Here is a 71,131-nt window from a genome sequence, read left to right on the forward strand (position 1 = left end):
TTGAACGCCGTTAACACAATTAATGTGTGTGTGTGGGGTGCAGTGATTTCTCGCTTGTGTTCCATTGACCATTGTAGCCCCATGGCCCCTTTAAAGGCTGAGAGAGGCGTGTGTGAAGACCGCACCATGAATGACGGGGGGGGGGGGCTCCATCTGCTGGTGCCTTTTGTGTTGTTGTCGTTTCCGAGGCGAGTGTCTCACCGGCCTTTCCAGCTCATCGCCTAGACAGGAAACACAACACAAAGAGCAAATCCCACTTTGTGGTGAGGCTCTTAACAACATCTTAACAGTCTGAAAGTACAAGTGCTCCCGCTGTCTCTTTTCTAGACTAAATAGTTACTAGGGATCCTGAATTCCCACCCACCCCCTTTGTCCGTTATGCAACTGTGGACTGCGTCTCCTCTTATCTAATGGCCCTTAAGCAGCCACTCTCCTCCTAAGAAGGCAACGTTTCTCAGCCTTGATCCCCGGAAGATGGGTGGACTTCGACTCCCAGAATTCCCCAGCCAGCAAATGCCGGTTGGGTGGCTTTTCTGGGCCAGTCACTCTCTCTCAGCCCTTGGAAGGAGACAATGGCGAACCATCTCTGGGAAACCTTGCCCAGAAAAATCACCAAGAGACATTTAGGCCATGTCCATGGAACAGAGCAGAATGAATGAAAGAAAAGAAAGGGAAGGAGGGAAAAAGAAAGGAAGAGAAAATTAAGGAAAGGGAAGGGAGGGAGGGAAAAAGGAAGAAAAGAAGGGAAGAGAAAGGAAGGAATGAAAAGGAATGAAGGAAAGAAAAGGAAAAAAGGAAAGGAAGTAAGTAAGGAAAAGAGAGGGAGGGAGGAAGAAAGGAAATATACAAATGGAAAGAAGGAAGGAAAAGGAAGGAAGGAAATAGATGGAGCCCCTTCAGCAGGCCTATTCTGCCCCTCCCCAGTTGAACTCCTGACCCCTCGGTCGATCTTGGCATCCTGCCAACAACCTCTGCCGATTGCAAGATGGGGATGGGTGGGGGGGGTCATCCCTCTGCAAGGGGGGGCTCTGAGTCACAGCCTCCACCCCACCCCACCCCATCCCCCATTCTTGAAGAGATGCCCTTCTGGCTTCCTCTTTCCGGAGCTGTCCGATCTTTTCCTCTTTCAAAGAAAGTTGTGTGGCTTTGCGGTCCAAATCCTTCGGCCAGATTCCCCATCTATCCATTGGCAGAGCTGGGGGAGAAGCGGGGGCGGGGTCACACCCGGCCTGTCAATTTTGCAGCCTTAATTTGGGGAGCACCTTTTACAGCTGGGATTCTGCTCCTGGGGAGGGGGAGGGGGGGAAGGCCGCGGTGGGTGTGGCCATGGCAAGCTGGACAGGGCCAAAGCTTGGTCCTTCCCTTGAGGGGAGGAGCTAACCTGCATTTCTCAGCCAATTCAAGCTGGGTGGACTTCAATTCCCAGAATTCCCCAGCCAGCATTCACTACCAACTAGCACTCAGCAGTACCCATGAATTCTGGGAGTTGAAGTCCACCAGTGCTAAAGTGACAGAGGAATTCTGGGAGTTGTAGTCCATAAGTCTTAAAGTAACTGAGGAATTCTGGGAGTTGAAGTCCACCAGTGCTAAAGTGATTGATGAATTCTGGGAGCTGAAGTCCATCAATCTTAAAGTTAATGAGGAATTCTGGGAGTTGAAGTCCACCAGTCTTAAAGTGACTGAGGAATTCTGGGACTTGAAGTCCACCAGTCTTAAAGTGGCCACATTTGGAGACCCCTGTGCTATAGACAATGTTGTGTGTCTTATGACCTTGGGGGGGCGGGGAGGAAAGGGGATTTTAAATTAAATTTTGCATTCTTTTGAACACTTCAGACTCGTTTTCCCCAAATCCAAAAAATATTTGTTGATCTGAGTCTTTCAAACTTCTCATCCCAAATGAAGACTGAGTGGCGCCTGAGGAGCCTGAGAGGCATAGGAGGCTAATGCCTCCTAAGGCAGCATTTAACATCCAGCTGCCTGCAATTACTGCGAGTTCGAATCTCACCAGGCTCAAGGTTGACTCAGCCTTCCATCCTTTCTAAGGTGGGTAAATTGAGGACCCAGATTGTGGGGGCAATAAGCTGACTTTGTATAAATATACAGAAGTATGAAGGCTATTGCTTAACGCACTGTAAGCCACCCTGAGTCTCCGGAGAAGGACGACATATAAATAAATAAATAAAAAAAGACTGTTACAAGCAGATGGCCGAACATATATATTCATTTGATTAGGCAGCATGCAAAAACAGGTTGTAAAACCCCTCCAGATTAATATCAATATATTACATTTATTTAAAAAATAGAATAGAATAGAATAACAGAGTTTTGAAGGGACCTTGGAGGTCTTCTAGTCCAACCCCCGGCTTATTTAGACTGGGTTTAAGGTCATTCAAGCTGGCAGATCGCTTGGTGTCTTTGTCTGCATATTTCCAAAAACGACTTTAAAAAAATAAAATAAAAATAAAAAGCCCAACCAGGGGGCTGGGAGGGGGAGAAATCCCAGCTGTTCAATCCCAACCGCCCCCCACCCAAAGATAAATCACGCTGCGAGACACGCTGGTGGGTTTTCATTAATTTTTAATTATTCATTGCCGAAGGCGATAATATTTCTATGCAAAATACTCTCTTATATCTCCCACCCCCCCAGCCCAGCCCAGCCCAGCCCCCACCCCTGCCGATCCTCGGTGCCCCCCGCCCCCAAGAAATCACCCCAGCTAGTTCTTTTAATTTTTTTTTTAAATTTTTTTTTTTTTTTGGCATTTTTGCAAAGGGGAACGAAGGACCCTTTTCTGCCTGACCGACTTCTTCTGCCCCCAACCCCCATCGTTGAGGGTGGGGTGGGGGGGGTGGGGTGGCGGCGTAGAGGAGGGGGGCACAGGGATCCCGTCCCTGGGTTGAAAGCCCTTGACAAGTGTCAGTCAGCAGGATGGCTGCCATCTCTGGAGTGAGTGCTGGGCATAAGGGGAGGGGGACATGAGGGAAAGGTTGAGTCCCCCGCTCGCTCCCCCCCCCCAAAAAATCAGGCCCAGCCTCTGGGGCTGGAAGCAAGCCAAGTTTGCAGGATAGGGGGCCACCTTTGGAAACCGGGGTAATAAATAAATCTTTCTCTCTCTATACATATATATCTATATATTCCGTCCTCCCCCCCTTCTCCCAGCCAGCTGCCTTCTCAGCCTGGAATCGGCCAGTGGGGGGGGGCACCCAGAGCTATCCAGACCACCCCAAGCTGCCTCTTTGTTGTGCTCAGAAAAAAAAATTCTCTTTTCCCCCCCTGCCTCTCTCTCTCTTTCTCTCTCTCCCCCCCCCTTTAACCTGATGAACAGCCACCTGGAAGCGCGTAAAAGAAACCCAACATTTGAAATAAAAAATGAGGAGGTGGTCTTCCACCGGGAGGGGGGAGGGGCAAGAGGTTGGTCAGCAGGGGGGGGGGGTTGAATGCTCCAAAAAAACCCACCACCCTCCCCAGAAGCCTCTCTTCATCGGAAGGCAATGTTGAAAAATTTGATGGATCTCCTGCCTCCAATATTTATTTTTTTTCCTGATTCCTGCGACGCTGAGGACTAGTAACTTGATTCGTTTTCAGCATCAAAACAGCTGGGGCAGAATAGATACCGCAGAACGTACCAACGATTAAGCCGGGGATTTCTCCCTCTGAAAACTCTCCCCGTTGTTTTTTTTTTAAAAATCTGTAATTCACGATTTCTGCCCAAACTCGCCGCAAACTCCGGACTTGTGAATTTTGGGTCTCGAATTTTGGGTCTTTCAGGGGACTTCCAAAGGGTGGGGTGAGGGGGGCGCATAATTTCTCTAACCCACCTTCTTCTCCCTCCCAGTTTCTCTTTGTTTTTTTTGCTTTTATGTACAAAAAAAAATTAAGAATAATCCATTCCTCTTGGAAATGACAATTTTCCGAAGTAGATTTTTTCCCCCCCTGTTAAAAACGGTTTCTCCTTTATATATTTGTGTTTGTTTTTTTCGTAACATCACGCACAGCCGCACCAAAAGACTTGATATGACCGCAAAAAAGAATCACAGGACATAGAAAAAAAAATAATAATAATTGTTGTTGTTGTTGTTTATCTTACTTTTTCTCTCTTTCTCCTCACCTCTTCCCTTTCCCTTCTGTGGAAAGAAAAATATAGATTGCCTGAAATATAGTAAAATTCCACCACACCTTTTTTTTGGTCCTCTCTTGAAGCTGCAGATGACTCCTCATGCACTCAAGAGGAAATCAAAAATAAGAAGAGTCAAAAAAAAAAAAAAAAAAAGGAAAAATGCAACCGGAAAAAAAAAAAGCATTTTTATATATATGTGACCATTATTTCGCATATATATGAATAAAATTCCTAAGTCATTTGGCTATTCTGTACAAGCACAATTCTCCAGTTCTTGATTTGATTCGGCGTTTCTCAACCTCGGCAACTTTAAAACGAGTGGACTTCAACTCCCAGAATTCCCTGGCAGTAATGCGTTCCTTTTGATATGTATGCCCATTGTGGCCTGCTTACTCTCTTATAATCCCTTCCTCTGCAATCTCTCTGCTCTAGGAGATAGGAGAATCAAAACAGGCTGGCTGGCTGGGGGATTCTGGGAGTTGAAGTCCACCCATCTTAAAGTTGCTGAGGTTGAGAAAAAACGTTATTTTAACTAACAATCATTCTTTTCACTCAAAATCGCGAAGGGAAAGAAGGAAAGCTAATTTTTCTTCCTTTCCAGGGATGGGGGGAGGGGTGGGGTGGGGTTAAAAAAAGATATTTTAAAAAGCAAAATGTTGAAGGGTGATTTGAACCCTTTGCAGAGGGTTTTTTTCTCTCTCATCTTTTTCTCCCAAATTGTCTCTTTCCTCTAAAGAAGATGAAAACCACGAGAATCCAAAGTCTTGCCAAATTCTCCATCCACTTTGTATCACCCTGGGAACTCTGCCTCGGCCACGTCCAGAAGACATAAACAGATCGAAAAGGTCTTCTGCTTGTAGAAAAAAAAAATAAAATGAAAAAAAATCCTTCCTTCCTTCCTTTCCTCCCTTCCTTCCTTCCTTCTTTCTTTCCTTTCTCTCCTTCCTTCCCGATTCCTGACCCGCTTCCTGCTTGCCGAATAAAAGAGATCAGAATCTAAGGACCAGCCCCCCCTTTTTTTCTCCCCCCCCAAATGACCGCATGCAAATGCTAGCGCTGTTGGGGTCCAGGGGGAGGAGGTCAGAAGCCTCTCAGTTGCACTGTGGAAAGAAAAACGGGGGGGGGGCATCGCCACGCGAGTCGGACAAGAAGAAAAAAAGCACACCATCGTTTCCCCCCCCCTCCCCGTCCGAGTCTTAAAGAAGAGAAGAAGAAACTCAAAGTAAGGGCGTATCTCGAGGCGTTTGCCCACCACCCCACCCCAAAAGAGTGACCAACAGCTAAGTTCAAGGGGGGGGGCAAGAGGCAGGGGCGCTCCTCTGCTCCAGAGGCAGCTCCGGCGATGCGGTTGCAGAGTTGACGGTTGGTTGGTCGGTTAGTGGAATTCAGGATCCCTTCCCGGAGAAATTTAGTTCATCGCTCTAAAGTCTTTCACGAGCCGGAATCCAGATATAAGGACCAGAGAGTTCCTCGACGATTCTCTTGATCTTGTGGTAAACCTCTTCGAAGCTCTCTCCTTCTACGATGGCTGGAGGGGAGAGAAGAGAGGCAGAGCATCATGAGATGAGCAAGAGGGGGACTTTCCGAAGGCGTCACGGCCCCATCGGATCCCGGTTCGGAGAAAAAGGAGGAGGAGTTGGAACCGAGATCATCCGACGAGGATGCCACCATATCTCCCTTGGCATGTTTGGAGAGGCCATGGGCTGAGGACGATGCGGTCCCAGGCCCCTTAGGCATTGAGGAAGGTGGTGGACCGGATGGAGAGCTGCCTGCCCTGACTGATATGAGGGTGGTGATTGGCTGCAGACAGACAGGGGTGCTGATAGGCAGCCTATACCCTCCAATAAGGAGCAGCTGCGTCTCCATTCGATCCGAGGGCACAGTGACTAGAGCGGAGGCAAGCTCACAGGAAGTCTGCAAGGTTGCTCGGGAGAAGGTCATCCTGCTACTTCTCACAAGGAACACCTGGCTTGGGTTGACTTAAGGAGACACCAGGGAAGATTGACTTTGTCGGGAACAATAGTTTGCATTGGCATGCACTCTCTCCCACCCCACAGCTTTGGAAAACCCCACCCTTGACTCATATTTCTGCCTGTGTCTTGCCTTATGCCCTGCCCCATGGATCTGGCACCTTGTCTTTGGACTTCCTCTCTCTGCCTTTGCGAATTGGTTTTGTTGCTTACTGGCTTGTGTTTGTGAGATTGTGAATGGCCGCCTTCAGGGTCAGAATGGAAGGTGGGAGGGGGGGTCTCAACTCGGCTCAGTTCATCTCGGAAGGTGGGTAGGGGGCTTGGCTTGGCTCAGCTCGGAAGATGGGGGGGGTCTCGGTTGGGGAAGGGAAGAAGGCGAAGCCTGGACGGCTTACAATCGGCCGAGATTTGTGCAAACCCCTCCAAAGCTGATCTGCCCATCGCCAGTTCTTCAGTTCCCTTCTTCTCCTTCCCACGGAGTGCATCTGATCATGTACAGAGTGCTGCTTCCCCCAACAGTGTCACTGCACCCAGCAGTGGTTGCCAGGAAGTATTTTGGTGGTGAGGGGACCGCCAATGTCCTTGATTGAGATATTTTGGGGGGATCATTGATATCCTAGGGCGGTGTTTCTCAACTTTGTTCACCGGAAGATGGGAGGACTTCAGCTCCCAGGATTCCGTGCTGGGCTGGGGAATTCTGGGAATTGAAGTCCATCCATCTTCCAGTGGTCAACATTGAGAAAGACTGACCCTCAGGGCAACCCCCTAATTCTAACAGAGGAGCAGAACAGAAATGTGTTCAAAAGTGCAGCCAGAAACACACTTAATCCTCAATTGACAATCTCTCATTTAGCAAACATTCGAAGTTTAAGTATCATTGAACAACGTGACTTATGACCGGTCCTCGCATGTATGACGGTTGCAGCATCCCACACTCACTTGATCAAAATTGGGGCACTTGGTAACCGGAATGTATTTACGACGATTGCAATATCCTGGGGTCGTGGGATCACCATTTTTGAGCCAATGGGGGGAGCCGGATTTGTTTAACAACTGCATGATTCACTTAACAACCGCAGTGATTGTCAACTAAAGGACAAAATGCAGCACAGGCAGTCCTTAATTTACGACTATAATGGAGCCCGCCCATTACGGCCGTATGTTGTGATACTGCTAAAGCAGGCTATCCACACAACCAACCCGATATTTACAACCTTTTTTGCGGTGGTTGTTCAGTGCATCTGCAGTCATTAAGCGAATGCCAGCGTCGTTAAGTGAACCCACCGTTTGCTGAGCTGTGTTTTTGCTGAAAACCAGAAGCAAACGTCATTTTTTTTGGGCAAAAACATTGTAAATCGTGGTTTATGATTACCGGATGCTGCAAACAGCAATACGGATAGTCCTTGACTTACAACACTTCATTTAGTGACCATTACAACAGCACTGAAAAAAGTGAGTTATGACCATTTTTCACACTTACGACCGCTGTAGAATCCCCATGGTCACATGATCAAAATTCAAAGGCTTGGCAACTGACTCGTATTTATGATGGTCCTCCCGGGGTAACACAACTCCCTTTTGCGACCTCCTGATGACCAAAGTCAACGGGGAAGCCAGATTCGCTTAACGACCATGTGGCTAACTTAACAACTGCAGGGATTCACTTACCAACAGTGGGAAGAAAGGTCGTAAAATGGGACAAAACTCACTTCACAGGTGTCTCGCTTAGCAACGGAAATTTTGGGCTCAATTGTGGTCATATGTTGACGACTAACCTGTATTTATTTATTTATTCCACCTCGTTTCAGAGCAACGGTTACTAAGTCGTAACTCGAGGACTAACCTGTATCCCTCTATCTCATTTAAATCTCACCAATCCCACTTACTGTCCAGGACTACATGCGTACTACATAACCCATGCGTCTGTGGAGAAGGAAATGTTGCTCTCAAGTCCATGCCAGCGAGAATGCCCAAGGCGCCCACCCGCACAAACGCACTTCGATCGTCGCTAGATAACGTTTGTGGATTATTAGGTACGTGCATGTGGACTAGAAACTTGAGATGATAGATTTAAAAACAAATAAATAATAATAATAATGGTGAAGCTATGGATTCGAACCTACCTGAAAAGCATTCTGTAAACTCCTGCTCGAGTTTCGTAGCTCTGTCGAAAGCCTTCCGCGCCTGCTCCTCCGTTATCCGCTTGTTAATTTCTCTGGGGGTCACAAACAGACGTTCGGCACATGAACAATCTCACAAAGCCCCATGGGCTGCCTTGCTCCCTCGTTTGTTTCAACCCTTGGCTCTCTGCACATGGGCAGAGAACTCCACTGGGGCTCCCTCTTCCTCCTCCTGCTCTCTGGTCTAATCTTCTGCGGCTGCTCAGCGCCGAAGGGAAACTGCCCAGAGAGATAGACTACTCCTGAATATGGAAACTCCATATAGAGTTTATTTGAGCTGGTTGGGAGTGATGGGAGAGGTAGTCCATCCCATTCTCAGTTGGAGAAAGGGTGGAATTTGAGCAAAGAGGACTGCCAGTTAAAACAAATTTCTGTCCCGGAGCTGATGATTATTCAAGGGCCCGCTGGACTGTTCTCTTAACGGAGAAAGGACTGAAGTTTCTTAAGTAAATGGCGACCTAGCTTGCGTGTCTCTGACTGCCCCTCAACATGGAGGCTCCATCTACCGAAACTCCTTCTAGCCAAGGGTGGAACCAGGGTGAACTGCTGGCTTCCCTGGTCTTGTGGCGGGGAGTTCCACAGCGCGATCCCCTGTCGTTTGGATTTCCTTGCCTCCGCGTCTCTCTCCCATCAGACCCCAAAATTGGGGAAGATGGACAAGGCTCTCCCGCTAGCCCCCTTGCTTGGCTGCAGCTTCCTCTTGCCCCCCCCCCAAATCCTGACCAGTACACATGTACCCCCACCCCCCCAGGACCCCTACTCACAAAACATTCTCGAGGGAGCGGGGTCGGATGAAAATGGCGATGGGGTGAAGCTGAGCGGCTTGCAGCCTCCGGACGGCGTTGGCGGAAACGTCCAAAATGCAGTGCTTGCCCTGGAAGGGGGGTGGGGTGGGGAAGAGAACGATGGGCTCAGGAATACCCACATACCCACAGAGAGTACATATGTGCTTGTTTGTGTTGGTCTATATGGAAATACCTCTTGTTGCATCTACAAAGCATGGGTGTTTGTTGCCTGAATGGCAGGCAACCCCTTCCCACCCTAGGAGGTGGGAAGAGAGCTCCCGATGATGGATTACGATTGGTGGGGGGAACCCTAAAAATCCTCCCTTAATTTTGGAATCTCTCTCTCCCTCCCTTTCTCTGTCCCCCATCTCTTTCTATCTTCTCTCTCTCTCTCCCTCTTTCTCTCTCTCCTCCTCCTCTCTCCCCCTCTCTTTTTCTATATCCTTCTCTCTCTCCCTCCCTCTCTCTGTCCCCCCTCTCTCTCCCCCTCTTTTTCTCTCTCTTTCTATCTCCTTCTCTCTTTCTCTCTCATTCTCTTTCTCTCTCCCTCCCTCTATGTCTCTCTTTCTCCACCTATTTTTCTCTCTTTCTCTTTCTCTCTCTTTCTCCCTCCTTCCCTCTCTTTCTTTCTCATTCTCTCTCCCCCTCCCTCTCTCTGTTCCCTCCTCTCTACTTCTCTTTCTCTTTCTATCTTCTTCTCTCTCCCCATCTCTCTTTCTCTCCCTCTCTCTCTCCCGCCCTCCCTCTTTCTGTCCCTCTCTCTCCACCTTTCTGTTTCTCTTTTTCTATCTCCTTCTCTTTCTCTCCCCATCTCTCTTTCTCCCTGTCTCTTTGTCTCCCTCCCTCCCTCTCTCTGTCCCCTCTCTCCATTTCTGTTTCTGTTTCTATCTCCTTGTCTCTCTCTTCTCTCGTCTTTCTCCCCGACTCTCCCTCTCCCTCTCTCATTCTCTCATTCTCTCCCTCCCTCCTTCTCTCTCCCCCATTCTCTCTTTCTCCCTCCCTCCCTCTCGCACTTCCTGTGGACAATTCTGCTCACTCGCCTCTGCATCCTGCCACGTACCTGCTCAGCCACCTCCCGTACAGATTGGACGCTTGTCCCGTAAAGGTGACTGTTGTACTGTCCGGCCTCGATGAATTTGTGGCTTTGAATGTCCTTCTCCATCTTCTCCCGCGAAGCCACAAAGTGGTAATCTCGGCCGTCCACTTCGTACTCCCGTTTCGGCCGCGTGGTGTCTGCCAGGGAGATTTTACGTCACTCCCTTCCAGCGTAGGTTGGAGGAACCCTTTCGGTACGAGTACGCCCTGCGCAACCCCCCTCCCACCAAATCCATTTCCCCAGATCCAGTGATCCAAACCCCACATCCCTCAAAAGTGGGGGGCGGGACTCCTCTGTGGTGGACTCACGTGGGACACAAGATCCAAATTTGTCTGGAAATTCAGAGAGGAGGTCATCGTTGACTCGGTCCTTGGTGGGTCCCAAAATAATGATCGGACGTGCATAATGAACTAGAACGAAAGGCAGAAAAGTTAAAAAGAGGGGCAGGGGCATCATGATTGGAAAGTGGGGGGGGGATGCAAAAATCCAAGCAGGGACTTGAAACCTCAAACCACTGAAACAGATGGTGTGAAAATGTAGATCGGGTACGAATGTTGTGCAAATGTCGTGGAAATGTACAAATGTTGTACAAATGTCGTGCAAATGTAGATAGGGAACGAATGTTGTACAAATGTCATGCAAATGTATGAATGTTGTACAAATGTCGTACAAATGTACAAATTTCATACAAATGTACAAATGTCGTACAAATTTCGTACAAATGTACAAATGTCATACAAATGTAGATAGGGTACATCTACAATTGTGTGCATGTTAAGTTTCCCACAAGAGGGGAGAACACTGCCTCCCCTCACTCCCCAGAATCCTTGTTGTCTGAATAGTCCTCGACTTACAACAGTTCATTTAGTGACCGTTTAAAGTTACAACGGCACTGAAAAAAGTGGCTTACGACTGTTTTTCTACACTCACGACCGTTGCAGCATCCCCAGAGTCATGTTATGAAAATTCGGGTGCTTGGCAACTGACTCATATTTATGACGGTTGCAGCATCCTGAGGTCGCTTTTGGCGACCTTCCGACAAGCAAAACCAGTGGGGAAGTCAGGTTCGCTTAACAACCGTGTTACTCACTTAACGACTGTGCTGAGAAAGGTTGGAAAATGGGGCACAACTCATCTAACATTTAACAAATATCTGGATCATCCACCTAAATTTTAGGCTCAATTCAATTGGGGTTGTAAATCGAGGACTACCTATATTTAAAAGTGGGCACAGTAAGACTCAGGAAACAAGGAACTATGTCGTGTATTTTGCATACACACAATTGTGTGTATGCAAAAATTCAAGGTGGCAAGTGTCATCTGCAGATAACGCCGAGTGTTCAAAAGAGGTATTGTCTGCATGTCTGCGTTGGAAGGGAACGAGTTAGCAGAATACTAGAACCATAGAGTTCGAAGGGACCTTGGAGGTCATCTAGTCCAACCCCCTGTTCAAGCACGCAGGCACTCCCAACTGGGAGAGATCCAGGACATTTCTCCAGATATTCCCAATTGGCTTCACGGCTTCTCTCGGGCTGTTTTGGAACTTTTCAACTTGTGTAATATCAAAGGAGAAATCGGAACTGGGGTTGAGGGAAGTGGGGGCAGAAAGAAATGAAAGATAAAGGAAATTTCTGGAAGGGGGGGATTTGGGGAGGGTCTGACGGAGAGTTTGGCCAAGGAACCAACCAAGGATTCCCTGCCATGCACCCTGCGCCAATCAGCTGCCTTTCAGAACTGTTGGACTACACCTTCCATCACTCCCAGCCGGTTTCAGGGAAGGCTTTGCTTCCCATCTCTACATCCGATACCCTTTCGGTTTGTCTTCCCTGATTTACTTATGTTTTTTTTCTCTTTTCACTTCATTTTGGGTGTGTGGGTGTGTTTCACACGACTTTTCTGTCCACTGAACTTGCATGGGAAGACGGGACACGCAACGCCAGCAGGGAAGGAAACCGGAAAAGGGTGGGGTTTTTTTCCTTACCTTCCATTTGCACAACAGTTTCATAGCTCAACACGGCGTCTTCTCGACCTGCGGAGGAAATGTAGGGAACTTGGTCAAATTATCTTCCTGGCAGGATTCTCCCTGGGTGCCAGGAGGAAGAGGAGAGGAGGAGGAGGAGGAAGAGGAAGAGAAGAGGAGGAGGAGGAAGAGGAGGAGAAAGAGGAGTGGGAGGAGCAGGAGGGGGAGGAAGAGGAGGAGGAGGAGGAGGAAGAGAGGAGCAGGAGGAGGAGGAGGAAGAGGAGGAGTGGGAGGAGCAGGAGGGGAGGAAGAGGAGGAGGAAGAGGAGGAAGAGAGGAGCAGGAGGAGGGGGAGGAAGAGGAGGAGGAAAAGGAAGAGAAGGCAGAGAAGGCAGAGGGAGCAGGAGAAGGAGGAAGAGTAGGAGGGGAAAGAGACGAGCAGGAGGAGGGGGAGGAAGAGAGGAGGAGGGGAGGGAAGAGGAAGAGGAGGAGGAGGAGTGGGAGGAGCAGGAGGCAGAGGAAGAGGAGGAAGAGAGGAGCAGGAGGAGGGGGAGGAAGAGGAGGAGGAAGAAAAGAGGATCAGGAGGAGGGGAGGAAGAGGAGGAGGAAGTGAGGAAGAGGAGGAGAAGGAAGAGAGGAGCAGGAGGAGGGGGAGGAAGAGGAGGAGAGGAGGAAGAGGAGGAGGAAGAAAAGAAGATCAGGAGGAGGAGGAGGAAGAAGAGGAGGAAGAGAGGAGCAGGAGGAAGGTGAGGAAGAGGAGGAGGAAAAGGAAGAGAAGGCAGAGGAAGAGCAGGAGGAGGAAGAGCAGGAGGAGGAAGAGAAGGGGAGGAGGAGAAACAGGGACAGTGGAGAGAAACTGACTGCAAGCAGGGAAGGTAAACAGATGGAACAGGGGGTCTCCCAGAGTGGACAAAGGAGGAGGAAGGAAGGGAGCAACACCCACCTTGAGAGCCAGATCCAGGGCCCCGATCCTGGAGGAGGAAGGAAGGAAGAGAAAGTAAGGAAGAGAAAGAGAGGAGGAGCAGAGAGAAAGAGAGAGGAACGGACGCATGAAGACGCCTCAGTTTCTGTGACGGAGCTGGGGGTGGGGGACTGCGTTTGTGGACACTGGAGGGGGATTCTGGAGGGGAAGCTTCTTCCCCAGGACAAAAGGTGTCCGTTGGCCCCACCCTGAGACGTCCTCCAGATGTCCACAAAGCCCACCACTCTGTCCAGGGGGACGCAAAGATCTGTAGGATCCTGCTTGGATGGGCTTGCTCCATGGACACTAAACTGCCACACTGCACAGAAATGTCGGAGAAAGTTTTTTCGAAGCTGCAGAAGATTATCTTTTGGGCCAATTCAGAGCAGATCCCTCTACACACACACACACACACACACACACACACACACACACACACGCACAGAGGCGCACACACACATGCACACACAGGTTCCCAGGAGAAGCCTAGCAGGAAGTTTGATGGCAGAGAACAAAAACGAGGGCAGCTGGCTCGGAGCTGGGTTCCCTGACCTCATCACCTTGAAGACTGGTGGACTTCAACTCCCAGAATTCCCCAGTCAGCAAGCCAACAAACCGGTGTTATAGGGAGTCCTTGAGTTATGGCGACAATTGGGACCAGGATTCCCACATCGCTTAGCAACAGCAAATCCTTGGAGTCCCACATGAGTTGTTAGTGGTCATTAGACAAGAACCTCCTTTAGCTTCTTGCTGGCTCCACTACCAGGAAGTTGGAAGGAAGGAAGTTGGAAGTCCCAGGTGTTTGCAAGCAGGCAGCAGGGAGATAAGTGACTGCTGCACAGGATTGTGTGAGTGGCAGGGAAGGTATGACAAGGATATGCATGGCGTGCAAGGGTGTGAAGGAGGCATAGTAGGGCTGAGGGAGGGTGTGTGAGGGTGTAAGGACATGGTGAAGCTGGGGAAGGGTGCATGGGTAGTGGAGAGGTGCAGCAAGGCTCAGGGAGGGTGCGTGAGTGTGCAAGGGAGGCATGATGAGGCCCGGGGAGGGTGTGTTAGGGTGTGCAAAAAGCAGAGGCAGAGCAAGCATAGAGGGTCGGGTGGGGAAAACTAACATTAATGACTTGCAACGTTTCCTACTGTCTTCCCCAGTGACTTTCTGGGGAAGCCTGCAGGAAAACTCGCCAATGGCAATCACGTAATTATAGGGCCCTGCAACCGGTCGTAAATGTGAGCCAGCTGCCAAGAGCCCAGATCACAATCATGTGACTTCATAACGTAACTCCGAACGGTCACTGGACGAACAGTCATAACTCAAGGACTACCTGTAATCAGATTCCAGATTCCAGATTGGTTGTTTGTCCGTAATTCCAAATTCAGTCTACAACTCTTGACAAATGCCCCCCAATTATGTTGGGGTCCTGTACCCCATCCTTTTCAAGGCCAGGGATGGGCTCACCTTTGCTTTTAACCGCGTCCACTCCCGTCGCTCGACCCTGCAGAGAGAAAAGGAGTATCAGCCGGGGACCCCAAGGCCTTCCTTCTCAGCCCCCCCAACAATTGCCAGAGCCCAGATATCTTCTCCAACAACCCAAAGACGCCCCCCCACCATTAAAAACCAGCCCAAATAGCACGAGACCCCCGAATCTCACCGCTAAGAACTGAGCATCTTACAATATTTCGAACTGATCTTACAAAATCTATCGACACGATTTTGCAGATCGATTTATAGAGACCGCGAACCGCCAAAATCTTGCAGGGGATTTGCACCACCCTTGTGCAAGAATTCGGTGGCGTTCACGCAACCAGGCGAGACCACAAAGATGTTCCGAGACTGTGGACGAGGGTCTAGGACTTTTCGGCTCGGTCCCTTCGCCTTGCCTGTTTTGCCTTGAGGTTTTCGCCTCTGGGTTATTAGCCACAAACTTGTCTCCTTGGCTGGCCCTCCACCAGTCTTTTGCCACTCCCTCCCAGGCGCTTTGCCGCAGCCCATACACAGACAGAGGTTTCGTCCTAGGTTTTTCGACACCTGGGACAGTTAAGGCCCAACAAATCAGCTAGAGGGGGAAGGATGGAAGGAAGGAACAGCCTTAGTGAAATGGGAGGGAGGAGGAGGTGGGGGACTTCCACCTCTGGCTTTTTTTTCGAGAGAAGGAAGAACCCTTTTCAGGCCAGATATCCAAATCGCTAACTAATGACAATGAATAATTTACGGCATTGATTCCCACCCCCCAAAAAAATGTTGTGGCCCATCAGTGGCCTGTGCGGATTGTAGCTGATTCAGACAGCGAGGAGGCTGGTGTGGGGCTGCGCAAGCAGCCTGTGCAGCTGGCACTCGAGTCAGACAATGAGGAGGCTGGAGAAGATGTGGTGCCAGAGGCGGGGATTGAACCAGGGCCTTCAGAACCTCCAGAAGCTCCCATAAGTGAAGAGGACAAAGAGGGGGAGCCTCTTCTCGATGCACGGACGCGCAGAGCTGCCAAAAGGCAGGAGTGGCTCCTCAGGAGGTCTCCTCGAGAGTAAGGCTTGGGGCTAATTGGCCACTCCCTTAGCCTATTTAAGGAGGAAGGCCGACTGAAGCAATTTGTAGGGAACAAGTTCATTCTCCTTCACGTCTGGATTCTCTGCAAATTGCTTCTGGGCTTTCTGCCAACCTTAGTAAGATTGTGATTACTGTATCTTTGGTTTCTTGTAGGCTGTTAAGAAAGTTAGTTAACAGCTTTCGTTTGGACAAGACTGAGTTATTTTAGTAAATTTAAGTTGTGTACAGACTTTGCGTGTGCTGTGTTCTTTGGGGTCCCTAGCTGGGGCAGAACAAAAAGGGGGGGAGATGTTTGCAAGCATCCCATTCAAGATTTAGAAAGGAACAAAAGGAAATTGTAAAAGTGCTGGTTTTTTAAAAAAAATTTTGCAAGGTGAAGAGTTAGTTGCAATTGGAGCGCGAGCATGCGGCGCTTCTGAGCATGTGCAAAGCGTCCGTGATGACATCTGGGTGGGTGGGCGGAGCCTCCCGCCACTTCCGCTACCACTGAGCCGAACCCATTTTAACGCGTGGCTGTGTAGCGGCTGTGTCTCTGCGTCTCCTGAACCCCACTTTTGAAAGTCACAGGAGAGACCCCTCCCCCTCCCCAAAGACCCCCCTCTCCCTTACCGCCTCTTGCTGGGAATGAAGCCGAGCTCGTCACTGTCGCCATCCGGATGGACGCGCCGCGCCTGCCACCATTCCTCGTCGGAAGCGTCGATGACGTGAAGGACGTCGCCAAAATGGAAACTCAGAGCTTGGCTCAAGAAGCCACAATCCTTGGTCTTGTCGTAGTCGAAGAGAGCCCTGTTTGATAAGGGGAGGGGGGGGTGTTTATTGGGGGTGGGTGGGCGCACAGATGAGAAGGCCAAAATATCACGGACTGAGTTAAGGTCTGCCTTGAAGTTTCTCCTTCCTTTGGAGTCGTTCCAAGGGTGAGATGGCTGGCATATCAATTTAATAAATACGTTTACAATGTTTGTTTTTTTTTTAAATTACCATTTCTGTTTTTGAAAGCCAGTTTGGTCTAGTGGTGAAGGCACCAGGCTAGACACCAGGAGACGGTGAGTTCTAGTCCCACCTGAGATACGAAAGCTAGCTAGGAGACTTTGGGCCAATCACCAGGAGACGGTGAGTTCTAGTCCCACCTGAGATACGAAAGCTAGCTAGGAGACTTTGGGCCAATCACCAGGAGACGGTGAGTTCTAGTCCCACCTGAGATACGAAAGCTAGCTAGGAGACTTTGGGCCAATCACCAGGAGACGGTGAGTTCTAGTCCCACCTGAGATACGAAAGCTAGCTAGGAGACTTTGGGCCAATCACCAGGAGACGGTGAGTTCTAGTCCCACCTGAGATACGAAAGCTAGCTAGGAGACTTTGGGCCAATCAGCAGGAGACGTGAGTTCTAGTCCCACCTGAGATACGAAAGCCAGCTAGGAGACTTTGGGCCAATCACCAGGAGATGGTGAGTTCTAGTCCTGCTGACGCATGAAAGCTGGTTGGGTGACTTTGGGCCAATCAGCAGGAGACGTGAGTTCTAGTCCCACCTGAGATACGAAAGCTAGCTAGGAGACTTTGGGCCAATCACCAGGAGACGGTGAGTTCTAGTCCCACCTGAGATACGAAAGCTAGCTAGGAGACTTTGGGCCAATCAGCAGGAGACGGTGAGTTCTAGTCCCACCTGAGATACGAAAGCTAGCTAGGAGACTTTGGGCCAATCACCAGGAGACGGTGAGTTCTAGTCCCACCTGAGATACGAAAGCTAGCTAGGAGACTTTGGGCCAATCACCAGGAGACGGTGAGTTCTAGTCCCACCTGAGATACGAAAGCTAGCTAGGAGACTTTGGGCCAATCACCAGGAGACAGTGAGTTCTAGTCCCGCCTTAGGCATGAAAACAGTTTGGGCCCCTCTCGCTCAGCCCAACCACCTTACAGGGTTGTTGTTGTGAAGGAGGAACAAGGAGGAGGAAGGTCTGTTAGATATGCTCACTGGCTTGAGTTATTTGTAAATTAAAACAAAAGAAATACAACACAATAAAAATAATAAAACAATAAATAAAACAATAAAATAAAATTAAGATAAATTTTAAATAAAATAAATAAAATAATCAATAAACTAAAATAATAAGCTAAACTAAACTAAAATATAAACTAAACTAAAATAACAAGTAAACTAAACTAAGCTAAAGAAAAAATAAAATAAAAAAATAAAAAATAACTAAACTAAAACTTAAAATAAATTTAAAATAACATTTAAAAAAATGAAATGAAATGAAATAATAATAAAAATAAAATAAAATAACATAACATAACATAAAATATTACTGGGGATGGGGAAACAGCAGCCTCCCAGAAAGTGTTGGACTTCGAGACCCATAATCCTTGCCAGCCCAGTCCAGAGGAAACTGGAGGCCGACATATCTGCAAGGCGCTGGATTTGAGGATGTTGAAATGAAGGGAACTTAATTTCTGACATTCCAAGTTCAGAATCTTTTAAAGCTCCCATGAAAATATAATACCTTCCTGGAGAAGGGGGAATATATTCATTTCCACCCCCCTTATTACTAGAGTTGAGCGTTTGGGGGGATAGGAAAGCAGCCATTTCTTCAGGGACCGTTGGAAGTTACAACTGCACCACAGGAAAAGTTGACTTGCGACCTGTCCTCCCACTTATGACCGTCGCCTAGTCACGTGATCAAAATTTGGGCGCTTAGCAAATGGCACCTATTCACAATGGTTGCAGCCTCCTGGGTGGGGGTCCCCTTTGGCGGCCTTCTGACAAGCAACGTCAAGGGGGGGGGCAGCCGGATTCATTTAACGACCGCATGTTTCACTTAACAACTGCAGTGACTCGCGGAACAACCCTTGATAAAAAAAGATCGTAAAATTGACACTTTTCATTGCTTAGCAATGAAAAATTCTGACCTCCCCCCCCGCCCCACATTGTGATCATAAGTCGAGGACTACCTGTAGACCGGATATTTTCTCTAGCCGTTCCCCTCCCTTCATCTCAGCAGATTCCAACCAATCTTGGCCAACCTCAAAAACTAACCAGGATGAAAGGATGAAACACCACCAGGAAAGCTCACAGGTTATTATTATTTGAAAACATAACACTGTTACCACCCTATACCCCTGGATTCAGAGATAGGGGGGGGTCCTAAGGGCTGGGGGCTCACCGGATGTAGAAGCCCCTCTTGGGGTTACTCCGAAGCGACGCGGTTCCTGAACCCAAACTGCTATTCATCAGCTGTTCCCGGAGATCGTGGATCTTGGCCTCAAAGCGACTGTATTCTAGAAGGGGGAGAGATCGGGGAACGGGGGTGGGTGGGTGAGTGGGTGATGCTGGATCCTCGAATCATGGAGCTGTAGAATTGAAATGTCCCCAAAGATCAGCTAGTCTAGTTCTTCTCAACCTTGGGAACTTTAAGAGGTAAGGACTTCAACTCCCAGAATTCAACCTTGGGAACTTTTAAGAAGTGAGGACTTCAACTCCCAGAATTCAGCCTTGGGAACTTTTAAGAGGTGAGGACTTCAACTCCCAGAATTCAGCCTTGGGAACTTTTAAGAGGTGAGGACTTCAACTCCCAGAATTCAACCTTGGGAACTTTTAAGAGGTGAGGACTTCAACTCCCAGAATTCAGCCTTGGGAACTTTAAGAGGTGAGGACTTCAACTCCCAGAATTCAACCTTGGGAACTTTTAAGAGGTGGGGACTTCAACTCGCAGAATTCAACCCTGGGAACTTTTAAGAGGTGAGGACTTCAATTCCCAGAATTCAATCTTGGGAACTTTTAAGAGGTGAGGACTTCAACTCTCAGAATTCAACCTTGGGAATTTTAAGAGGTGAGGACTTCAACTTGCAGAATTCAATCTTGGGAACTTTTAAGAGGTGAGGACTTCAACTCCCAGAATTCAACCTTGGGAACTTTAAGAGGTGAGGACTTCAACTCCCAGAATTCAACTTTGGGAACTTTTAAGAGGTGAGGACTTTAACTCCCAGAATTCAACTTTGGGAACTTTTAAGAGGTGAGGACTTTAACTCCCAGAATTCAACTTTGGGAACTTTTAAGAGGTGAGGACTTTAACTCCCAGAATTCAACCTCCCCAACCCCAATCTTCCTCCCTCAGGAGTCCTAACAAAATTGGGGAGGGGGAGATTAAAAAAACCTAAAAATTCTCCCCACATTTTTACCCCAATCGACCTTGGTCATACAGTCATAGCTAACCAGGATGAAAGGATTTGACGCCACCAGGAAAGTTTTTCCAGGTTAAGGAGTTCATTTCCCCACCTCTCCGTCTCCCCGTGTGACCTACATGGGTCTCTCTCCCCCCCCCCCACAAATAACTCTTACCATCTGGCTTATACTGGGCGATAATGGTGACCGTCTGGCCGGCGTTTTTCAGAGCGATGGCGGCTTGTTCGTGGGTAGCGTTCCTGAGATCCACGCCGTTGACCTGTCGGGAGAGGTTAATAACCAATCAGAATAGAGCGGGAAGGGACCTTGGAGGTCTTCTAGTCCAGCCCCCTGTTCAAGCAGGAGAATCTGCCTACACCATTTGAGACAAGTGGCTGTTCGGTCTCTTCTTAAAAGCCTCCAGTGATGGAGCAACCCACAACTTCTGGTGGCAAGGAGTTCCACTGGTGAATTGTCCTCCCTGTTAGGAAGTTTCTCCTGAATTCCAGGTTGCTTCTCTCCTTGATGAGTTTCCATCTGTTGCTTCTTGCCTTGCCTTCAGGGGCTTTGAAAAATAATTTGAACCCCTCCCCTCTTATTTGGGGCAGCCCCTCAAATACTGAAATGCTGCTATCATATCACCCCTAATTCTTCTTTTCTCTCGACTGGCCAAACTCAAATCCTGCAACCGTTCTTCCTACGTTTTAGTCTCCAGGCCTTTAATCATCTTAGGCTGCTCTTCTCGGCACTTTTTTCCAAAGTCTCAACCTCTTTTTTGTAACGTGGGGACCAAAACTGGACGCAAAATATTCTAGGTGTGGCCTTACTAAGGATTTACAAAGTGGTGCTAATCCTTCACCTGAGTTTGATTCTGTGCCTCTGTTTATACAACCAAGGATCGCATTAGCTTTTTTTTTGGGCTGCTGTTGCACACGGCTGCTTATAAAAAGCAGCAATAATAAATATTATATATATTAAGTAGTACAATAAGCAGTATAATAAACGTAATAATTATCTATATTATAAGCAGTACAATAAGCAGCATAATAAATAACAGTACATTATAATATAATAAGCAGTATAATAAGGATAATAATAAACAGCAGTACAATAAATATTATCTATGGTATAATAAGCAGTATAAGCACTTAAATAAATATTGTAATAAATATTATAATAAGCAGTATAAGGAGTATAATTAGCAGTATAATAAATATATAAATGTTATATATATTAATAGAATAGAATAGAATAGAATAGAATAGAATAGAATAGAATAGAATAGAATAGAATAGAATAGAATAGAATAGAAAATATGGAATGGAATGGAATGGAATGGAATGGAATAGAATAGAATAGAATAGAATAGAATAGAATAGAATAGAATAGAATAGAATAGAATAGAATAACAGAGATGGGAGGGACCTTGGAGGTCTTCTAGTCCAACCCCCTGCTTAGGCAGGAAACCCTCTACCATTTAATATATTGTGTGTGTGTGTGTGTGTGTGTGTGTGTGTGTGTGTGTAGGTCTTTGGTTATTCGGGTTTTCTCCCACGTAAAATTGGAAGTGTCTTGGCGACGTTTCGACAAAGTCTCATTCGTCATTTTCAGGCTGGTGTTTTCGGCTTTGTGCTTCTAGGAGCAATGTGTGATCGCAGCTGTTTCTTCCTTTTAACTGCCAGTGAACTGATTGGGTGGGAGCTTGGCTGTGTTCTGATTGGGTGGAGGTGTGTTCTGATTGGTTGGGGGCTTGGCTGTGCTCTGATTGGATGGAGGTGTGTTCTGTTTGGGTGGGGGCTTGGTTGTGCTCGGGTTAGTCTGAGTTGCAGGGGGATTTGAGCTGGTGAGCTGCGTTGCTGTTGTTTGGCTTCGCGTTTGTGGTCGTGCCACATCTTCATGGTGGGTGTCAGTTTGCTTCATGTATGGATTGGAGGGGTTTAAAGTGGCTAATGATACAGCTGTGGTCTGGCTTCTGGTTTGTGGTCATGCCTCATCATCGATGTGGATTTGATGAGGCACAACCATAAACCAGAAGCCAGACCACAGCTGCATCAACGCAGCTCACCAGCTCAAATCCCCCTGCAACTAACAGCTAGCCATACCCTTACTCGTTCGAACTTGGGCTGCCTGCATGTTAGGCAGTTGTATTAACCTCTGAGCCACAAGTTCTCCTCCCTTCATCAGCTTGAGCCAGGGGAGAGATTATATACACATTATAATAATTATATATATCATAATAATCAGTATAATAAACCGAATATGCAGCCTAAATTCCATTATACTGTTTATCGGTTTATTCTGGTTTAACCCCCCCACCCACCCAATCCACTGGGGTGCGGGAAGGTCTTTCTTACTGAGAGAATCTGGTCCCCTTTCCGAAGTTCCCCGCTGAGGTCAGCTGGTCCTCCGGCCAGGATGAAGGAGATGAAAATGCCCTCGCCGTCTTCGCCGCCCACAATGTTGAACCCCAGCCCTGTCGACCCACGGTGGATCACGATGCGGCGCGGTTCCCTAGAGAGAGGAAAGAAAGGAGGGGGTGTGAAACAGAAGGGTCCCATGTGGTCATCTGGTCCAACCCCGCTCCCCCGCTGGCTGGGGTACTGTGGGAGTTGAAGTCCACCCCATCTTCAAGTGGCCGAATTTGAAATGGCTTCAATCCTTGGCCTTCCTTCCTAACTCGTTCAGATAATTAAATTTGTACTTGGATCTCTGCTTGGTCTCTTTTTCCAGACTAAGCAAACCCAAATACTTTCCATCGTCCTCTGCAAGGTCCAGGCATCTTGGACCAGGGGTCTCCAACCTTGGCAACTTTAAGACTTGTGGACTTCAACTCCCAGAAGGACCCTCTATAGTCCTTGACTTGCAACTGTTCCTTTTAGTGACCGTTTGAAGTCATGACAGCACTGAAAAAAAGTGGACCGATGACCATTTTTCGCACTTACAACCGTTGCAGCGTCCTCGTGGTCACATGATCAAAATTCAGACGCTTGGCAACGATCCATATTTATGACGGTCGGAGTGTCCTGTGGGTCGTGCGATCCCCATTTGCGACTTTCTGACAATGGGGAAGCCAGATTCGCTTAACAACCGTCTTACTCAGCAGTGATTCACTTAACAACCATGACAAGCGAGGCCGTAAAATGGGGGCAAAGCTCATTTAACAACTGTCCCACTTAGCAACATCAATTTTGGGTTCCACTGTGGCCAAGCAGGGCCGTTCGCTGTCCTTGGTGCTGAATCCACAATTCCGTTCAGCACCAAGGACAGCGGATGGCTCTGCCGAGGCTCTGTGGCAGGTGTGGGGAGGCCACACCCCCAGGAGGCGGAGCCTAGCACTTACCTGGGAATATCTTCCTCCCCCATCAGTTCTTTTGGGATGGGGGAGTACCTCCGAGGAGAGGTGGGGGTCATGGCTTGCGGGTAGTCAGAACCCAGGTAACTCTGACCGATTTCGTTGTCTAGGTGATGGGAATAAGCTAATAATAAAGAAGAAGGAGGATTTATTGAATTTATATGCCACCCGGCGGCCAAATAAATATGCCAAAAAGCAAAAGGGAAGGAAGCACAGTTAAGAAAAAGGAGAGTATCATTTTGCAGAGACAAAGACCTTTAATTCAGAATTTGCAAAGGTCTAATAAATGCATTTCTTACGTGTTAGCGGGCAGAGATGTATTTTTAAAAAGATCATTGAAGCTCCCCCAATCATTAATATACAGATCTTTATCTCACAGCCAGAGATTTTTTTAAAAAAAAATCCCCCATTTTTGCAAGTACAATGAGTTTAGTTGGGTCTCCTCTGGAGCAGCCATGGTTATTCTCAAGCTCATAGTTGACTAGATACCTCCGTTATGAGGTTCTCTAAGAGGGGGGAAAGTGGAGGTATCATGAGGACGGGGCGGGGAGCTCTTTTCAGATTAACAGAGTCGGAAGGGACCTTGGAGGTCATCTAGTCCAACCCCCCCTTCCTAAGCAGGAGACCCTACACCGTTTCTGATGACAATCCAGTCTCTTCTTGAAAGCCTCCAGTGATGAAGCTCCCACAACTTCCAAAGGCAACTTCTGTTCCATCGGTTGATTGTTCTCACTATCAGAAAATTACTCCTTATTTCCAGGTTGAATCTCTCCTTGGTCAGTTTCCATCCATTGTTCCTTGTCTGGCCTTTGGAAAATAGCTTGACCCCCTTCCTCCTCTCTGGGGCAGCCCCTCAAATATTGGAAGGCTGCTATCCTGTCTCCCCTGGTCCTTCTCTTCACTAGACCAGCCATGCCCAATTCCGGCAACTCTTCTTCATACGTTTTAGCCTCCAGTCCTCTAATCATCCTGATCTTCTCTGCACTCTCAACATCTTTTTTATAGTGTGGTGACCAAAACTGGATGCAGGATTCTAGGTGTGGCCTTACTAAGGCTTTATAGAGTGGTATTAGTTCCTCCCTTGATTTTGATTGCATCCGTCTGTTAATGCAATTTAGGATTGAATTGGCTTTTTTGGCTGCCGCTGTACACTCTTGACTCATATTTGGCTGGTTGTCCACTAGGACTCCAAGATCCCTCTTCTACTCACTGCTATTAAGCCTGGTTAATTATTAAGCTGTTAAGCTACTCACAGGAAGTGAGGTCAGGCGGGGCATAAGAGTCATTCAAGTCGAGGGTGGTGGGCTTGGCCACCTTCAGGTACACAACATCAAAGGTATTCTTCAGAGCTGCCACCGCATCTTCGTGCATGACATCCTCCAGACTCACATTGTTTACCTGCAGGGAGGGGAAGAAAAGGCAGTTGATCGACGGACTCACCTGTGGCATCGGGTGAAGCCACACAGCATCCCGCCCAATCCATCTTCTTCCTGGCTAGTTACAAACTGAGTATCTGCTTAGCTCCGTGTTTCTCAACCATGGCAACTTTAAGAGGTGTCGGCTTCAACTCCCAGAATTCCCCAGCCAGCATGGGGAATTACATATCTGAGATGAAGGGAGATCTAATCCCACACTCGCTGAAGAATCCCCTCTTGTGGAAAGTTGTGACGTTTTCCCCACCTATGCCCACAGGAAGAAGGAGCCAATCACCTCACACATATCATGACTTAAATGCACTAATTCATGAGTTGGGTTGAGTTGGGCTAGGTTAGGTTGAGTTCGGTTGAGTTGAGGAAGATTAAATTAGGTTGAGTTGAGTAGTGTTGAAGAGTTGGGTTGAGTTGAGTTGGGTTGGCTTAGATTAACTTCAATTGAGTTGGGATGAGTTGAGTTGGGTTAGGTAAGGTAAGGTTAAATTGGGTTGAGTTGAATTGTTGGGTTGGGTAAGGTTAAGTTAGGTTGAGTAGAGTTAAAGAGTTGGGATGGGTTGAGTTGGGTTAGGTAAGGTAAGGATAAATTGGGTTGAGTTGAATTGTTGGGTTGGGTAAGATTAAGTTAGGTTGAGTAGAGTTAAAGAGTTGGGATGGGTTGAGTTGGGTTAGGTAAGGTAAGGATAAATTGGGTTGAGTTGAATTGTTGGGTTGGGTAAGGTTAAGTTAGGTTGAGTAGAGTTAAAGAGTTGGGATGGGTTGAGTTGGATTGAGTTTAGATTAATTTCAACTGAGTTGGGATGAGTTGAGTTGGGTTTGGTAAGATTAAATTGGGTTGAGTTGGGTAAGGTTAAATTAGGTTGAGTTGAACTGAGTTGAATTGGGTTGGGTAAAGGTTAAATTAAGCTGACTTGAATTGAGTTGGGTTAAGTAAAGTTAAATTAAGCTAAGTAATTAGGTTGAGTTGAGTAGGGTTGGATTAAGTTAACTTGAATTGAGTTGGGTTGAGTAGAGTTGAACTGAACTGAATTGAAGACATCTGAGGCATTATGACTAATTTGGCCAAATCTCTCTTCTATCCCCCATTTTAATCTCGACTGAAATTATCTTTTTTTTTTTTTTGGCTATCTTTAAATTTAACTTTGGGGGGAAATTACGTTCTTGTAAGACAGCTCCCCCACCCTGGTTCTTGGGCAACCCACCACAGCCCACCCCACCCCCGGCCTTACCGCTAGGATTTTGTCCCCGATCTGCAGCCGCCCGTCCTTGTGGGCTGCCCCGCCCTCAATGATTTTGGTGACGTAGATACTGTTGTCCCCGGGAATATGCTGGTTGCCAACACCGCCTGCAATGCTGAAGCCCAGCCCTGTGAATGAAGACCAGAGAAGGAAGTTGGTGAGGCGGACGCTGTCTCAGTGAGCGACAGAGAAGGATAGAGAGCGGGGTGCACGCCAGGTGAAAACATCTGGAGGGAACATTTTCATAGGGCTGAATTTATTTTTCACAATTTTAAGAAGGTCTTAGATTTGGAAGATGATCTCTAAGGTCATCTAGTCCAACCTCCCTGGCCCACGCCAGGATCCGCTGCATGGCATGAGCATCTGGATAACTGGAAGGCCTCCAGACAAGGAGAATGTTGACCTTTCAAAGGCTGCCAAAAAGAGAGCAGGGATGCAACAGCCCTTCCACTGTGCCCGGCACCTAGCATTTAAAGATACACTGAGCCGGCCACTGGAGGTTCCATTAGCCTTGCTAGGGATGGTGGGGTGGAGAAGATCTTTTTTCCTTGAGGATACCATTCTTCCCTAATCAGATATAAATTGTCTACTAAGGGCAGTGCTTGTCAACCTTGGCAACTTCAAGATGGATGGCCTTCAGCTCCCAGAATTCCCTAGCATTAATACATTCCTTTTGCCATGTATACCCATTGTGGCCTGCATACTCTCTTGTAATCCCTTTCTCTCCAATCTCTCTCCTTTAGGGGATAGGAGAAAAGGCATGAGAAACATTGATTTAGGGTAATGTGGCTTCACCCAATTGGGAACTGGGGTTCATCGAAGCAACAGAGCCCCTAAAGTGAAGGAATATGAGGTCCCCGGGAAGTCCTGGGGGGGGTCAGAGGGGGGGGCTCACCTTTAGGGCCTTTGATCAGCTTAATCTCGATCACCTTCTCCGCCAGCGGTTTCCTGCGCATGACGTAGAGCCGCACGATGGAGCCGGCCTCCTTCAGCGCCTCCACCGCTGTGCTGTGGGTCACCTCCCGTACGTCCACATCGTTCACGAAGAGGATGCTGTCATTCACTCTGTCCAGGGGAGGAAAAAAAAAAATCACACACACAGAGCCAAAAAAAAAAAATCAGAATTACACATCACCCAGAGTCATTCGGTGGAATCGAGCGGCTAAAGAGAGGCACGAATAAAATAAATGCAGATGGTCCTTGTTTAGTGACCGTTTTTCACAATTACCACCATTGCCAAATCTCCACCGTGATCCCCTTTTGCGACCTTCAGCCCAGCAAAGTCCATGGGGGGGGAGGCAGACTCACTTAACGACCGTGTTACAACTGCAGGGATTCACTTAATAACGGTGGCAAGAAATGTCATAAAATGGGAGAAAGAACTCACTTAACAACTGTCTCGCTTAACAGAGGAAATTTGGGGCTCCATTGTGATCGTAAATCGAGGACTACATAAATTTTAAAAGGGGAAGAGGTGGACCATGGCTATTTTAGCCCACTGCCTTCCAGAAGAATCAGATGCAAGCTTTCAGGTAGTCCTCAACTTATAACCATTTGTTATAAGCTTGTTTAGTGACCATTCGAAGTTACGACGGCACTGAAAAAAAGTGATTTAGGACTGCTTCTCCCACTTACGACCACTGTAGCATCCTCATGGTCACAGGATCAAAACGGGGCAAAATTCACATAACATCTCGCTTAGCAACGGAACTTTGGGGCTCAAGACTCAGCCGCCCCGAGTCTTCGGAGAGGGGCGGCATATAAATTGGATTAATTAAGTTAAATTAAATTGTGGTTGTAAGTGGGGGACTACTTGTATGGGGTGTCTGTCTTGGTTTTCAAGCCTAACAGGTGACAACTTTAGCCTGTCTCGGGGGGGGGGGGAGGAATGCTCAGCGGGGTTAGAGGGATGGTAAATGCTGGGATGGGAGACCACCAGGAGAGCCAGGTTTCCAGGTTGATCTGAAAACTGAGCCAAGCAAGAAGATGAAGCCATCTCCGCAGGGGCTGCTCAGAGATGCCAATGCAGCCAGGATTCTCCCCTCCCTGACACTCACCGTAATCGGCCATCTTGAGCGGCTGCCCCTCCGGGGATGATTTTGGTGATGAAGATACTGGGGTCATCCCCAACATGAGGATTGTCGGTGCCCCCGGCGATGCTGAAGCCCAGCCCGGAGTTGCCCTGCGAGAGAGTAAAGTCTCAATGCAAAGGAACCGATACCATTTGCAACGTCCCATCGAAGAAACTAGGACTGGTTGAATGCGATGGTTGAATCGCTCAACGTGAGGCCGAGTTTCCCACCGAGCAAAACCGAAAACAGCACCAACCTAGTCTAACATAGGTTGTTTCTCAACCTTTAAGGTAGGTGGACCCCAACTCCCAGAATCCCCTAGTCAGCAGATCATCCTTAAGACCAGTGGACTTCAACTCCCAGAATTCTCCAGCCAGCAGATCATCCTTAAGACCGGTGGACTTCAACTCCCAGAATTCTCCAGCCAGACAGGCATCCTTAAGACCGGTGGACTTCAACTCCCAGAATTCCCCAGCCAGCGGTATAAACACTTCACATGATATGCATCCCCATTGCAGTTTGCTTACTCTCTTCTAATCCCTTCCTCTGCAATCTCTCTACTCTAGGAGGTAGGAGGAAAAAAAATAAGCAGGTATGACTGGCAGGGGAATTCTGGGAGTCGGAAGTCCACAAATCTTCAAGTTGTAAGGTTGTGAAACAGTGACCTTGTCCCCCCCCCTCATCTTACACAGACACACAAACACACAAAATTACCCTCTCTAGAGTGATCTCTTCATATTCCATCTCGCCTTCGGTTCCATTTACCTGGGGGGAAGAAAAAGGAAAGTTGCGCAGTGAGACGTTGGCGGGAGCAGGTTGGTTTACCGATGGAAGAGGAAAACTCTTTCGGAAGAACTTTTTGGGGTCGTAGGGGGAGGAGGACGTGGCGGTCGAAGGGGCATGCAAGGACGGGGTGGGGGGGCTGGCCGGAGGGACCCGGAGAGGTGACAAAAGTGGACCTCCATGGCAAACTCACATAAGCTGGTGCTTCTAAAGTGTCGGTGTTGACAATGACGGGTGGAGAATTGGCCTGGAGACAGACAAAGAGACAGAGAAAAAGAGAGGAGGGGGCGAAATTATACGGCTGCCCAGCCTCGAGGCCACATCGCCTTATCTCTTACACTGCAAGAGCCAGGGAGACCCCAACCCAGGGTGCTTTCGTTTTTTGCCACCCACTTACCCCTCGTGCATGCACCTCCAGGCCTCCCCCTCCCACCCAAATCCTCAAATCCCCATTCCCCCTTCTGTCAACCCAGCCGCTTTGCCAAAAATCCATGCAATGCAAAAACCGGGGTCTCCATATCAAATGGAAAAAGAGATAAATAAATACAGGATGCCAAATATCGCGCCGCGGGTTGTCGAGCGGGGTGATGGGGGGTCTCAAAATGTGGGTACCCTGAATATTTGGTGGGGTTGGGTCCCCCGATTGAGGGAAGGGAGGAAGACGGGGCAAAGGGGAAGGGATGAGATGGCCCAAGGGAACTCCGAGTGTATACTGTATCTTGAAGATGCTCAGCTGGGACGCCCGAGAGGTGATTTACTGCCGGGTAGCTGGGTGTGTATGTGTGGCTTTGTGTGTGTGTGTGTGTGTGTGTGTGTGTGTGTGTGTATGCTAAGCTATTTGACCTGGAATCCAAGTGGGCTGAAGTCCCACTTGGCTCCCCACCCACCCACTCACCTCTCCCCCCCCCTTCCATTTTGCATGCTTTCGCTCTTTATTTCTCCCACCTCCAGTGGCCGCTGACAACAGTCGCCATGGCAACACCATGACAACAGCATCTCCCTCCGGGGATGCAAACAAAGGTCCTCAGGTAGGAGGGGCTCACACCAGCCTCCCTCCACCCTAACCTGGACTATGGGGTTAGGGGAGGGGGCTATTTTATATGAAAGTGGGGGGCAACCCCACTCTCTCACGCACACACACAGGCCAAAACGACCCTCCCACTTGTCGGTGGGCAGTGAAGGATGTCAACCCCAGCGTTCAATACCCAAACTCTCTTTGGGGTGTGTACGATACCCATCATCCCCAACCGGGACAGATGAACGTTGGAACCCAATGTCCTGGGGGCAGGGAAAGGCTGGAGGGGGGTTGCAGAGATTTGGAAATGCCAATTTGGAATCCTCGGGGAGGGGAGGATGCTCCGGATGATGCCACAAACCGTGGTTTTTTTTTTGTTGGGGCGGCGACGTCAACGAAGCCATGATGTCATCAAGGCTTCTACCCGGTGCGGTTATTATGGGTGAGGAATTGACAGGTTGGACAGCACCCAGGATAGCAACAGTTCGGTCCGATGGTTAAGGCACCAGGCTAGAAACCAGGAGATGGTGAGTTCTAGTCCCGCCTTAGGCATGAAGGCCAACTGGGTGACATTGGGCCAATCAGCAGGAGACTGGGAGTTCTAGTCCCGCCTTAGGCATGGAAGCCATCTGGATGACTTTGGGCCAATTATCAGGAGACTGGGAGTTCTAGTTCTGCATTAGGTATGAACACCAACTGGGTGACGTTGGGCTAATCACCAGGAGACTGGGAGTTCTAGTTCTGCGTTAGGCATGAATGCCAACTGGGTGACGTTGGGCCAATCACCAGGAGACTGGGAGTTCTAGTTCTGCATTAGGCATGAAAGCCATCTGGGTGACTTTGGGCCAATTACCAGGAGACTGGGAGTTCTAGTTCTGCATTAAGCATGAACGCCAACTGGGTGACATTGGGCCAATCAGCAGGAGACTGGGAGTTCTAGTTCTGCATTAGGCATGAAAGCCGGATGGGTGACTTTGAGCCAGTCTCTCTCTCTCTCTCTCTTTGGCCAACCCAACTCACAGGGTTTGGAGGAAGAATAGAAGGAAGAAAGAGCATTAAGTATATTCGTTGCCTTGCATTACTGATAAAATAATTAAAAAATGTGATTTAAAAAGTCTAAAAACAAATCAAAAGTAAAAAAAAACTAAAAAAAACAACCACGAACCAGACTTTCTCCTTTTTAACAGCTGTTAAAACCCCAAGACCCCCCCCCAATATTTGGGGAGACCTGCTCAGCCCCTATTCCCCCTCTACAAGGATTGCAGTTCCCAGGATTCCCAGCCATCGCAGCGCAAAGAATTCTGGGACTTGGAGTCCCTCCCCCAAGGATGAAAGACCGGAAAAAAATTTTTTAGGAAGGGAACAGACCCACCCACCCACCTCTTCCCGAGTTTCCCTTTCTTCCCCTAGGGGGACCTCAGAGGCCATCTATCCCAGCCCCGAGCTCAAGATAGGATCCACCGCAGTAAGGTCTCTTCCCCAGTTCAAATGGCCCACCTCCCCCATTTTTTTCCTTTATACCCCCCCCCCGGGATAAGAACCAGGCCTGGGTTCAACTCCTGCCTTCGGGGGGGGGGGGACGGGACACCGAGAAGCCCACCCACCCAGATTTCAGGGTGAGGATAACATCCACCTTTGAGCTAAATGGGCCCCGAATCCCTGAAGGGCTTTTTCAGAGACTTGGATTGTAGATCCCCCTCCCCTTGGAACCTCTCACCACCCCCAGCCTCTTTTAAACTGGACCCCAAAGGGGGCAACCTGACCAGGGTAGAGCATAGGGGGACCCTTCCCCTAAAACTTCCATGTTTGACCACGCTTGCCTGCTCGGCCCGTTTTAAGGGTTTGAGCCCCCCGCCTCTCTCTCTCTCTCTGTCTCTCTCTGCTCCCAGACCCCCAAAAAGTACAATCGCGCCCCCCCCCGGAAGATGCCAAGATGAGATGGGACGGAGAATGCAACTGTCCCATTCCAGAAGCAACGACTACAGCTCCCATCATTCCCTGCCGCATCTAATCCACCAAACTCTCGAGGAATCGCTTCCGCTGCAGATTTTCCCCCTCCCTTGATCCTCGTCCCCCCCCAGACCCCTTCTGTGCCTCCCCCCAAAGCTGGACAGATCCTCATTCCCCCCTGCGGACCCCTTCCTCCGATCCTGGCCCCCCCCGAACCCCTTCTGCACCCCCCTCCCCACAAAACCGGACCTTTTTCATTCCCTCTCCTTCTCTTGTTCGAGAAATAATTCCAAATGGAACTGAAAGCAAAAACAGCTCCTGAGGGAATAGGGGATAGGGATGGGAGACCACCAGGAAATGCCAAGGAAAGGGGGCGGGGCTAATATGGGAATTTATTATTATTATATTTTTAAGGAATCCAGAAATGATGCCAAACGTAATTTAAACTCTTCCGTTGGTGCCCCCAGCTTTGCAAAACTCCGACGTGGCCACCCTGGCACCGTCCTAGGGATGGAGGGGAGGGGGGCTGCGGCGTCGGACAGACCCCAAATGCACCTGGAGACCCCATGCAGACGCAGCCCCTTCCCACTAGGGGGGGCTCTTTGCTCTCCCCACTAAGAACGGAGACCGTGCCATGCGTCGGTGCCAGGTTGGCAGCTGTGAGTGGGTACAGGCGTTGTGTAGGAGAGGTTTTGTAGAAAGCACACAAGCAGGCGTGTGTGTGTGGGGGGGGGGAGGGCAAGGGATTATCTCAGCGGGGGGCTTTGGGGAAGGGGGGAGCCGAGTGCGAAAGAGAACACAAGAGAGAGAGAGAGACTGGAAAAAGGATTTTGACATCTGCAAAGGAGATACAGACCGAGAGGGAGGGGAGGAATTGGGGCGGGTGGGTGGGAGGGGCAGAGTGGGGTGGGATGTCACCCCACCTGGAGGGACCCCAAACCGGGAGGGACTGTGCTGATGCAGCTGCACTCTGCACATGCAGCCTCTGTCTGGGCTGGTTTTGTGAAATAAGGAAGTTGCAAGACTTCTATTATCTGGACTCATCAACGGCAGAGATTCGCTTCACAGATGTGGCGAGAGAGGTTGTACAATGGGGCGGAATAGGAACAACGGAATAAATAAGAGTTGGGAGGGACCTTGTAGGGTCATCTAGACCAACCCCCCGTCTCGCTTAGCCACAGAAACTTTGGGTTCAGTTGCGGTCGTAAGGCGAGGACGACCTGTACTGTTTGTGATCTAGCGTGCCCCAAAGGGGACTCCGCGTCGACGCGTTGCATTGTGGAGCGCTCGACAACTTTGTGTTATCCAAAATGTGACACTTAAAGGAAAGGAGACCACACGGAGACAACACCTCCTATTCCTTCCCAGGCCGACCATGCAAGCAGACCTCACACAGGACTAGCTGCACCCAATAGTAAATTTGCCCTAAATCCCTCTAACAGGAAAAAAATAAAAATAAACTTGGGCGAGTATACTTTTTTACAGTTTAAATGGATTTAAATGATAACCGTATGCAGATTTTCATGCATATCATTAAACTAACCTTGCAGATCCCGAGTAATATTCCAATACGGCAAAACTGGAATATTACTCTATTTTTCTAATTTTTCTTTAAAAAAAGAAAAAGAAAAACAGAACAACTTTTTTTAAAAAAAAAAATTCCTTCCCTTCAGAAAATCAGAATTTTAATTTCTGTTTAACATTTTTTTGTTGGTTCAGTTTTGTTCTGTCTCTCTTCCATTTTATTTATTTATTTATTTATTTTTATCCCTTTTGGATTTGAACCTTTCGCATCAAATAAAATGAAATTGCGAAACGTAGCTCCGAGATGCGAGATTTCTACTTGCAAAATACGGCCAACGATTTGAGACCGCAATTTTCCAAAAAATCACCGGGGAGATTTTGCTGGCAACAAACCCCCTTTTAAATACTTAAATTCTCTAACTAACCCTAATCCTCTTAGCCTAACAGATCAAGGCCACCCCCCCATCTCTGTTTAATGCTGGTTTGAACCCGGAGCCGATGTGGGGGTGCCCCGTTTAAATCTGACCTTGTGGAATTTGGCACCGCTGAATTAATTCCGAAGTTGCAAATGTGATTCCTTCACCCCACAATCTTGACCCTACCTTCGCTTTTTAGGAAGCCCCCCCCCCCTCAAAGGGAGAGTGGGGAACAAGTCAGCAAACCTGGCCAGGCGTGTCCCAGTGGAGTGGCAAAGAAGAGAACGCACTCTGCACGTGGTCAGAGGCCCAGGGATATAATATTTTCCCAGGATCTGAAAAGGGAGGGAAGGGAGAGAAGGCTGGGGATCTCAGGATCGGTGGGAGAGGGAGGGAGGGGCAGTTAAGAGGGACATGTGCTGGGGAGGGCAGGGGAGATGGCTACTCAAGCCCCCCATCTATCCCACCCGTGTTGATTGTGGGTGAAAAGACAGTGCCTCCATTAAAGTATTGTTTTCTGCTGGATTTGTCTGGTGTCAATCCCTGCTTATCTGGAGCACGGAGAACGAATCCTGCAATCCGGCTTTCTCTCTTTTTCTCTCTCCTGGGGATGGGACTCATTTTTGGCACCGGCCCTCGCACACGCAACCCACTTTCCCTTTCAAAATGAGAACGGGCCTGGGGGAGCACTAAATCTCCTGCCAGGAAAGGGGGACGTAAGGACGAATTATCTGGAGCGGCTAATAAGGCTGCCTCGATCTGGGTTGAAAACTCCAGGAGTTGCATTTCAGCATTCACACACACACAACGACACCCAGAGAAACACACAAACGTCTTTCTCTACAAAAGCAGGTTTGTCAACCTCAGCGACTTTTAAGAGGGGTGGACTTCAACTCCCAGAATTCCCCAATCAGCCGTGTATTTTTTTTTTCCTCCTCCTATCCTCTAAAAGCAAAGAGGTTGCAGAGAAAGGGATTATAAGAGAGTAAGTGGGCCCACAATGGGTGTACGTATCAAAAGGAACGCATTCGTGCCAGGGAATTCTGGGAGTTGAAGTCCCACCCCTCTTAAAAGTCGCTGAGGTCGACAAACCTTGATCTAGAGATCAATAGTTTGTTCGTTACACAGCATCTCTCTCTCCCTCTCTCCTCTCCTCTCTTCTCCCTCTCTCTCTTCCTCTCCTCTCCTCCCTCCGCCCTCACCATCATCTTCATCACAGGAGCAGCTGCCAATCCAAGGCAGCATCTCAGCTGAGTGGGCAAGACACCCCTCTCCTCCTCTTCGCCGCCCCCCCGTCAAATCTTTCTTGGGGGGGGGAGAGGAGAAAAGGAAGAGCGCCCCCTCTCCTCAAAACCTCGGAGGGAAGGGGCGATTTAGAGGAAGTCTGGGGTGCGTTGACCCATGCCAAGCGGCCTTTTGGGGGGTGGCCCGACCCCCCCATCCCATCCCAGCCTTGCCCGCCCCCACAGCCTCTGCATTAATCCCCCCCCCGTATCACTCACCTTGCCAAGCAATGCAGCAATTTTAAGCAAACGCACCAAGAATCTTCAATGCTAAAACTCCCTCCCTCCCTCTTTTTTTGACCTGGGGTGGGGGGGAAGGGATTGAGAGCCAGGCGGGGGCGGGAAACTGAGGCAGAACAGAAAGGCTGAAAGTGATTCCCCCCCCTCTTTCCTCCTTAAAAAAGGTGAAAGGGGGGGGTCTTGGCAGGAGGAGAAGAAAAATTCAAAAAAAAAATTCAAAAAAAAAAAAAGAGGGGGGGAATGTTGCAAAATGCAACCTTGGGGGTCTTTCTTCCTTCCTTCCCTTGCTCAGCTCCCCCCCCCTCCCACCCCGGGAGAGCCCACTTTCCCTTTCTGGCCAAGAAACAAAATTGCAAATAAATAAATAAATAAATAAATAAATGGGGAGCCGTGTGTCTTGCAAGGCGGCCCCCTCCCCTATTCTCTCTCTCTCTCTCTCTCTCTCTTCCCCATTCATAATTCCTGAAGCTTTTCCAGGAGAAGCACCGCTGACGCCATCAGCTGTCTCGAAAGCTGACGCACTCCACCGGCCCCAACACACAACACACAACAATCACAATCACAACAACAACAACAACAGAGAGAGAGAGGGGGGGGGGCGAGCGCACGGACTCATTCCTCTCTCTCAGCCTGCCAACCTGACCTCTCTCTCTCTCTCTCTCCCCCTCCTCAAATTAAAATCATCTGCTCCGCGATCACGCAACCCCACTGCTGGGGGTGAGGGGGGTGGGATAGGGGGGGGTCTCTCGGAGGAGGAGGGGTCTCCCTACCCGCCCCCAGGCGAATAACGAACGGAGACCCCCCCTCCCCAATAACGCAGCACCTCTATGGTACCCCCCCCCAGTCGGGTTTTTCTGGGGATGGGGATTGGGGGGGGGCAAAGAGTCATTTCTGCTCTGATGGAGTGGGTGGGGGGGGGGCTTGGAAATTGGGGAGGGGGCGACCCTCATGGACCGACGCGGCCGGATGGGAAGAAAAGTTGAGAATCCCTCCCTCCCTTCTCCCCATCCGGCGGTCCCATCCCCACCCCCTGAGCCGTCCGGCCAGAGGTGAGCCTCCCCCTCCCCAATTTCCCCAAGGGATGGCGAAATCCGCCCCTCCCCCATTGCTCAAGTCACTTCCCCTCCCCCACCCCTCAGGCCTTAAAAGAGAATTGAGCCCCCCACCATCCTTCCCCTCCCCCACCCCGCCATTCTCTCCTCTGGCTTTTGCCCCCCCCCCCACACCCTCTCCCCCACACGCAGTCTGCTATCCCACCGGATCAGCTCTGGGCTCCATCCTGCCTCTCTCCCCCCCCCCCAAATTTTAACCCACACCCCCTCAAATATTTGCATGGAATCTTCACTCTCTCTCTCTCTCTGGGATGGCTGCAGCCCCCAGTCGGGAGGGATGGGTTTTGTAGTCCCCTGCAGCTGGAAGACCAAGGCTGAGGGGGGTGGGCCTAGCTGAGACCCTCAGATCTGGGGAGACCCCCGTCCTCCCACCCCCCCACCCCGAAATCCAAGCAGCTCTGCTGCTCTCTATGCAGCCTCCCCCCCCCAAAAAACCCCATGGTTTTAAAACCTGTCCAGCTTTCAACCCTTCTCTTTGCCCCCCCAAATTACAGCCCCCCACATCACTGCAACCCCCCCACCCCCCAATACCGTCAGCAGATGCCGTTCCTTCTTCGCCTTCCGGACGTTGTTCAGAAAACGGCGGCCCATTTTCTTGGCATACCAGACGGAGACAAACATGATGTGGCACAGAATGGGAAAGGAGGGGGGGGCGGGATGATGGACCGAGGCAGGCAGGGCCCCCCCCACCCCAGTTCCTTAAGAGCGGCTTCAAGATATCTCTCCCCCCCCTTCAATGCCTCCAAGCTTCGCTGTCTGGATTGGGAGGAGGGGGCTAGTTGGTTTTGGGGGGCCAAAGGGGAGAGAGGGCAGCCCCGGGTGGCATCGGCCTGGAAACTCCTGTGTTTGGGGGGGGCAGGATTGTGCCAATGACGGGGTGGGGGCGCGCAGCAAGGAAGGCGCTCTATCCCTCCCTCCTGCTCGGCCTCCTCATCCTCAGTGGCAACCCTTTCCTTCCTTCCCTCCCTCCTTCCCTCTCTCTCTCTCTCCCTCCTTCCTTCCCTCCCTCCCTCTCTCTCCCTCCTTCCTTCCCTCCCTCTCTCGCTCTCCCTCCTTCCTTCCTCCTATCTCCTCCTTCCTTCTTTCCTCTCTCTCTCTCTCTCACTATTTTGCTCTTTCACTCTTCTTCCCTCCCTCCCTCTCCCTTTCTCTCTCTGTCTCCCCATCTCTCTACCTTCCTTCCTTCTTTCCTTCCATCTCCTCCTTCCTTCTTTCCTCTCTCTCTCTTTCACTTTTGCTCTTTCACTCTTCCTCCCTCTCTCTCCCTTTCTCTCTTTCCCCGTCTCTGTACCTTCCTTCCTTCTTTCCCTCCTTTTCTTCTTTTCTTCCTTCCTTCCTTCCTCTCTCCCTCTTTCACTGTTTTGCTCTTTCACACTTCCTCCCTCCCTCTCCCTTTTTCTTTCTCTCTCTCCCCCGTCTCTGTACCTTCCTTCCTTCCTTCTTTCCTTCTTTTCTTCCTTCCTTCCTCTCTCTCTTTCACTGTTTTGCTCTTTCACTCTTTCTCCCTCCCTCTCCCTTTTTCTTTCATTCTCTCTCTCTCTCTCTCTCTCTCCCCTGTCTCTCTGCCTTCCTTCCTTTCTTCTTTCTTTCCTTCCTTCCTTTTTTCTTTCCTGGGGGGAAGGGCAAACCAGCTCACCACAGGGTCCTGAAAAGATGGGGAGCAGCAGGGGCAGGTGGAGGGGTATCAGAGGAGGGGGGAACCCCAGTTTTTCTTTCCCCCCCCCTTTCCCAAGAGAGGGAGAGAGAGAGAGAGGAAAGGGAGAAGAAAGGAAGCAATCTCTAGGCAGGGAGAATGCTGGTGAAGGGGACGGGGTCTCGGCTGCCAAGGGGGAGAGCGTCTCCTAGGCACTGGACCCCCCTCTTTTCTTCCTCCTCACCCCCCCTCCCCAACCTGCTGCCATGCTCCTCCCCGTTGCCTTTTCGGAGCAGATGGAGGCCCAGATGGAGCAGGAGCTGAACCCCCCCCCCCATGTCTGCTAGGGCCAAAGGAACAAGAGTGGGGGGGAGGAACGGAGAGAGGGACAGCTCCTTTTGGGGATGGGGGCTCCGGCAGAAAGCGAGGGTCTCTCTCTCTCCCCCCCTCAACACTGGGCATCCAGAGGCCTCCCCTCTGCCCCCACACCATCCCGGGGAGGGTGGGGGGGGGCAAGGCGCCGAAGGACCGAAACTGACGGTTTAAACAGCCGCCCCCTCCCCAATCTGGAGCGCTTCTTTTCATTGGCAGGAAAGGAGGAGAGAAAAGGATGATGGGGGGGGTTGTCTGAGCTTCCGGTAAAGTGGGGGGAGCAGAAAAAGCAGGAACAAGGGCTCTGGGTCTTGGGGGGGGGGGAGGGAAGAGATTTGGTGGTGGGGGGGCCTAGGAAGGAAGGGGATTTCGAATGAAAGCCCCCCACCCTCCCTTCCCCTGTCCGGATGGATGGATGGGAAAAGAAAGAGAGAAGAAAGGGGGAAGGGAGGGATTCGCAGTTGGGCCACAGGTCCTGGGCCGAAAGGATGGAGCACAGGTGGAACCCCTGCCCAAAGACCCCCCCATGGCAAACCCCCCCTTACCTGTCCACGAAAGATGGAGAAAACAAGGGGGGGAAGAATAGGTGGGCCCAGTTCTGGGGTGCGAGCATCTCCCTGGGCATCCGAGCCCCAGAAAAGCAGCTGTCCGAGAATGCCCTGCCGTTGACCGCCTGGGCCACCAGGGGGCGCCCTTCTCCCACTTCTGCTGCTGCTGTTACTACTGCAAAACCTTGGGGGGGGGGCGCTTGCCTAACCTGGCCCACGGTGGGGGGGGGACCGAGGGAGGAGGAGGATGCTGGGAGCTGTAGTCCCTGGAAGAGGCCAAGTGGGCGAAATCAGAATAATGGGGAAGGGGATTGTGGGGGAGGGGGGCACGCCTTCATTTCCCCCTTTCTCCCCCACCCACCCCCCATTTCCCTGCCTTTGATCCAGACCTCAGATTAGCCAGATTCAAACCAGGAATCGGGGGAATCCTGGGGGCAAAACCTCCTAAAATAATTCCTCGGGATATTTATCATTGCTAAACACACCCCCCCCCCCCCGCAGACTAGCCCCTCCCCCACTACAGGGGATCCACTGGGGATCCCTCCAGAGATTAACCTCTCCCGTTAGCAGTCCTGTCAGCAACAATAGAGGTAGTCCTCACATGTACAACCGTTTAGTGACCGTTCCAAGTTACAACGGCACTGAAAGCAAACGACTTACGACCAGTCCTCGTACTTATGACCATTCGTTTAGTGACCGTTCCAAGTTAACAACAGCACTGAAGACAAACGACTTACAACCAGTCCCCATACTTATGACCATTCATTTAGTGACCGTTCCAAGTTACAACAGGCACTGAAAAAAGAATGGCAGCTATACAGCTGGTCCTCGGCTTACAATGATTTGTTTAGCGACAGTTCTGAGTTCCAATGCCGGTAAAAAAAACACAACCCCTGACTTATGATCAGTCCTCGCACTTACGACCGTGGGAGCATTTTTTTCCCCCCCATGGTCACATGATCGAAATTCCGGCACTTGGCAACCGACCCTTTGCGATCTTCACGACCAGTTTCCGGCCCAGCAAAGTCGACGGAGGGAGCTGGATTCACTGAATGACCATCTGATTCATTTAACGACCGCAGCGATTGGCTTAACGACAAGACGTCGCAAAACTGGGAGCGACTCGCCCCACAACCGTCTCGCTTAGCAACAGCCGTTCTGATCCCTGTTGGGGTCGTAAATCGAGGACTACCTGTAACCCTAGGGATCCTTTCTAACTAACGCTTTGCGTCTTCTTCCTATGCAGCTTGCCACGCTTCGGAAAAGGTAGACTGCTCTAGGAGATGGAGGTTCCATCTAGCGGCGACAGGCACGGAGGCCTTCGTTCTCCGTCCGCGATGCCAGGGGCTGATTCTGGCACCGTCCTCGGAAATTAAGTGCAAACGTGACTCAAACAGAACAAAATATTCTGTCTGCACCCACGAAAAGAAAAGATTGTGTCGTAGGCCGCATAATAGGAGCAGCCCAAGCATTTATCGGCTGCTTTTTGATCTTTTCCCATTTGCCTCTCCCTCCGACCCTAGAAAAGACCCCCCCCCTCTCAAATACTACCATTTTTCACTCCTGACAACTTTAAGGTGGGTGGGCTTCAACTTTCAGAAGTCTGTGACCATAACGTAGTTCTTTTGATCTGCGTCCCGCTTTCTACTCCTGGTTACTCTCTTGTAATCCCTTCCTCTGCGATCTCTCTCCGCTCTAGGGAGTGGGAGACAGAAAACGGGCATGGCTGGCTGCCTGGGGAATTCTGGGAGTTGAAGTCCACCCATCTTAAAAGTCGCTGCCCTAAATTAACACCGACGACAAAAACGAAGGCACGCACACGCATACTAATTCCCGCTGCTCTGCCTTGTAACGAACGCAAAACCTTCTCAAGGTACTTAAGCCCTGATTAACTGACCTGACCTTTCAGCCGCGGGGGACATCCAAATTAAATACATTTGCATAAGGACGGGCCCAGCTGTCCTGCCGTGGCCTCGGGACACTTCCTTCGTCACGTTGTCCAGGAAAGAGCGGATGTGACATCCGGGAAAGATATACAGATTGGGAGGGGGGGGCTTTTGCAACCTCCATTTTGACTTTTTTGCCCTCCAGGGGAGACTCCCCTGTTCCTAATCACAGGTAGATTACAGTTCTACCTTTCACGGTTCCAGTTCCTAACTTGAATCTCTGTCCATGTTGGGAAATTACCAGCTAGGCAGAGAGGAGGCGTCAAGTAGGGAAGTAGCCTAGCATCCTTGCACAGCTGCAAATGCCATCAGCCTCATCCCTCCAAAGAGCCATGGAGCCTCATTTATTTATTCAATTTATTTATTCAATTTGTTGGTTTAGAATATAACCTTATCTGGACAGTTTCTTGTACTATAGGTAGGACACAGTACACGTAGTCCTCGACTTACGACCATTCGCTTAGTGACCAAAGTGACAATGGCCCTGAAAAACGTGACTTAGGACTGGTTGTCCACACACCCGTTGCAGCGTTCCCCAAGGGTCACGTGATCCAAAGCCGGACGCTCGGCAACTGACTCGTATTTACGACGGGTGCAGTGTTCCGGGATCCTGTGCTTTCCCCCTTTTGCGACCTCCTGGCAAGCAAAGCCAACTGGGAGGCCAAATTCACTTAACAACGGTGTTACTACAACTTAAGAATTGCGCTGACACACTTAACGAGAGTGGCAAGGAAGGCAAACCCCACTTAACAAATGTCTGACTTAAGGACAGGACATTTTGACCTTAATTGTGTTCATAAGTCAAGGACCACTTGTATATAAGAACACCGTGGCAAAAGAGAGCTCAAACGTAACAGATAAACACCTGGAGAACTTCACAGCAAGTTTGGACAGAGGACCAAGTCTTCTACTCCTCTATCAAACTGCGTCTTCTCAGCCCCATGGCGACCCACATTTATGGAGAACAATGTTGGGAACGGTGCCCCCCACCCCCCACCCACCCCCGACTTGCAATCTTCCGGTGGAAGGGAAGAAAATGAGGTCACACAAATCCCTGCTTTAGCATCCTCTGAATATCAAGGTTGGTCATGTGAAGACTTGGGGACTTCAACTCCCAGAATTCCCCAGCCAGCTCTTTTTTTTAAAAAAAATTTAATTTGCTGAAGTCAAGATATATTACGTCTTCTACTGTACATTCCCACCGTCTATTAAGAAAGTTAACCTATTCAAAAAAAAAAATGCGAGAAAATAGCCAAGCCTATCCGTGTTGAATTCTGGTAAACTCATCGCTGGCTGGGGAATTCTGGGAGTTGAAGTCCACAAGTCTGGAAGTGGCCCACGATTTGGGGGCCATTGGAGACCCCCAAATCATGGGACGACCTGGCATTCCCTGGAAGTACCTTTGTGGACGCTTTGTGGACAATGATTCACAACAGAAACGGAGCTCGTATTTGCAATTTAGCACAGGGGAAACCAAGTCACATCCTGGAAAAAAAAATGTGGATTCTCCTCTTTTGGAGACCCCCCTCTCTCGAACACAGATCCCTTTGCCACACTTCGCCTGCTCCCCCCAAAAACTTTTCTACAGATGTGCCGCCGTTCCAGCCAGTGGAACCCGTGGAGATGTTAAGGCCGGCCTACCTCACAAGGTGCTCGTCGAGAAGACATCACCAAACGTTCTTAACTCCCACTCCCCCCCAGGCAGCTGATAAAAACATATTAATTAGCTTTGATCCTTCCTTCATATTGCACTGACTCTTGCACAATAAATTAAACGCCACGACGTTGTAAAATCAGCATTAAAAAAAAACGACAACGGCAGCGTCTGTCCATAGTTCGCGCGCTTAAAATATTATAAAAAGGAGGCATTCCCTGCAGCTAGGAGGAAGCAGGATTCGGCTTTGAGTTGGGATGGGGTACCACCAGGAAATCCTGGGCAGGAGAGAGTGGGAAGAGCCCCTTCCGTATTACTGCGAGGACAGCCCACAAAAGTCTATCGATGGAGCAACCCCCAAAATTGAGAAATGGACTTTCCTCCATCTTGACTTTTTTGCCCTCCTTCCTGTGCTCACCTGTTTTTTTTTTTTTTTTTTTTTTTGCAACAGGTAGGATGTTGCATCAAACTCTGAGAAAGTTTTAAGCAAGATTGCGGGAAAATCCCCTTCGTATTCTTGCTTTTGGGAGAAAGAACGAGCAAAGAAGGTTTCGAAATATCTAATTTCAACGTTCCTCCTTCAGAGAGAGAGAGAAATGGAGCTGGCAAAAAGGCTCTCTGGTCAAAAGAGGTCCAACTTTTTCAGCCCTGATCTAATGGTGAAGGCACCAGGTTAGAAACCAGGAGACGGTGAGTTCTAGTCCTGCCTTAGGAATGAAAGCCAGCTGGGTAACTTTGGGCCAATCACCAGGAGACGGTGAGTTCTAGTCCCACCTTAGCCATGAAAGCCAGCTGGGTGACTTTGGGCCGATCACCAGGAGACTGGGAGTTCTAGTCCCACCTTCAGCACAAAAGGCAGTTAGGTGACTTTGGGCCAATCACCAGGAGACAGTGAGTTCTAGTCCTGTCTTAGGTGTGAAAGCTTGCTGAGTGACTTTGGGTCAATCACCAGGAGACGGTGAGTTCTAGTTCCCCATTAAGCACAAAAGTCAGCTGGGTGAATTTGGGCCATTCACCAGGAGACGGTGAGTTCTAGTCGCACTTTCAGCACAAAAGGCAGCGAGGTAACTTTGGGTCAATTACCAGGAGACTGGGAGTTCTAGTCCCACCTTCAGCACAAAAGGCAGTTAGGTGACTTTGGGTCAATCACCAGGAGACAGTGAGTTCTAGTTCCCCATTAGGCACAAAAGTCAGCTGGGTGAATTTGGGCCATTCACCAGGAGACGGTGAGTTCTAGTCGCACTTTCAGCACAAAAGGCAGCGAGGTAACTTTGGGTCAATCACCTGGAGACTGGGAGTTCTAGTCCCACCTTAGCCATGAAAGTCAGCTGGGTGAATTTGGGCCAATCACCAGGAAACAGTGAGTTCTAGTTCCCCATTAAGCACAAAAGTTAGCTGGGTGAATTTGGGCCATTCACCAGGAGACGGTGAGTTCTAGTCGCACTTTCAGCACAAAAGGCAGCGTGGGTCAATCACCAGGAGACTGGGAGTTCTAGTCCCACCTTAGCCATGAAAGTCAGCTGGGTGAATTTGGGCCAATCACCAGGAGACGCTAGTTCTAATCGCACTTTCAGCACAAAAGGCAGCGAGGTAACTTTGGGCCAATTACCAGGAGACAGTGAGTTCTAGTCCCACCTTAGCCATGAAAGTCAGTTGGGTGAATTTGGGCCAATCACCAGGAGACTGGGAGTTCTAGTTCCCCATTAAGCACAAAAGTCAGCTGGGTGAATTTGGGCCATTCACCAGGAGACGGTGAGTTCTAGTCCCACCTTAGCCATGAAAGTCAGTTGGGTGACTTTGGGCCAATCACCAGGAGACTGGGAGTTCTAGTCCCACCTTAGCCATGAAAGTCAGTTGGGTGAATTTGGGCCAATCACCAGGAGACTGGGAGTTCTAGTTCCCCATTAAGCACAAAAGTCAGCTGGGTGAATTTGGGCCATTCACCAGGAGACGGTGAGTTCTAGTCGCACTTTCAGCACAAAAGGCAGCGAGGTAACTTTGGGCCAATTACCAGGAGACTGGGAGTTCTAGTTCCACCTTAGCCATGAAAGTCAGTTGGGTGACTTTGGGCCAATCACCAGGAGACTGGGAGTTCTAGTCCCACCTTAGCCATGAAAGTCAGTTGGGTGACTTTGGGCCAATCACCAGGAGACTGGGAGTTCTAGTCCCACCTTAGCCATGAAAGTCAGCTGGGTGAATTTGGGCCAATCACCAGGAGACTGGGAGTTCTAGTTCCCCATTAAGCACAAAAGTCAGCTGGGTGAATTTGGGCCATTCACCAGGAGACGGTGAGTTCTAGTCCCACCTTAGCCATGAAAGTCAGTTGGGTGACTTTGGGCCAATCACCAGGAGACTGGGAGTTCTAGTTCCCCATTAAGCACAAAAGTCAGCTGGGTGAATTTGGGCCAATCACCAGGAGACAGGGAGTTCTAGTCCCACCTTAGCCATGAAAGTCAGTTGGGTGAATTTGGGCCAATCACCAGGAGACTGGGAGTTCTAGTTCCCCATTAAGCACAAAAGTCAGCTGGGTGAATTTGGGCCATTCACCAGGAGACGGTGAGTTCTAGTCGCACTTTCAGCACAAAAGGCAGCGAGGTAACTTTGGGCCAATTACCAGGAGACTGGGAGTTCTAGTTCCACCTTAGCCATGAAAGTCAGTTGGGTGACTTTGGGCCAATCACCAGGAGACTGGGAGTTCTAGTCCCACCTTAGCCATGAAAGTCAGTTGGGTGACTTTGGGCCAATCACCAGGAGACTGGGAGTTCTAGTCCCACCTTAGCCATGAAAGTCAGCTGGGTGAATTTGGGCCAATCACCAGGAGACTGGGAGTTCTAGTTCCCCATTAAGCACAAAAGTCAGCTGGGTGAATTTGGGCCATTCACCAGGAGACGGTGAGTTCTAGTCGCACTTTCAGCACAAAAGGCAGCGAGGTAACTTTGGGCCAATTACCAGGAGACGGTGAGTTCTAGTCCCACCTTAGCCATGAAAGTCAGTTGGGTGACTTTGGGCCAATCACCAGGAGACTGGGAGTTCTAGTCCCACCTTAGCCATGAAAGTCAGCTGGGTGAATTTGGGCCAATCACCAGGAGACTGGGAGTTCTAGTTCCCCATTAAGCACAAAAGTCAGCTGGGTGAATTTGGGCCATTCACCAGGAGACGGTGAGTTCTAGTCGCACTTTCAGCACAAAAGGCAGCGAGGTAACTGGGCCAATTACCAGGAGACAGTGAGTTCTAGTCCCACCTTAGCCATGAAAGTCAGTTGGGTGACTTTGGGCCAATCACCAGGAGACTGGGAGTTCTAGTTCCCCATTAAGCACAAAAGTCAGCTGGGTGAATTTGGGCCATTCACCAGGAGACGGTGAGTTCTAGTCCCACCTTAGCCATGAAAGTCAGCTGGGTGAATTTGGGCCAATCACCAGGAGACTGGGAGTTCTAGTTCCCCATTAAGCACAAAAGTCAGCTGGGTGAATTTGGGCCAATCACCAGGAGACTGGGAGTTCTAGTCCCACCTTAGCCATGAAAGTCAGTTGGGTGAATTTGGGCCAATCACCAGGAGACTGGGAGTTCTAGTTCCCCATTAAGCACAAAAGTCAGCTGGGTGAATTTGGGCCATTCACCAGGAGACGGTGAGTTCTAGTCGCACTTTCAGCACAAAAGGCAGCGAGGTAACTTTGGGCCAATTACCAGGAGACAGTGAGTTCTAGTCCCACCTTAGCCATGAAAGTCAGTTGGGTGACTTTGGGCCAATCACCAGGAGACTGGGAGTTCTAGTCCCACCTTAGCCATGAAAGTCAGCTGGGTGAATTTGGGCCAATCACCAGGAGACTTGGAGTTCTAGATCCCCATTAAGCACAAAAGTCAGCTGGGTGAATTTGGGCCATTCACCAGGAGACGGTGAGTTCTAGTCGCACTTTCAGCACAAAAGGCAGCGAGGTAACTTTGGGCCAATTACCAGGAGACAGTGAGTTCTAGTCCCACCTTAGCCATGAAAGTCAGTTGGGTGACTTTGGGCCAATCACCACGAGACTGGGAGTTCTAGTCCCACCTTAGCCATGAAAGTCAGCTGGGTGAATTTGGGCCAATCACTAGGAGACGGTGAGTTCTAGTCCCACTTTCAGCACAAAAGGCAGTTAGGTGACTTTGGGCCAATTACCAGGATACGGTGAGTTCTAGTCCTGTCTTAGGTGTGAAAGCTTGCTGAGTGACTTTGGGTCAATCACCAGGAGACAGTGAGTTCTAGTTCCACCTTAGGCACAAAAGTCAGCTGGGTGACTTTGGGCCAATCACCAGGAGACTGGGAGTTCTAGTCCCACCTTCAGCACAAAAGGCCGTTAGGTGACTTTGGGCCAATTACTAGGAGAAGGTGAGTTCTAGTTCTCCATTAGGCACAAAAGTCAGCTGGGTGACTGTGGCCCATTCACCAGGAGACTGGGAGTTCTAGTCCCACCTTAGCCATGAAAGCCAGCTGAGTGACTTCGGGCCAGTCATTCCCTCTCAGCACAACCGACCTCACAGGGTTGTTGTCGGGGAAAATAGGAAGAGGAAAGACGATTACGTATTCTTGCCACCTTGAGTTGACTTATGAAGTAATAAAGGCAGGATGGGAAAAAATAAAATAAAAATAAAAATAAAACCAAGTAAAATAAAAAAAATAACTTTTACTTTCAACTGCATGGCTCTCCCCATTCATTTTGGGAGAACTCCCGCCAGAGCGGCATCCAAACTTATGGATCAGAGAAGACGTGTTTAGCATGCGAGATTCCCAGGCTCATTTCACACCTGCCCCCTTTGGCTGGCATCTGCCCCCACATGCGCCCTACGGACGCCATCCGCCTCACCCCCCCAAGCCCATCGTCCCCGTCCCCACGGCTCGCGGTTGTACATACAGATTCCTCTCAGCAGGGCAGAGCGGAGGCTACGCGTGTCGGCGGGCTGCGTGGAAAAGGTTGCGTGAGGGTGGAGGTCATGAAGGGGAGGGCACGCAACGCACCAAGCCATGCCCGATCATGCTCGCACACGCATGCAGAGAGGAGACAAGAGCCACAACAGGCACATAGACTCGTGCGGAGTCCGTGAGAACCCCTCATCCGGGTTTTTTTGCTCACAGACGTTTCGTGACCCGAACTAGGTAGCAACATCAGTGCAGCGGGGAGTGCGGTGTTAATTCTCTTTACACAGGTAGTCCTCGACTTACGACCCCAACCGAGCCCAAAATTCATGTCGTTGAGGGAGACATTTTGTTAAGTGAGTTTGTTAAAGGGTTAACAAACAGTTTGCTAAATTGGTACCCCCGGTCGTTAAGCGAATCAGGCGGCCCGCATGGACGTCGCCGGTCAGAAGGTCGCAGGAGGCGATCGCGGGACTGCGGGACACTGCAACCGTCATAAATGTGAGTCACTTGTCAAGCATCCAAACGTAAACCACGTTACCATGGGGAATGCTACAAGGGGCGTAAGTGTGAAGCACGGCCGTAAGTCCCTTTTTTCAGTGATGTTGTAACTTTGAATGGCCACTAAACGAACTGTTATAAGTCGAGGACTACCTGTATAAAGTAGTTTCTCTTGCTAATATGGGTAATAATATTATTCTGTACAGATAATCCTCGATTTACGACCCCAATTGAGGCCAAAATTTCGGTGGTTAAGTGAAACGCTTGTTAAGTGCCCCATTGTACGACGTTTCTTGCCCCAGTTGTAAAGTGAGTCAACCGTAGTGGTTCTTAAGTGAATCTGGCTTGACGTTGCTTGTCAGAAGGTCGCGGAAGGCGACCACGTGCCCTTGGGACACTGCGACCGTCATAAGTATGAACCAGTTGCCAAGCATCTGAATTTTGTTCGCATGACGACGGGGATGGCTGCAAAGGTCGTAACTATGAAAAACGGTCATAAGTCACATTTTTCAGTGGCCGTTGTAACTTCAAATGGTCCCTAAACGAACCATCATAAGTCGAGGATTCCCTGTATACGGGTTTCCACTTGATTGTTTGTCTGGTGTTAATCCCTGCTTATCTGTGTCCTCGACTTCGTTGAGTGGTGCGGTGGCCTAGCAGTGGAGTTCTCGCCTCACAATCAGGAGGCCGTGAGTTCAATCCGAGGTAGAGGCAGACATTTCTCTCTCCGGACACACTGAGAATATGTCTGCTGAACAAAACTCCTCATTGGAAACAGGAAAGGCATCCGGCCAGTAAAACGCTCAGCTCCATTCAGTTGCCCAGACTCCACCCCGCAAGGGATTATGGGGTCGTTAAAAGAGGAGGATGTATTTATGACGGTTACAGTGTCCCGGCAATCACCAGTTGTGACCTTGGCAGCCAGTTTCTGAGAAGGGCAAAGTCAACGGATTCATTTAACGACCCTGTGATTCACTTAACAAACTGTAAATGATTTGCTTTACAGCTGTGGCAAAACCTTGTAAAATCAGCCGTGACTCGCTTAACAACCGTCTTGCTTAGCAACAGAAATCCTGGTCCCCAAATGGGGTCGAAAGTCGAGAACTACCGATAGTCTAGTTGGGAGAGGATGTGCTTTGATCTTTTTGTTTCCTTCTTTGGCTTTTGCATTGTCTCTTTTGAACGGTGTGTAAATGTGCTTTATCTCTATGTGTTTATTGATGGCTATCTTGATGAGTAACTTCTGCTGATGGCTAATTTGTCTGACTGCCAACCTTTCGGGAATTCCCTCGCATTTCTGGATTTAACTTGGTCTGAGAGGCTCACAGATTCCCAATGTGGCTCATGATTGTGCTCTGCTAGTTGTCTGCACGTGTGTCCCACACCTGGTGGCAGTTACAATCCCTACATTATATGTTCTAGGCTTTAATGTCTCTCTTGAATGGTGTGTAAACATGGATTCTCTCTATCTGTCAGTGGATGCCAACTTCCAGCAAACGGGCCATTTCCGACCTCCGGAGCGCTTCCCGGAGGTGTGTGTGTGTGGAGAAAGCCAATTTCGCCCTCCCCAGGCTCCTAGAAAGGCTCTGGAGCCTGGGGAGAGCAAAAAACAGGTCTTCCCCACACACCCCAGGCCCTCCAGAGGCAGGAAACAGCTGAAAATCAGCTGGTGATCAGAAGGCCCGAAAATCAGCTGGTGAGCTGAGCTTGCATGCCCACCGAGATGGCTCCACGTGCCACTTGTGGCACGCGTGCCATAGGTTTGCCATCACAGTTCTAGGCCAATGATGGCAAATCTATGGCACGCAGAGGCATCTCTCCAGGCATGCGAGCCGTTGCCTGTTGCTCTTTTGGATTCCGGCGCGCCAGCCAGCTGGTCTTCACGCGCGCAGGAGTGCCGGAAAGTGAAAGATCAGCCCCCCAGTGCGCATGTTCGTGCCACCTGGTCTTCTGGTTTCTGGCATGCATGCATGCGCGAAGACCAGCTGGGCGGTGTGCATGTGCGCACCAGAAACCGGAAGATCATCTTCCCGGCCTGTGAATGCGCATTGGGTGGCTGCTCGTCCGGTTTCCGACATGCGCGCTCCCATTTCGGTGCTCAGTGCTGAAAAGGTTCGCCAACACTGTTCTAGGTTTTATTGTCTCTTTTGAATGGTGTGTAAACATGGATTCTCTCTATGTGTCAGTGGATGGCAAATTTATTAGTCGCATTTATTAGTCGCATTTCTATGCCGCCCAACTCCCTAGGGACTCTGGGCTGCTTACAGTAAAAAAACCAATACAAACAATATCCCGTAAATTTTTTTTTAAAAGAAAACATTAAAAACCCATACACTCCATTCAATGGCCGGGTCTCGCAAGATCACCGTAGCGAGATCGACGGCCCCAGGCCTGCCGGAAAAGCCAGGTGAGCGGTGAGCTTTCCAGAAGGCCAATAGGGTGGGGGCAGTCAGGACCTCAGGAGATAATTGGTTCCAGAGAGTCGGGGCAGCCACAGAGAAGGCCCTCCCACATGGGCCCGCCAGCCAGCATTGTTTAGCTGACGGGACCCGGAGGAGACCAACTATGGCTTAACATATTTTTAAATATTTTTAATTTTTAATTGGTTTGTCATTTTAAACTGGGGCCAAATTAGTATATATTCTTTTAATTGTTTTTAATGTTTGTATTGTATGTTTTTATCTGGCTGTACACTGCCCTGAGTCCCTCGGGAGAAGGTGCGGTATATAAATTCGAAATAAAATAAAATAAAATAAAAATAAAACTCTGTGGGATCTTACCGGTCGATGGGAGCTATGTGGTAGAAAGCGGTTTCGAAGATAACCTGGCCCTGAGCCATGTAGAGCTTTAAAGGTAATAACCAACACCTTGAATTGTGACCGGAGACCGATAGGGAGCCAGTGCAGCTCGCGGAGAATTGGTGTAATGTTGGTGTATCTGGGTGCACCCACAACAGCTCACGCGGCTGCATTCTGGACCAGCTGTAGTCTCCGAACACTCTTCAAGGGTAGCCCCATGTAGAGCATGTTGCAATAATCTAACCGTGAGGTGACAAGGGCATGAGTGACGGTGAGGAGAGCCTCCTGATCCAAGTAGGGTCGCAATTGGTGCACCAGGCGAGCCTGTGCAAAGGTCCCCCTAGCCACAGCTGACAGATGTTGCTCTAATCTTAGCTGTGAGTCTAGGAGGACACCCAGATTGCAAGCCCGTTCTGAGGGGGACAATTTCTCCCCCACCCCCCCAGGACCAAGGATGGACAATCGACATCGTCTTTAGGAGGCAATACCCAAAGGTTTGTATGCCAACCTTTCAGGAATTCCCTAATGATTTTGGATTTGGTCTAGGATGCTCACAGATACCCAGTTAAAACTATGGTTGAGTTTGTCCATGAGTTGTGAGATTAAGGAGTTGTCATTGTGTCTTCTGGCTGCTAGGTGTGGCCCAGGATTGTGCTTTGCTACTTGCCTGCCGGTCTATCCCAGTTGGTGGCAGTTACAATCCCTGCGTTGTAAGTTCTAGGCTTTATTGTCTCTTCTGAATGGTGTGTAAACGTTGATTCTCTCTATGTGTCAGTGGATGGCAAATTTGAATGCCAACCTTTCAAGAATTCTCTAGCATTTTTGGATTTAGCTTCGTTTGGATGCTCACAGAGTTAAAACTATGGTTAAGGTTGTCCATGGGTTGTGAGATTAAGGAGTTTCATTGTGTCTACCGACTGGTAGTTGGTGTTCATAGATACACTGTCTTCTGCCTGTCCGTCATACTTAGTGGTTGTACATCCTTACATTGTATGTTGTAGATGCCGCTGCTTTTTTCCGGGTCCCCTGAGTCTTTTGGCGCGCTTAAGATGTTTTTGAAGGCATCAAAAGAAGTTCTCAAGGTATGACCACATTTGAGCCCAAAATATCTGTTGCTAAGCGAGGCAGCTGTGGAGCGAATTTTGGCCCATTTTATGACCTGTCTTGATCCAGTTGTCCAGTGAATCACTGCAGCTCTTAAGTGAGTAACACAGTCGCTAAATGAATCCAGCTTCCCTGTCGACTTGGCTTGTCAGAAGGTCTCAAAAGGGGATCACATGTTCCCGGGACACTGCAACCGTCATAAATATGATCAGTTGCCAAGCATACGAATTTTGATCATGTGATCACGGCCATGCTGCAACGGTCGTACGTGTGAAAAATGGTTGTAAGCCGCATTTTTCAGTGTCGCTGTAACTTGGAACGGTCACTAAACGAGTGGTCGAAAGTCGAGGACTGTCTGTAGGGCTGTGTGTCATGGATCTGGGGCGCCCCATCGAAATAAAAATGCAACAACTAGACAGGAAGACACAGGAAACAATCAGCAACACCTTCAAAGGAATAAAACTCACAACGGTAGAAGGAAACAGCAAAACACAACAACCCTTCCCGGATGGCCTCATCAGCGGACGATGCAATGGCAAATTAGGGATTGCTGAAAGGCAACCCACACTAACCTCGTGGTCCGTTAGCAAAGTAACAAGCCAACCTCCCACAAGAAAAGCTGTGTAAGGACGTTATTCAGACGAGTACAAACACACTGTAGAAACACTCAAAAAAAGGACCCACCTCTCTAAAAGTCCCAGTAGACCAAGAAGAAAAAACAATAACAACAACAGGAGTCATCTACAACAAGGCTACCCAACCCCCTGGCCGTGGGACCAGTACCTGCCATGGCCCGTTCAGAACCAGGCCACGCAAGTGGCAGGCGAGCTTACGAGCGCATACAGCTCCACTTGCACAAGGGGCCGGCGCGCCGACGGCGGTCCACAAAGCCGGAAGGTTGGGGACCGCTGATCTACGACATGCAATGTACAGACAGTAACAGAGTCCTGCAGAAGACTAGCACAACGCATCCATGAACAACAACTAGCAGTCAAAAACACACAGCGGAGGTACCTGGATCTCGCAACACGTGGACAGAGTCCAGTGGAGTCTCAACTGGGAAACTGTGGGCATCTTAGACCCAGCTGAATCCAAAAATACCGGGCAATTCCTGGAAACGTGGCATTGAAGCAAAACAGCCATCAACGGACACAGAGAGATAAACTACATTTACATACCATTCCAGAGAGACAATAAAAAGGCTAAGAAGGAAACAGAATGGACTAAAATTCAGATAAGCAGGGACTGACACCAGACAAATAAATAAGCAGAAAGCAATACTTAAATCAAGAGTAGGAGAAAAAGACACCAACACCAACACCGGCAGGACGAACTACTGCGTATAAACAGAGAGCAACCCCCCCCCCCACACACACTCACACTACTGATACTGGTGATGTTACTTAGTTGGGTCATGAAACGCCTGCAAGCATACAAGCAGGTTTAGAGAACACCAAGGACTCCACCGTTCAATCCTGAACTACAAATATTGTCAACCATAAGGACGTACACATGCCTATCACTAGGGTGGGGTATTGTGGGGGGTCGTCTGTCACACGTGCGGGCCAGAAGGGGGGGAGTAGAGTGATCCTTTGGGGACCATAAGGAGGTGGTTTTTTTCGGAAGGACAGTGGTAGCTGTGGAGTTGTGTTGCAGCCGCCAGTACACCGGTCAGCTTTTGAGCACAGCAGTGTGTAGGGGAGTGTTAAAAAAAAAAGGATCCACTCCAGGTGTCAAATTTGCTAGGTACGTCACTTCCTGCCTCATGTCGAAGGAGCCTCGCACGATCCAGCTGCCACATTTCAGAAGCTGTAGCCCACCCATCTGCCGGAATCACTCCTGGGCTTTGTGTTTCGACGTTGGCACATCGGTGCCCTTCCACAATTTTAGAAGTGTTGGAATTACTGGTCTTCGGGGCAAAGGAGGACCAGAACCGACTACAGGTAGTCCTCGACTTACGACCACCGTTCAGCCCAAAATTTAGGTTGCTAAGTGAGAAATGTGTTGAGTGGGTCTTGCCACCATTTTATGACTTTTCTTGACACGTTTGTAAACTGAGTCGCTCTTTTTTTTTCATCCTCTTTTTAACGACCCCATAATCCCTTGAGGGGGTCGAATCAGGGCAACTGAATGGAGCTGAGCGTTTTACTGGCCGGATGCCTTCCCTGTCACCAATGAGGAGTTTTGTTCTGCAGATATATTTCTCGGTGTGTCCAGAGAGAGAAATATCTGCCTCTACCTAGGATTGAACTCACGGCCTCCTGATTGCGAGGCGAGCGCCCTGCCTCTAGGCCACCGCACCACTCTGTTACCTGAATCACTGCAGCTGTTAAATTAGTAACATGGTTGTTAAGTGAATCTGGGTTCACAATTAACCTGGGCCTAGTTGGGGAAAAATGGGGAATTTTTTAAAAAAAATCCAACAAAATTCCATTTTTTAAATCAAGATTTTGTTTTCATTCCAGGGGTAGGAACTGTGGTTGTTCTGTCCGTGTGCGCATGATACAGGCAGTCCTTGAGTTACGACTGTAACGGAGCCTGCCCTTCACAGTCGTAACTCGTGACAATTACAAAGTAGTTCAGTCCCGTGACCAGGTTGATTTTATGACCATTTTTGCAGCGGTCATTAAGTGACTCAGCGCAGTCATGAAGGGAACGCCACCGTCGTTAAGCAAACTGATGATTTGCTGTGAGTGTTTGCCGAAAACCAAAACGAAACGTTGGCTTTCAGCCAAAGTGTCGTAAAAGGCAGCCACATGACTGTGGGACACTGCAAAGAGTTGTAAATGTGATCCAGTTGTTGAATGTTTGAAGTGCAGTCAAGTGACAGTGGGGAGACACAACCACTGAAACTTTCGATCCAGATGAAAAGCGTCACCAGGTAGTCGGTCGGAATTTCCAACAGTCACTAAGCAACTGGTCGTACGTTGAGGACTTGCCTGTGTTTCACATCTACTAAGTCCGGAGTAACAAGCCGACACTCCACAAAAGCTCAGCGAGGAACAAAAAAACCAGGAAAACACAACCTTCCAACTTGGCAGGACCACACATTTTTGGACGCTGCACCACTGCATGCCGCAAAGACAGAGACACCAAAATACACATCGCGAGTGCAGAATCGTACACCAACCAGCCATTGTGAAATACAGTAAACACAAGCTTGGGGTGCCCCACTTTAGCTCATGCTTTTGCTCCCTGCGAACGAGCTACACACCACTTTCCGACACCACAACATGAAAGACACAGAGGAAATCCGAGGCTATCGAACTAGTGGCCTTACGATGCTTCTTTTAAAAACGGTGGCGCGTCTGAAGAGTGCGGGACCCAACATGGGGAAGGTTAAGGAACCCCATTGGTTGAGCGTCGCCGTCACACTCGACAGAATCAGAGCGAAATGTTGGTCTCTCACGCTAGCTAGGATCGGAAACACCACACAGTTTCGCACATTTTTCATCACAACCTGCGCACAGACACAGTTGCAGCCAAGACGACAGGCGCGAAGTCATTCCGCGTGACGAGAAAAACACCACACTGATAACACCGGCTGTGCGACAGACAGGCGGACATACACGACGAACGGGCCTTCGCACCAAAGGGACAGCGACACACGCAGGCATCCGTGACAGGATGCTCGCACGCTGACCTTGTCCGACCCACGTCCTGCTGCGTGTAGCCCAGCCACAAAGCAATGTACATGCGCCACGCCGTGCACACACGGCCATCATGCCAGCCCACGGACTCCGACAAAGACCACGGCGGGTGCAGGTGTGTGGAGGGTGGGGTGGGGTGCGGCAGGGGTGGGTGGGGCCAGGTGCGCCAGTGGTGGCAGCGGCAGAACGGTGCCCCCTCTCCTGGCCGGGGCACCCGTGCCTCCCCTTCCTACCTTGATGGGGGAGATGTGTGAGTGAGACACGTAGCCGTGGACGCTCTCGATCTGGGATAGGTTCTTCTCCGCCACGTGGACCAGCTCGGGGGCCTTTACCTGGTTGGGGAGGTGGGCGGGGCTATGCTCCAGCGGGGGGCTGTCTTCATCTTGGTAGCGATATTTCTGAAAGGAAAGCAAAGAGGTAGTAGACCAAGGGATGATTCCCGTCACCTGGTAGGCCGGACTGCAGAACAGGAGATACCGATAAAAGAGAATATCTGTCGCTCGGGGGTTGAAATAGAACAGTGATGGCTAACCTTTTTCCCATCGTGTGCCAGGAGGGGGTGGCGGAGGGGGGGGTTGCGCGCATGTGTGCCCACACCTATAATTCTATGCACCCCGTGCATGCGTGCATGACCGCCCCCCCCACCCGTTCCCCCCACTCCTGGCACGCGATGGCCGGGTAGGCCCGTTTTTCTCTCACACCTGGCTCCAGAGCCTCTCTAGGAGTCTGGGGAGGACAAAAACAGTCTCCTAGACTCCTAGAAAGGCTCTGGAGCCAGGTGAGAGAGAAAAACGGGCCTTCCCCACCACCCCCCAAGGCCCTCCAGAGGTAGGAAACAACCAGTTTCCCTACTTCTGGTGGGCCCAGAAGGCCCAAAAATCAGATGGAGTGCACTGGAGCTGAGCTCGCGTGCCCGCTGTTATGGCTACACGTGCCACCTGTGGCACGCGTGCCATTGATTCGCCGTCACAGAAATAGAAGTTTCTGGGGGGGTTGTCTGAGCTTGGTGGTTTTCTCGCAGACATTTTTTGACCCAGCTAGGGAACATCATCAGTACTAGAAGGAAGTGGGCTTTAGGGAAAGGAGGAGGAGGAGGAGGAGGAGGAGGAGGAGGAGGAGGAGGAGGAGGAGGAGGAGGAGGAGGAGGAGGAGGAGGAGGAGGAGGAGGAGGAGGACGACTGTGGAGTCCTTGATGCTCCCTGAGCTTGGTAGTTTTCTTGCTATACATGCTATTACCCAAACTGCATAACATCATCAGTGGACTGATGACATTACCTAGTTTGGAAATGAGACGCCTGCAAGAAAACCATCACTCTCGGAGAGCATCAAGGACCCCTCAGAGCAGGAAATGTTTGCTCCAACCACATCCATCCAGATCTGAACTCGGGGCTCACAGCGAGACCACAGCGGCACCCACAACCTCCCTCCTGTCCCAAACGGAGGTGGGGGGGGTGTTCCTCTATTTGCAAATGGAGATAGTCCTAGAGTGACTCACGACCACAATTGAGCCGGACATTTCTGTGGCTGAGACCGTTGTTAAGTGAGGTTTGCTCCATTTTGCTCCTGCAAACAGAAATAGAACACCAGGGGTAGCAACGATAGGACCGTAATAGCGAGAGGGTGCTCTTGGGTGCAATCCCAAAACATCTGGAGCACCCCTGGAACACCATCGGCATTGACCAAATCCCCATCGGTCAATTGCAAAAGGCAGCTTTGCTTGGGAGAGCTGACATCCTTCAGGGATACCTTCAAACACACCGTCAAATGACATCTGTCTGTCTTAGGGGTTTGGGAAGGACTCCAGAGGTGGATAAACAGGCCGAATCCAGTCTGAACATCTGGCTGACTTTGCAACCAACCATAATAATAGAGCTTCCATCTTTAATGGACCGCCCTGAGTCCTATTTTGGAGAAGGGCGGTATAAAAAATTTAATTAAATAAATAAATAAATAAATAATGGCCGCCCTAAGTCTTCGGAGAGGGGTGGCATACAAATTGAATTAAATTAAATTAAATTAAATTAAATTAAATTAAATTAAATTAAATTAATACCATCAAACAACCACATCTGTCTGCACAATCCAAAGCGCACTGAAGATGTCTCCACGAATGGGGACGAAACGCTTGCAAGCACATCGCCAAGCTCGGAGCTCAAACCAACAACAGAACATCTGTCTATCTTAAGGGTTTGGGAAGGATTCCAGAGGTGGATAAAAAGGCCGAATCCAGTCTCAACATCTGGCTGACTTTGCAACCAACTGTAGTAATAGAGCTTCCATCTTTAACGCCATCAATCAAACAAATTCCAGGTGTTTGGGAAGGACTGGAGAGGTGGATAAAAAAAGCCGAATCCAGTCTCAACATCTGGCTGGCTTTGCAATCAACCATAACAACAGAGCTTCCCTCCTTAAGGCCATCAAACAGCCACATCTGTCTATCTTAGGAGTTTGGGAAGGACTCCAGAGGTGGATAACAACAGGCCGAATCCGGTCTCAACATCTGGCTGGCTTTGCAACCAACTGTAATAATAGAGCTTCCAACTTCAACGCCATCGATCAAACAAATTCTAGATGTTTGGGAAGAAGAGCTGGATTGTTTAAAAAATGTCAAATCCAGTCTCAACATCTGGCTGACTTTGCAATCAACTGCAGTAATATAACTTCTCTCCTTAACACCATGAAACAGCCACATCTGCCTCTCTTAGGTATTTGGTAAGGTCTGGAGAGGTGGATAAAAAGACCGAATCCAGTCTCAACATCTGGCTGACTTTGCAACCAACTGTAATAATAGAGCTTCCATCTTTAACGCCATCAATCAAACAAATTCCAGGTGCTTCCATCCTTAAGGTCATCCAACAGCCACATCTGTCTATCTGAGGTGTTTGGGAAGGTGGGTAAACAGGCCAAATCCAGTTTGAACATCTGGCTGACTTTGCAACCAACTGTAACAATATAGTTCCCACTCTGAATGCCATCACACAGCCACATCTGCCTCTCTTAGGGGTTTGGGGAGGATTCCAGAGGTGGATAACAACAGGCCGAATCCAGTCTCAACATCTGGCTGGCTTTGCACCCAACTGTAATAATAGAGCTTCCAACTTCAACGCCATCAATCAAACAAATTCTAGGTGTTTGGGAAGAAGAGCTGGATTTTTTAAAAAATGCTAAATCCAGTCTCAACATCTGGCTGACTGTGCAATCAGCCAACAATGCGTAAATACAGGCTTGGAAGAAAAACCGAAGCAGGGAGTTAAGAAGGATTCGGAGCGGGGGGGGGGAGGGCGGAAATGTCACCCTCTCTGCTCCCCCACCGTCTCAATTCCTTCTCCGTTCCTTTTCGCGAGACACCCCCCCCCCCCCGCCTGAAGGGAAAGGAATAATTACGGATTCTTCCTGGCAGCTCCAACCGTCTGTGTGACGGAATCGGCGAAGACTGAAGAAAGAGGCTCTGACTGGGACTTTTAAAATGTGGATTGACAGGGAACCGGAAGGGGTTTTTTGGGGGGGGGTAGGGTCGGGAATGGAGGATGAGACCACACAAAAGCACAAAAGTCATCTTCTTGTAACAACCCCATAATCCCATGCGGGGTGGAGTCTGGGCAACTGAATGGAGCTAGTATAGAATATTTACTGGCCAGTTGCCTTTCTTGTCGCCAGGGCTGAGTTTAGTTCGGCAGAAAAACACGAACCTTTCACACAAAAAATTCTCCTCCTAACACCCAATCGCAGGGGGGCTGGGTGGCACCCCTAATCTGACTCCGGCCCACAGTTTTCAAGCCTCTACGCAGAAAAGGGGAACCAAGGTGAATTCTTGGGTTTGTGTCGGACCGATAGTATGCGCAAATGATCACACAATCCGGGTGTGCAGGGTGCAAGCGATGATGCTCGGAGGCCGACAAGGGATACGGGGGGAAAGGTCGAGCATCCCAGTTTACAGAAAGTCCTCGACGTACGAACGACCACAATTGGCCTGGGAATTTCCGTTCTTAAGCAAACAGATTGTTTAAGCCAGTTCACAATCTTTTTCTCAGTCGGTAAGTGAATCATCTGGGTCGTTGAGCGAATCCGGCTTCCCTCATTCACTTTGCCTGTCCAGAAGTTGGCAAAGCGAGCCGCATTCCATCGAACAACCTTTTTGGCCACGGTTGTTAAGCGAATCACTGCTGTTGGTAAGTGAATCGGACGGTCGTTAAGTGAATCTGGCTTCCCGCACTGACTTTGCTTGTCGGAAACTGGCTGGGAAGGTCACAAATGATGATTGCATGACCCCAAACCGTCGTAAATACAAGCCAGTGACTTATGACCATTTTTCACACTTACGACCGTTCCAGCATCCCCATGGTCATATAATGAAAATTCAGACACTTGGCAACTGACTCATAGTTATGACGGTCGCAAAGTCCCGGGGGTGACTTTTGCGACCTTCTGACAAGCAAAGTCAACAGGGGGAAGCCGGATTCGCTTAACAACCGGGCTACCCGCTTAACAACGGCAGCGATTCGCTGAACAACAGCGGCAAGAGAGGTCGCAAAACGGGACAAAACTCAGCAACTGCCTCGCTTAACAACGGAAATTTTTTAACGATGGCTACAGTGTCCCAGGGTCAATGGGGGAAGCCAGAGTCACTTAACAACCGGGTTACCCACTTAACAACGGCAGCGATGCACTGAACAACGGTGGCCAGAAAAGTCGCCAAACGGGGCAAATGCTCGCTTAACAACTGTCTCGCTTAGCAACGGAGATTTCAGTCGTACGTCGAGGACTACCTGAAATCGGCCCATCCTTTAAAAAAAAAAATTGTCCAAAAATGATCTGCAAATCCTTTTCCCCCGGCTGAGATCAGCACAACCTGCTGTGTGTGTGTGTTTGTGACTCGAAAAACAACAACGATCTGCCGTTTTTTTTGGCTCAGCAAGAAACTATCCAGAAATTCTGCCATAAGACACACACACACACACCGAGGACAACTCGCTCGCCCCTCCGGCGTGGACTCCTTGATGCTTTTTTGCAAGGGCGTGTGTGTGTGAAAAATACACAACAAGCATTTTTCCGTAAGGGAGCCATTTGCTGAGACGGCAGAATCTCCATCCAATTTTGTCCTGGGAATTTTGTGCAAAAATACATACACATACACTCCCGCCCCAAAGCCGCAACCGGGTCACGGGATGTGCAAATCACAGAGTTGGGAAGGGACCTTGGAGGTCATCTAGTCCAACCCCCTGGGATTAGACTTTTTAAAACTGGGTAATGCTCATCCTCACATAATGTATAGCGTGGGGATTTTTAAATTTATTTGCCATTTGCCTGCCCCGGCTGCTGGGTGAGATGACTCAGTCTTGGCTATTTGAAGATGGGTGGACTTCAACTCCCAGCATTCCCCTATTTTTCCCCCACCACCACTTTGCTGAAGTCAAGATATATTATGTCTACCGCATTCCCACCGTCTATTAAGACGGTGTATTTTGCTGTGCCCTCAAAACCTTGTTGTTCCGCCAGGCAGGCGGATGTAAAGATTTTAATTGGTTTTTAAAAATGGGATTTTAAATTTGGGGTTTTATAACTGAGCCTTTCATTTAATAATTTTAATTATTTTTAAATTTTGTCTGTCTTGTGTTTTTAATCAGGCTGTACACCGCCCTGAGTCCTTCAGGAGAAGGGCGGTATAGAAATAAAATAAATAAATAAGTAATTTATTTATTTATTTATTGGTTCGATTTAGATGCCGCCCTTCTCCGGAGACTCAGGGCAGCTTACAATGCGTTAAGCAATAGCCTTCATACTTTTGTATATACCTGCTTAGTAGGGCTTTCGGCCCCCCTTAAGCGATGTTCTTTTTTATACAAAGTCAGCTTATTGCCCCCACAAACCGGGTCCTCATTTTACCTACCTCAAAAGGATGGAAGGCTGAGTCAACCTTGAGCCTGCTGAGATTCGAACTTGTAGTAATTGCATGCAGCTGGTGCTACTTAACAGTACTTAGTCTGCTGTGGCCACCAAGGCTCTTAAGCTTGAATATGGATGGACCAATTCCCAGAATCCCCCAGCCAATAGATCGGTTTCCTGTTTAATTGCCACGCCATCTAAGTCCACATTTAACTCGTTGATTGCCAGTAAATTGTCATGGGTTATTTTTTCCACTTTGCTGAAGTCAAGGTCTATTACATCTACCGCATTCCCACCGTCTACCACGTCTCCCTTTGGTCGATCCATGCTGAATGGGGTCACAATCTCGCTGGCTGGGGAATTCTGGGAATTGAAATCCACCCGTCTTTTTAAGTGGCCATGGGTGCGAAACACTGGTCTAAACTACAACGCTAACAGCCCCAGCGGCAACGCTCCTTGGCTGGGGATGATGGGAGTTGCCATCGAACCACCTGGGGGTTAGAGTTAAAGCTTCACCTATTTCTTTCTACCTCTCTAGAAATGCTCTTGGGGTGGAGGGTGGGGGAGCAGATAGACCGGGGCCCAAAATGACAACAGAGGGGAAAATGGATGGATGGATGGATGGATGGATGGATGATGGATAGATGAAAGGAAGATTGACATAGATAGATAGATTGATTGATTGATCGATAGATAGATAATGAGGGAGGGAGAGATAGACAGACAAACATGATGATAAATACATTGATAGAAAGATAGAAAGATAGATAGAAAGATAGATAGATAGATACATAAAGAGAGAGAGAGAGAGGAAAGATAGATAAAGAGACCGATAGATAGATAGATAGATAGATAGATAGATAGATAGATAGATAGATAGATAGATTGATAGATAGATAGATAGATAGATACAGAGAGAGAGAGAGAGAGAAAGATAGATAAAGAGACAGATACAGAGAGAGAGAGAGAAACACTGTAGATAGACAGAGAGAGAGAGAGAGAGAGAGAGATGATAGATAGATAGATAGATAGATAGATAGATAGATAGATAGAGAGAGAGAGAGAGAGAGATTATGGATATGGATATAGATACGGATACAGATGGATGGATGGATAGACAGACAGACAGATGGTAGATGATAGAGAGATATCGATAGAAAGATATAATGATAGATAGATATAGTTAATGAGAGAGAGATAGAGATAGAGATAGATAGGAATAGATGATAGATAGATAGATAGATAGATAGATAGATAGATAGATAGATAGATAGAAAATAGATAGATAGATAGATAGATAGATAGATAGATAGATAGATAGATTATGGATATGGATATGGATACTGATATGGATGGATGGATGGACAGACAGAGATACTGGTAGACGATAGAGAGATATCGACAGAAAGATATAATGATAGATAGAGTTAATGATAGATAGATAGATAGATAGATAGATAGATAGATAGATAGATAGATAGATTATTGATATGGATATGGATATGGATATGGATACTGATATGAATGGATGGATGGATGGATAGACAGACAGACAGACAGAGATACTGGAAGATGATAGATATCGATAGAAAGATAAAATGATAGATAGAGTTAATGATAGATAGATAGATAGATAGATAGATAGATAGATAGATAGATGATAGATAGATAGATAGATAGATAGATAGAGAGAGAGAGAGAGAGAGATTATGGATATGGATATAGATACGGATACAGATGGATGGATGGATAGACAGACAGACAGATGGTAGATGATAGAGAGATATCGATAGAAAGATATAATGATAGATAGATATAGTTAATGAGAGAGAGATAGAGATAGAGATAGATAGGAATAGATGATAGATAGATAGATAGATAGATAGATAGATAGATAGATAGATAGAAAATAGATAGATAGATAGATAGATAGATAGATAGATAGATAGATAGATAGATTATGGATATGGATATGGATACTGATATGGATGGATGGATGGACAGACAGAGATACTGGTAGACGATAGAGAGATATCGACAGAAAGATATAATGATAGATAGAGTTAATGATAGATAGATAGATAGATAGATAGATAGATAGATAGATAGATTATTGATATGGATATGGATATGGATATGGATACTGATATGAATGGATGGATGGATGGATAGACAGACAGACAGACAGAGATACTGGAAGATGATAGATATCGATAGAAAGATAAAATGATAGATAGAGTTAATGATAGATAGATAGATAGATAGATAGATAGATAGATAGATGATAGATAGATAGATAGATAGATAGATAGATAGATAGATAGATAGATGATAAAGATAGATATAATGATAGGCAGGCAGACAGACGATAGATATTAGATAGATATTAGATAGATGGATGATAGATGAGAGAGATGTGAGAGAGAGATGGATGATGGATGGATAGATAGAAAGATACTGCTCTGCTCTCCCTTAATATATACGCAACATACTAAGGCGATTTCTGCGATGCCCCTCCCACCCGAAAAAAGCCACGCCCACAGTCCCAACCTGCTTTTCCCAAAGTTACTTGCTAACTAACTTAGTTAGCGGGAGCCCCCTCGGCCCCCAGCAGCCCTTACCCTGGGGGAGCGGCGGAGCAACCCCCTCCCCACACCCGGCAGACCTAACCCCGCCCCCTAGTTCCGATTGGCTGGTGGAGAGAAAGCCAAGACCCCGCCCTCCCACCTGCTACCCCTCCCCTCCCCTCCCCTCCCCTCCCCTCGCGGAGCTCCGGATTAATCCCCAAAGCCTCTTAATTCAGCACCAAGGACAGCAGCTGGATAAGCCGTGGGGCGCGGTGGGGCGCCCGGACAGCCCTCGCCCTGAACCCTGGGCTGATCCCCTTCCCTCCCTCTCTCCCCCCACCCCACCCCCACTGCCTTGGACTCCGATACCCATCATCCCCTCCCCGATTCGACACACACCAAGCACGAGGGTCTCCCTCCCCTCTCGGCCCTTTGATCTGCGGAGTGGGGTGGGGTGGGGGTCCCCCGAAAGTGCCATCAAGATAACCTCGGCGGAGGGGGTCTTTCACGTCCTTTGGGGGGGTTTCCCCCTCTTCCAGTCGCCCCCCACTCATCCTTCCCCTTCCCCCCCTCCCCATGGAAAGAGGGGTGGGTGGGTGGAAAGAGTCGGGGGTCCTTGCCGGGCACTTTAGGGTGGGGAAAAAGTGGGGGGAGACCCTCCTTCGACCACCACCACCCCGCCTGTTGTCCGCCCCCCTCCCAGCTCACCGCCCTCCCTGCTCGGAGACCCGGACAAAGAAGCCCCCCAGGACCCCCGCAAGACCTTGAATGACCCCTGCCGTTCAGGACCCCCCGCCCCTAATCGGCCCTACCTTGCAGCCGAAGACGAGCGAGATTGTCCGGTGGCTGCAGCTGACCTTGCACTGGCACAGCACTGGCGAGCAGCAGCTCGGCCGGCGGAAGGCAGCGGAGACCCGGGTCAGCCCCATCGCTCGGCTGGCCCTCGGGGGGCCCATCCGCTGCCCCACCGCCGCCCGGCGCCGCTGCTCCGCCGCCGGCTCCCGCTGCTGCCCTTGCGCCCCACAAACACACACACAGCTGGCAGCTGGCCAACTCCAGTCTCCTCCCTCCCTCCCCTCCCTCGACCGCTGCCCCCCCCCCACTAGGCAAAGAGAAAGGATCGGGCCCCGGGGGCATGGAGTGGGGGGGGTCGTAGTGCTGTGCCCACCCGTTTCCCTCCACCCCACAACACACTTTCCAAGCAGAAAGTCCTTGAGAAAGAGAACAAGCATGGGATGGATAGGCTGCTTCTGCAGCTGGAGGCTCTCTTTGGGTCCTTCTCACTCCTGTTTTTGGGTTTGGCCCAGGAAGCTTCCCCTGCCCCCCCCTCATGACCGCTACCCCCCATCCCACTAGGCAAAAAGGCCCTGTGTGGGGGAATGAGTATTGTGCCCGCCCGACTCCCCTCCAAAAGAGCCTTGGTGGTGCAGCGGACTAAAGTGCTGTTAAAGTAGCACTTAGCTGCCAGCTGCCTGCGATTACTGCGAGTTCGAATCTCACCAGGCTCGAGGGTTGACTCAGCCTTCCATCCTTCCGAGGTAGGTAAATTGAGGACCCGGATTGTGGGGGGCAATAAGCTGACTTTGTAGAAACACCGCTTACGGGGGGGGGAGGGGGGAGGGGGGGCAAAAGCCCTACTAAGCAGGTATATACAAAAAGTATGAAGGCTATTGCTTAACGCATTGTAAGCCGCCCTGAGTCTCCGGAGAAGGGCGGCATATAAATTGAACTAATAAATAAATAATAAATAAATAAATAAATAAATAAATAAATAAATAAATAAATAAATAAATAAATAAATAAACACACTTTCCCAGCAGAAATAGAACCACCATGGGATTTAGAGATAGTTCTCTTTGGGGTCCTTTTCTCAACTCAGGACTTGTTTTGGGGGTGTCCCGGGAAGCTTCCCCTCCCCACCAATGACCGCTACCCCCCCACTAGGCAAAGAGGAAGGATCGGGCGGGGGGACGACAGTAATGCTGTGTCTGCCTAACACACTTTCCAAGCCCTTGGGAAATAGAACAAGCATGGGATTTAGAGATAGGCTGCTCCTGCAGCTGGAGGTTCTCTTTGGGGTCCTTCTCTCAACTCAGGATGTGTTTTTGGGGGTCGCCCGGGAAGCTTCCTCTCCCCTCCCCATGCACACATATGCATTTTCCTTGCAAGCGATTTATTTTTCATTGATTGATTTAATTTTTTTTTTAATTCCGCCTTCGTTCCTTTCTGGCAGAGAACCTACGAGGTCGTCCTCGACTTACGACCACAATTGAGCCCCCCTCCCCTCCCCTCCCCTCCCCTCCAAAAATTTCAGTTGGTAAGTGAGACATTTGTCAGGTGAGCTGAGCCTCATTTTGGGGACATGGAATAGAATGGAATAGAATAGAATGGAATGGAATGGAATGGAATATATGGAGAATAGAATAGAATAGAATAGAATAGAATAGAATAGAATAGAATAGAATAGAATAGAATAGAATAGAATAGAATAGAACAGAGTTGGAAGGGACCTTGGAGGTCTTCTAGTCCAGCCCCCTGCTTAGGCAGGAAATCCTACTCCATTTCAGACAAAATTCAGACTCTTGGCTACTGACTGATAGATAAGACGGTTGCATTGCCCCGGGGTCACATGATCCCCTTTTGCGACCGTCTGACAAACGACGTCAATGGGGAAGCCAGATTCACTTAATAACTGTGGTTACTCGTTTAACAATGGCAGCGATTCAGTGAACCACCGTGGCGAGAACGATCATACAGTGAGGGAAAACTCACTTAACAACCGTCTCGCTTAGCGAGGGAAATTTGGAGCTCAGTTGTGGTCGTACGTTGAGGACTTCCTCCATTCTGAAAAGCATGCCACCCTCTCGTGTGATATTTTTGTGTGGGGGGGGGTCTGCAGAGGACCCCTAAGAATGGGGTGTGCTTTTGCACAGTTCTTGCACCTTCTAAAAACGAGTGTGTTTGTTTTGTCTTTCCTTTTTCTACTTATTTGAATTTTCTGTACACAACGCCAGTCATTTCTAAGGGTGTGAAAGTCTAATGGATAAAATAAATAAATAAAATACCCAGCACCGCATTTCATTGGGGTGTGTGTATATATATATCAAGGACCCCACCGTCCTCCTCCTCCTTCTCCTCCTCCTCCTCCTCCTGCTCGCACTCTACAAACCTCTCCCCCTTTCCAGCACTGATGTTGTTCCCTAGCTGGGTCATGAAACTTCTGCAAGGAAACCACCAAGCTCAGAGAGCACCAAGGATCCATCGGCCCTGTTAAAGCATTTGGAGGGGGGGGATTTCAGGGGATCTGAACTGAGCTCTGCCCCCCCCCCCGGTCCGATGCTAAACATGGTAGAAGATAAGCAACTTTCATCCTTCATTTCAATCCCCCCCCTCTCCCCCCCCCCCCCGTTCAAGCCACGTTGGCCAACAGCCCAGGTCTGCTTGCGTTATCCCAAGCTGATTAATCCCTGGTTTAATCACAGGTTCTCCCCCCACCCCCCTTCTCTGGATGGGGGGACAGGAAACGGCCCCACCTTCCTGCCCCAGCGAGGAAAGCTCAGCACCCCCAGAATGGCACCCTAATCTCTCTGCATCCCAAAAGTGGATCACAAAAGACAGCCATACCCATTCCCCATCCTGACTGGGGGATTCTGGGAGTTGAAGTCCACCCATCTTAAGCATCTCAAGCTGGCTGGGGGATTCTGGGAGTTGAAGTCCACCCATCTGGGGTGGCTCGGGAGTTCATGGCTTCCATGACGGCCATGGACCTGACCCAGTTAATTCAGGGCCCCACTCACATAGGAGGAAACACGCTGGACTTGGTTTTCGTCTCTGGTCAGTGGTTGAATGGCTTAGATACAGGGGATATAGTTATTGAACCCTTGTCATGGTCAGACCATTCTCTCCTTAGACTTGACTTCCTGACCGCTATGCCCCACCGCAGGGAGGCGGAACCGATCAGGTGGTTCCGCCCCAGGCGCCTGATGGATCCTGATAGGTTCCGGATGGAGCTTGGGCCATTTCCTGAGACTCTGGCGCGCGACTCGACGGAAGACCTGGTGGCCGCCTGGGATAGGACAGCCGCTGGTGCTTTAGATCAGGTTGTGCCTTTGCGGCCTCTGACCCGGCGCCGAATCTGCCCAGCTCCTTGGTTTTCCGAGGAGCTGAGGGGGATGAAACGCCGGAAAAGACGCCTAGAGAGTAGTTGGAGGGCCAGTCGCTCCGAATCTGATCGTACACTAGTGAGGTCTTATATCAAGACCTACTTAGTGGCGATAAAGGCGGCGAAGTGTAATTACTTTTCCGCTCTTATCGCATCGGCAGAAAATCGCCCAGCTGCCTTGTTTAGGGTGACTCGCTCCCTTCTCCATCTGGGAGCGCGGGAAGACCCCTTGCAAGGTCGTGCTGAGGATTTTGCGCATTATCTGCACGATAAAGTCGCTCAAATTCGGGAAGGCTTGGACTCTGACTGGGTAGGTACAGGCGGGTTGTCCGAGGTCTGTCTTGAGATGGTTATCTGGGATGAGTTTGATCCTGTGACTCCCGAGGACGTGGACAGGATGCTGGGGAGGTTGAACGCAACCACATGTTTATTGGACCCGTGTCCCTCCTGGTTGGTGCTGGCTACCCGGGAGGTTACACGAGGCTGGCTCCAGAGGATTATAAATGCTTCCTTGAGTGAGGGGTTCTTGCCTCCCGCCTTGAAAGAGGCGGTGGTGAGGCCCCTCCTCAAGAAGCCCTCTCTGGACCCAGCTGTTTTAGCAAATTATCGTCCAGTTTCCAACCTTCGCTTCTTGGCGAAGGTTGTTGAGAGTGTGGTTGCGCGACAACTCCCGCAGTACCTGGAGGAAACCGTCTATCTAGATCCGTTCCAGTCCGGCTTCAGGCCCGGGTACAGCACGGAAACGGCATTGGTCACGTTGGTCGATGATCTCTGGAGGGCTCGGGACAGAGGTTGTTCCTCTGTTCTGGTCCTATTAGACCTCTCAGCGGCTTTTGATACCATCGACCATGGTATCATGCTGCGCCGGTTGGAGGGGTTAGGAGTGGGAGGCACTGTTTTACGGTGGTTCTCCTCCTATCTCTCCGACCGGTCGCAGTCTGTGTTGGCTGGAGGGCAGAGGTCGACCTCAAGGCACTTGGTTTGTGGGGTGCCACAAGGGTCGGTCCTCTCGCCTCTCCTGTTCAACATTTATGTGAAGCCGCTGGGCGAGATCATCCGTGGTTTTGGGGTGCAGTGCCATCTGTACGCTGATGACACCCAGCTGTACATCTCCACCCCAGACCACCCCAACGATGCCCTTGAAGTGATGTCCCGGTGCCTGGAGGCGGTGCGGGTCTGGATGGGGAGGAACAGGCTCCGACTCAATCCCTCCAAGACTGAGTGGCTGTGGCTGCCGGCGTCCCGATATAGTCAGCTGGTGCCATCGCTGACTATTGGGGGCGAGACATTGGCCCCCACAGAGAGGGCGCGTAACTTGGGTGTCCTCCTGGACGCACGGCTGTCTTTAGAAGAGCATTTGACGGCCGTGGCCAGGGGGGCTTTCTATCAGGTTCGCCTGATACGCCAGTTGCGCCCCTTTCTAGATCGGGACTCCCTACACACGGTCACTCAAGCACTCGTCACTTCCCGCCTCGACTACTGTAACGCTCTCTACATGGGGCTCCCCTTGAGGAGCACTCGGAGGCTCCAACTGGTGCAGAATGCGGCCGCGCGGGTACTTATGGGGGCGACATGGCGCTCCCACGTGACACCTCTCCTGCGCGAGCTGCATTGGCTTCCGGTGGTCTTCCGGGTGCGCTTCAAGGTGTTGGTTCTCATCTTCAAAGCGCTCCATGGCTTAGGACCCAGTTATTTACGAGACCACCTTCTGCCTCCGATAACCTCCCACCGGCCAACACGCTCCCACAGAGAGGGTCTCCTCAGGGTGCCGTCTGTCAGGCAATGTCGGCTGGCGACCCCCTGGGGAAGAGCCTTCTCTGTGGGAGCACCCGCCCTCTGGAATGAGCTACCCCCAGGGATACGACTAATCCCGGACCTCCGGACCTTCCGCCGGGCCCTGAAGACTTTTTTATTTCAGCAAGCCGGGCTGGGTTAAAATTTTTAATTGGGTGAATTTTTATGGGTAAGGGGTTTTAAATTGGAGAAGCCTAAGATAATTTAATTTTGTTTTAATATATTTTAATATTTGTATTGTGTGCTTTTAATTCTGGCTGTTCACCGCCCCGAGTCCTTCGGGAGAGGGGGCGGTATAAAAATTTAATAAATAAATAAAATAAATAAATAAATAAATCTTAAGCATCTCAAGCTGGCTGGGGGATTCTGGGAGTTGAAGTCCACCCATTTTAAGCATCTCATGCTGGCTGGGGGATTCTGGGAGTTGAAGTCCACCCATCTTAAGCATCTCAAGCTGGCTGGAGGATTCTGGGAGTTGAAGTCCACCAAACTTAAGCATCTCAAATAAAAATTAAATTAAAAAAAATAAAACAATCTCAAACTGGCTGGAGGATTCTGGGAGTTGAAGTCCACCCATCATAAGCATCTCAGGCTAGCTGGGGGATTCTGGGAGTTGAAGTCCACCCATCTCTCAAGCAGCTGAGGTTAAGAAGAGGCCATATCCTTTTGCAACTCATTATCGCTCCCCAAGCAACTACACAAGAGGTAGTCCTCGACTTATAACGGGCCCAGATTTGTCTCGCTAAGCGAGACGGCGGTTAAGCGAGCTTTGCCCCATTCCTTGAACTTAGAATAACTTCAGTGTCGCTTTGAATGTACACCAATCGGCACACATTAAAACGAAATTTCGTTGCCCGCAGCTCCCCCACGGTGGTTAAAGGAAAGAGTGCAGTCGTTAAGTGAGGAACGCAGTTGTTAAGTGAATCTTGGCTTCCTCGTCGACTCGGCTGGACAGAGGGTCACAAAAAAGCGGATTGCATGACCCCAGCGGGACACTACGACTGTCATGGATATGAGTCACCTGTCAAGCGTCTGAATTTTGATCCCGTGACCATGGGGGGGGGGGAATGCCGCAACGGTCATTAAGTGTGAAACATGGTTGTGCTGGTTAGAAGGTATAGTTCAGGGGTCTGCAACCTTAAGCACTCAAAGAGCCATTTGGACCCGTTTCCCACAGAAAAGAAAACACCGGGAGCCACAAAACCTGGGTGGGCGTGGCCAACTCGATGTCACTCACTTCCAACAGTCACATGACCCCCCCTTAGCCACGCCTACCGGGTCTGTCATTAGGGCAGAGAACTAGTTGTTAAAAAACACCAGGAACCACAAAATCCTTTTGACATCTCTCTCTCTCTCCTTCTCTCTCTGTATCTCTCTCTGTCTCTCTCTCTCCCTCTCTCTCTGTATCTCTTTTTGTCTCTCTCTCTCTCTCTTTGTATCTCTCTATGTCTCTCT

General features: G+C 49.4%; 1 protein-coding gene across 2 annotated transcripts; it reads right to left on the bottom strand.

The window, feature by feature from the left end:
- Nucleotides 1-5,536: 5,536 nt before the first annotated feature.
- DLG4 (discs large MAGUK scaffold protein 4) lies at nucleotides 5,537-28,612 on the bottom strand. Of its 2 annotated transcripts, none has more exons than XM_070954666.1 (18): nucleotides 28,568-28,612; nucleotides 27,839-27,963; nucleotides 26,677-26,846; nucleotides 25,773-25,909; nucleotides 24,367-24,511; nucleotides 23,102-23,237; nucleotides 22,116-22,272; nucleotides 19,939-20,041; nucleotides 18,764-18,878; nucleotides 16,215-16,391; nucleotides 14,529-14,559; nucleotides 13,049-13,076; nucleotides 12,128-12,175; nucleotides 10,455-10,556; nucleotides 10,111-10,283; nucleotides 9,030-9,139; nucleotides 8,209-8,300; nucleotides 5,537-5,643 (listed from the first exon to the last, which is right to left on the bottom strand). In XM_070954666.1, exons 1-18 carry the CDS (start codon nucleotides 28,595-28,597, stop codon nucleotides 5,537-5,539), a joined length of 1,986 nt encoding a protein of 661 aa, XP_070810767.1. In that variant the 5' UTR covers nucleotides 28,598-28,612. The 2 variants fall into 2 exon arrangements, with proteins under 2 accessions (XP_070810767.1, XP_070810766.1); XM_070954665.1 differs by having other exon boundaries at nucleotides 14,523-14,559.
- Nucleotides 28,613-71,131: the final 42,519 nt, after the last annotated feature.

The sequence above is a fragment of the Pituophis catenifer genome, unplaced genomic scaffold, assembly GCF_029215685.1.
Source record: "Pituophis catenifer annectens isolate HBS135680 unplaced genomic scaffold, rPitCat1.0.hap2 SCAF_15, whole genome shotgun sequence".
In the NCBI taxonomy this organism is placed as follows: domain Eukaryota; kingdom Metazoa; phylum Chordata; class Lepidosauria; order Squamata; family Colubridae; genus Pituophis; species Pituophis catenifer.

Bases quoted from the DNA above. Each gene is read 5' to 3' on its own strand.
- DLG4 (XM_070954665.1), bottom strand. From the start codon at position 28,597: ATGGAATATGAAGAGATCACTCTAGAGAGG. The intron at 23,238-24,366 runs GTGAGTAGCTTA...CTTTATTATTAG, and splicing joins CCCGCCTGACCTCACTTCCT to CTTATTCCCATCACCTAGAC. The intron at 16,392-18,763 runs GTGAGCCCCCAG...CTTATCAAACAG, and splicing joins AAGAGGGGCTTCTACATCCG to GGCTCTCTTCGACTACGACA.